Here is a 72,089-nt window from a genome sequence, read left to right as displayed (position 1 = left end):
AAATAAAGTCTTTTGAATTGAATTGAATAAAACATTCGAAATCACACAGATGTGTCATGGCTATGTTCACTCAAGTGTGAAATTATGTATGCTTGGACAATGATTTCATAAGAAGGTACACCTGTGTAAATGACATCGATGCGCATGTTGAACCCTGAGCCACATGACCAGTTGGATGTCTGTGAAGGTGACTGTGGCCTCGTTGCACATTAACAAAAATCTCACAACCCCCCAACGTAGGCACACGTCCATGTATTGAATAGGGCTGTGTGTAGGAATGACCAAATCGGTAGCACAACCAAAGGAGATGATAGACAGAGTGTTGAACTTTGCAAGCACTCACCCCCACGCAACTGATCTGGGTTTAATCCAATATTGTTCCTTAGCTCACTCAACCACCCCAGTTCAGACATGGCCATATGCAAATCAGTCTGCCCTGTGCCTCATGGGAACAGTCCAGCCCGAACTACCAAGCCATGTCTTCCCTGGACCGGAAACAAGCATCCTGGGATCGGTTTCTGGCTAATCAGCCATCATCAGCCAGGCTAGCTTGAATCCATTGGCAAAGTGAGCAAGGGACACACATCTGGGCATACCCTGCCAATTTAGGGCGAACAAAGCAAAACCAAAGGGGATGATGCCAGGCATGTCTTACCTGGACCGGAAATAAGCATCAAATCGGTAGCAGGCCAGAAGTGGTGTCCTACATCACATGTATCACCAGAACCGCACATCGCATTCCTACTCACACACATCTGTGTGGACATAGTCTCCTTTGATTCATAGCATTGCTCCACATGGTCAGAGGTTGGACACCATACTCACATTGACAGAGACGCGTAAGTGCACAGGCCTGCCAGCAACAATCCCGAACACAGTGTTTTGCTCACAGAGGTGGAGCAATTAAAAGGAACCCACCCCCATTGTACAGGTGGCACTCAGTCCCTCCCTGTGTAGGGACGATGCTCATTGTGGCACACAATTTGTACATCTAATCAACACTCATCACATTTGGACAGTTGTGAAGTTGCGGGGATTTTATTGGCTTGTGCCTGTCAGTACGGACAAGGCAAGGGCCACAACATGCAGGGACATGTTTGAGACACTTACACACAGCATGGGGACATGTCAGGGTGCAAGGCATGGTGGGGCAAAAATGTATCCCAATCGTTACAGATGGCAACGGTCTAAGCCCACCTTGCCTTGCTGGACGAGTCATGTGATATTTGGCGTCTGCTCATTGCCCCGTGTCAGGGGTCACGACACACAGCCTGTGGGGTCTGCATAGTGCTGTGCCACCAGACAGCGCCGTCTGTCTGCTCTGCTGACAGTGATCAGGTGGGAGGCTCCGACAAGTTCACATGTCGTGCTACATTGCAATGTGTGTACAACCCCCCAGCAGTATGTCTGATTTGTGAACGTAGCCAAACAACGCTGAGCTGCTCCGACCATGGAAGTGCCTCACCTTGCACAGTTGTGTGTGCACTTGCATAGTTCCTCGCACATACATTCATAGTCCAGACGAACGCAGATATGTCCACTGTTGCCGATGTGGCTGCAGGAACTCGTCCATGAATGCCAGCGCAGCTTCATGGGCATTGTGTTACAATAGTATGTTGTTGTTGTGTTCAAGGAACACCAGGGTGACCCAATCCATTAACTGGTCTGGGTAGATGTGCTCAGTCCACGCCGTATTCCCTATCCTCACCAGAGCCCAATAGGGTAGCGCCTCGATGTGGTCAGTGCACACGAGGAGTTGTGCAATCTCCCATGCACAACTGCCGGCACAGACGCCAAAGATCAGTGAATCCCATGCTCGGGTATCCTGGTGACACTCCTGTTTGTGGGCTAACAGGGGGGCACTGTCAGGACATAATCTAATTCAGCTACTGTTGTATTGGATAGGCAGACCTCCATGGGCCATTCGAATGTGCATGATCAACAGTGGAACCAGGGCTGGATGCTGGTGACGTAGGCAAGACAGAAACTCATACAGTAACTGATTCGCAACACTGCCATTGGCAGAGCTCTCAACAGATGCAGCATTCGTGCACGGTACAGTTCCACGTGACAGGAGTTGTGCATGTGCCAGGGAATGCCTGCCATTGCGTTTGTTGGTCTTGTAGCACCGGCACTCCTCAGACCAGTGGCAGTTCTGTGGACGATATGCCCCAGCTCCAAGCAATGAGTCGTATGTGTGTGCAACATTTGTTCTCAAGAACAATTTTTAACTCATTGTGTAACTCATTTTCTGTAATCATGTTGCGTGTATTGTATAATAATTGTATGTAAAAAAAAATTAAAACCTATGAAGTGCAATAAATCCATGTTTAATTTTACATTATAGTTTTGCCAAAATGTTTTTGATGTAGTATTTTCACAGACTGTCACAAGTCCAAATAGCACAATCTCCTAGTGAGTGTTAAAAATTGCATACTGTTACTCATTTGAGGTTTCTTATACACATGAAATGTTTTTCATTCGGATGACACTTTAGGTGTACGTGGTGGCTGTGCCAATAAACAATTGCAGTGGGTACCAAATCCCTTTAGACCATATCCAAGGCAGGATTAGACATTAGGGACACTCTTATTCTTCTTACCTTTCTCCCCTGGTCCCAGACCTTAAAAATTAGGGGGCCTCCTATATTTTCTTTGTAGATTAAGGATCATACACTTTAAGCTTTTACATAGAATGTATTACACGCCTGCAAAGATGCACAGATTCAAGTTGAGGGAAAGAGACGTTTGTGACAGGTGTGGCCAAGAGGGGGCAGACTACATCTGGTCTGGACATGTAGAACTATAGCAAACTGCTGGGGGGAAGCGGGGAATGCTTTGAGTGAGATGGTAGAAGTACAACTAGACTTGACACCAGAGAAGGAACAATTGGGCTATACACAAAGTATTGAAGGGCAAATAAAGCAATTGGTAGCTCTGGGTCCGCTAATGGCAAAACGCAGGATAGCATGCAGATGGGAAACAGGCAGGGTCCCCAAGTTTAAGGAATAGCTCAAAGATATGATGTCTTGTCAGGAGCAAAGCAGTATACATGCACAGTTACTCCTGCTCAAGTCTCGACCTTGTTATATCTGGGAACCCTTTAAAAATGATCTCCAGAGAATGGGTGGTGCAGAGGAAAGCAAATAGAGGATACGAAGTAAAAGATGCAGGACAACAAAAATGCAAGATGGGAGGTGGGTTGATGTGCAGAATGGATTAAAGAACATAGCTGTGGGGAAAGGCCAACCAGAGACTGCTGCTGAAATGAGAGTTAGGCAGGTGGGAAGCTACTGGGGATGACATGTGCAAACCGAATAAATAACTGGGTAAAAGTGCTAGAATTGTGCTACGTAAGAGGTATTATTTGTATTAGGAATGTTAGTTTTTTAAGATCAACACTTCAGAGGAATACACCTCATAATAAATGATTGAATTGGGTATTTGACAATGCTACCAAACAAATTTACAAAAAAAGCAACAATTCACTAAAGATCAAATACTAATTTCCTATGAGGGGAAGTTACTTGTGCTACAACACTGAATGATGTGCCCCCTTACAAAATGTGTTGTAGGGGACTCTAAGGTTCCAGCCTCTCACACATATTCATCCTGCTCCTCGTTTTTCAATTCCAACCCATCTGGTATTATTTCCCTATGCTGGAGACTTGTGTGATTCCCCTGACAGATGTCCTACATGTTTTTGTCTGTTGATAACAAACAAGATACTGACCTGTTTAATAATAGAGATACACCCAAAGTTAAACTCCCTTGGTCATGTGTGATTACCATCCCATCAGTGTACCATAACATGACTAATAATTGGTTGCAGCTGATTATTAGTAATGAGATATAGACCTTTTTACCTGCCGCCCCAGCAGAGAATTTGTCTATTGGCGCACCCTTAGAAGAATTTTTATACCTTCGCTCTCTGATGCCCCTTAATGTTATGCACTTGTTCAAATATTGCTTACAGGAGTGATGGAATGCCATTGCATTATGGTCCCATCTAGTTATGGAGCCCCTTGTGTTGCAGAGTGCTCCATGGATCTTTGTGTAAGTCCGAACTGCTTTCCCGCCTTTTACTTCTGGCCTCTCTGTGAAACCATTGTAAAGTCAAGTTTGCACATCTAGTTTAAAATCAAATCCACTTGAATGGCACAGGAATATTCTTTTAGACTAGACCATGCTACTTCCAGCACGTCCACCTGTATAACATTTGAACAAACACTGTTAGCAGGACCTGACCAAAGCTGCACAGCCTGAGTAAAGTATATGGGTTGTTTGCCCTTTCCCAATCCTATGTCACAGCCAGCTGAAAGTGGGATGACTCGACTCACCCACAGTATCTCATTGGCCAAGGGGTCTACTGGCTTCAAATTAGCAACCTGAGGATGGCAACTCAGCCCTTACTACATGGCTCTCTTTTAAGCTCAATTCTCCACCTTCCTACCTCCCTTATCTTTATTCATGATAGGATGGAACATCTTTCCATTAAGTGTTGGTCCTGTCCTCCATGGAGTACCTGGATGAATCCTTTTCCTTTTGTTCTCTCTGATTTGTCTCGTTATCCTTGATTCCATGTTTCTCTCCTTGCCCTTAGCTAAGTGTAACGGTGCCACAAGACTATGCTATCTAGTCTCATGCCAATGTAAAGAGGTAGATGATGCTAGAGTCCATCAAAAATCTACACAGAAAGCAATCATACACTTTAAGCTTTATGTCCAGATTTATTGCTTTTTGATTACCCGATTTTGGACTTTTTACTATCGGTGAGTACTTTTGTCTCACCATCTGTAATCCAAGGGGAATGTGCTGCACATTTTTACCACCAGTATCCGCATTTTAAGGTAGGGCCACTGTAGTACACTTAGGGTAATTGGTGCTTGATTGATTACATATGAACACTTGTGCACAGCACAGCCTGGTAACTGCTCACATTTTGCTTAGCACTGAGAGAACTCTGCAGGGTTAGATATTGACCTAGGGTAGGTCTCATTAAACTACGCTTATGCATAATGATGTTTTTGATTGCATCATGCGTTCCCCTACGGTCTTTGAATTTAACCAATATAAAACCATACGCATAATGACCTTTTGGCAACCATTCCTCTCATAATTACCAATCTATACCTGTCGGGCATAATGCACGGTACAAATTCGCCTCAATCAACAATGTATGATGAACGCCAATAATGACACATGATCTATTTGCACACAAGATTTACAGAAAGAGGATATCCCCAAACTGTCATCAACAATGCCTCTAAAAAAGTTGCAAATATTACCCGCGACAAAGCATTAACTCAGACCATTAAACCAGAAAGTACCAGAATGGTACTCGTTTCTAAATACTCCACACTCAGTGGCAGATACAAGAAAATCATCCTCAACCATTGGCGGATCCTAGCAAATGAACCAGACTTCAAAAATCTGTTTAAACTCCCACCGATTTTTACGTACACCAGGGCAAACAATTTGAGAGAAATCCTATCAAAAGACAGTGCTCCACAGACCGTTTACAAAGGAACCAAACCATGTCTTAGTTGCAACAACTGCAATAACATCATTAAAGGCAACATAATCAACCATCCAATGAAAGGGACAGACATCAAAATCAGGGTTAACGCAACATGTGACTCTTCCAATTTGATTTATTTGCTAAAATGCCCGTGTGGGAAAATATACATCGGGAAAACTGAGAGGAAAATAAAAACCCGCCTAAACGAACATAAGTCCAACATTCCGACCAAACAAGAGAGATCAAGCATCGCCATGCACTTTCTAGAACATAAACATACAGTGGCACAATTAAAGTTTATGGTGCTTGAAACTATTGAAAAGAAGGAAGGCAGAGACAACAACAAAACCCTGTTACAGAAAGAAACAGCGTGGATTTATCGTATGCAATCCATGAAACCATTGGGGTTAAATGATCGGATAGAACTCAGTTGTTTTCTGTAGAGTACCAACGATGGTACAAATGGACACTTTGCTCAACTGTTAACGACTGTTCTTGTCAAATGACATTTTTGGTTGAACTTTCTTTGTGTTATCATTTATGCACATACACTTTTCTTCTTTCTCTTCACCTTTCGTTTTTTCCCCCTGTTGCTTCTACACTTCACACGGTTAGACTAGCACCCATATTCTCGATCACCCTCCGTTCCAAGATGGCCGACTCGTTTCTCAGCCACACGAGAGTCCTTTCTCGATGTTTCCGCCGACCATTCCGCACTGAACTCGCCGTCTATGTTACCATTCGCAGTACTCATGTCCACGTTAAACCGCTAACGGACACTGTGTGAGGTTTCCCTCGGCGCCTCCGCTCTGGGAACCGTTTGAAAACGATTGACAACCACCTCTTTTTGGTAAGTCGAGCGCTTACGCTCTCTGGCTTAATACGCCTCCTTTATAACCTTGCACGCTGAATTGTGACCACCGCTGTTCATTTGTTACAGCACCTGCGAACCCATTGACTGAAAGACCATGTAAGTGCATCTTGTTTGCACCGTTCATTTCACAATCACTTGTCAGTTCCACTATCTCACCCCGTTCTTTTCACCCTCCACTTGAGCACTTTTCTGAGCACCTGCTGTCTCCAAACGTTTACTATACACGTTAGTGAACATAAGAATGTTATGCCATCGATGTCTATGTATTTTTGTTATCAACCAGGGGTTATGTAGATGAATGACATTATGGTTTAATTATTTCAGGCTCCTTGAGAAAGGGTTATAAGTGCCCGAAATGCATCGGAGCGTTGTTGGGAAAATAAGTTATTAATGCAGAAGAATCTTGTGCAATGAAAATGATTTAAATTGTGAAAACAACAATTAAGCACCACACGAAATCAGAATGATGATGAACTTTTAATAAACATTGTTTTGAAATCAGTGGAGTCTGTGATAATACGAACCAAAACAGAGTGCCCGCTGCAGGGATGTCTGCATGATCCATGCACACACTTTCCTTCATATTCAATCATAGCGTAATTGGACGGTTACGCTACCTGCTGGCGCACCTTTAACTAAAAAAAAACCCAAAGTATTTACAAATTTCAACAAACTAATAAGCTTCAATTATCAACATTACGCTGTGCACCACGCCTACTAGTGTTCACATGATCTATTTCCACACAACAAGCTTGTATATATGTACATATTCATGATCTCTGCTTTGTTCCACACTGTACATACAGAATTTTTTGTGTATATATATATATATATATATATATATATATATATATGTTTATTTCTATTGTCTCGCTAGCTACCTCACACTGTAACCACTGCACTTTCCTTGTATATGTAAACATACAGCCCTGATGAAGCCCCAAGGCCGGATGGCCATGTAAGGGGTACGAAACATATGTTGGCTGCCTTTTCTGAACAATCTCCTATGCAGGAGACTTTTTATCTGCATATAAAACACTGCAAACGAAAATCTGAGTTTGGGAATCTTTTCCGCGATTTAACTACAATTTTCTTCATTTGTCCTGACCTACCTTGGATTACTCTTACTTACCACTGGGATGGGGGTCACCCACCGTCAAGGACAAATACCTCACGTATACTTAACTCAATAATACAGCCGGTAAGGGACTGGGACCTTGCTACTTCCCCTTTTCACTTTGAAGCGTCCGACTATCATGACCTGGAATCCCGCTACGGTGGAATAGGTTGCTGTGACCCTGAACAACACTCACTCTGGAGCCCCTACGGCCACTGCCTTCCTCACATCTACCACAGGACCACCGCCACCATCGCACCCGAACTAGGATGGACCATCGATGTCTCTTTCAAGTCCGGCATCTTCCCTGATAACTGGAAATGGGCGAAAGTCAAGCACCTCCTCAAGAAGCCCACGGCCGACCCGACGGACCCTGAAAAACTACCGACCCATCTCCCTGCTCCCCTTCGCGGCCAAAGTCACTGAGAGACTTGTAAACACCCAGCTGACCACCTTCATCAAAGAGAACTCCATCCTAGACTCCTCACAGTCTGGATTCCGCAGCAACCACAGCACTGAGACCGCCCTCCTCGCCGCCATGGATGACACCTGCATGCTACCCGACCAGGGACACACCCTGGCTCTCATCCTACTAGATTCTCTACAGCCTTCGACACCGTCTCACACAGCATGCTCACAGCCAGACTTCACGACGTGGGAATACGAGGAACCACCCTCTGATCCTTCCTCTCCAGAAGAACCCAGAGGACCAGACTCCCTCCCTTCCTCTCCAAACCAACAGAGATCAACTGCGGAGTACCCCAAGGATCGTCGCTCAGCACCACACTCTTCAACATCTACTTGGGCCCCCTAGCCACCATTGTCAGACAGCATGGGCTCAGCATTGTCTCATACGCCAATGACACCCAGCTCATCCTCTCCCTCACGAAGAACACTGAAGACACCAGACTGGGCTTCCAGGAAGGAATGAAGGATGTCGCGTGCTGGATGAAGGACAGCTGCTATTAGCTCAACTCTGAGAAAATCAAGGTCCTCAACCTAGGACCATTCAACTCGGCCTGGGACAACACCTGGTGGCCCCTTGCCCTTGGGAGTCCACCCTCCCCTACAGACCACACAAGAACCTAGGCATCATCCTGGACTTCTCCCTCACCATGACCAGCCAGATCAACTCCGTTTTAACTGCCTTTGCATCCTCTGAATGACCTTCAAATGGATACCCCCTGAATGCAGAAAGACAATCATCCACACACTAATAACCAGCAGACTGGACTATGGCACAGCCCTCTATTCCGGAATCAACAGAACCCTGCTGCACAAGCTCCAAACCATCCAGAACACCACAGCAAGACTCGTCCTAGGGACACCTCGAAATAAACAAATGACCCAACACCTATGAGACCTCCACTGGCTCCCTGTCGAGAAGAGAGTGATCTTCAAACTTCTCACCCATGCCTACAAAGCCCTCCACAACATCGGACCCAAATACCTCAACAAGAGAGTCTCCTTCCATGTACTCAAAAGGAACCTCTGCTCTGCCGACCTCGCCCTGGCAGAAACCCCCCCATACGCTGAAACAGAGCGGGCAGTCAAGCCTTCTCCTACATCACAGCCAAGACCTGGAACGGTCTCCCAGCAAACATCAGACGCTCCCCGAACCTGCACACCTTCAGGAAGAACATCAAGACCTAGATCTTCAACTGAACTGGAGCTGCCCCCCATACTCGAGGAACCACGAAGCAGACAGTAGCGTTCAGCAATAGTTCCACAGCACTAACGGCTCCCTCGGAACGAACACGAGGATAAGCAACGCCCTGAGTAGCAGAGACCTGGCGCCTGGCACATCTAAAAATATAGCGCAATTCACAGCGCCAAAATTTTCACAAAAGACAGGAGTTGGTGCCCCCACCCCAACAAGCCAGGCACTCCACGCTCAATCGAATACAAACAACCCCGGCGGTAGTCAACTTCAAACACTGAAATCCTTCATTCAGTTGAAAACGCCTTGCCTGAAATCACAATACAAGGAGTCCTCCAAGCGCTTGAACATATGAAAAAACAAAGTGCCAAATTGAATCACAAGGTACCCAGCCTCGCAGCCCTGAAGAAGAGCCTGAACAAGTAGACAGACAGGCTCGGAAACGCGTCGGCTCACAGGCGCTCTGGCCCACAGGCGTCTTCATTCGTCTTAAATCCGAATGCCCTCTTGTTGCGCATAAGGCTTTGCTTTCCATACAATGAAATATAATTGAATGCTCATTGCAACACTTGCCTTTGCGCTATCAGGCCAAAAAATATAGAAAAATAATTGCATGCCATTGGCCTTACTATGAAATAGTGGACAGGGTACTTCCATGAATCAATCACTCATTTGTCGAATATTGTTGTTTTGAATTGCCACAAATGCCCGCAAGAATTTTTTGTTCTGTTTTGTATAGTAATGTATATATGTATTCACTTGTAAATATACGTGCCCATGTGCAGGACAGTGGGTAAATCTTCGGACTGCTATGAACATGTAAATTGATGCAATTATTCCTTTCATCCATTTAAAACAAACATACACATCTAAGGATTAACTACCTTAGTGTGGTACTCTGCTCTAAATAAAAAAGAAGCAGATGTCAAATCAGTAACTGGGTCCTTCTCTTCTTTCCCCATACCCCCCAGCACCTTGGGACCGTCACGGGTGAGTAGTGTGCTTTATAAGCCCCTGATTAATTGATTGATTGTACCAGTTCATGTTGTACTAACCCTGCCACTCAGCACCTCAAGACCCTCACGGCTGAGTAATTGCGCTTTACAATTGACACATTTTGGATTGATTTATGCTTGCTGTGACATGGTTGATCAGTTATGCCATACATGCAAGGCCCTAACACACACTCATAGGAGAATGTGTCCTCATACACTTTCATCCTTTCATTCACTAAAATCTAGAGGCATGTTCATCAATGAGCTGTATTGCCCTTGCCCCTTGCAAAGGGGCGCAAGGGTGATGCATCTATTAATATAGATTTATCAAGCCTGTGCATGTACACCTGTGCCATGTGGCACACATTGTAATACTGAACATTCTGGACTCGTGTAATAAACTTTGTCGTAGCATGACGATTTTTATATCAAAAGACCGAGAATGGCTAGTACACTATGTACAAGCATTTTCGTCATATTCCAGTAACGATTTCACCTCGAAATCGTCATTTTCGTACTGAACCCTTGGCTTCCATTTTTGTGAACGGCAACCATTTTGTGGATTGCCCTTACAGTAGGCCCTCACTGTGGCAGAACAAGTATTTAAGGACATAACCTTAGCATGGATTTGTGCTGACTCCTGCATGACCTGGCGAAAGCTGACTCCCTTGCCCGAGGCTGACCTCGTTGAGCCAGTTCCTTGTTAGGCAGCTGGTCAGATAGAGATCAAAGAGCAGGACATTACAATGTTTATTGTACATGCACACACCCCTTTATCTTGCTCCTATCTGTTTCTGTTTCTTCTTTATGGTCTATTTATGATGTGGGCTGCGGGCCTTTTCATTATGGGTCTTGTCCAGCTTGTCTAAAGAAGAATGTTTATTATGGGTTTGTTTGATGATTAATTTTGGGCTGGACAAACTGAAAAGTGGGTTTGTCATCATACAGTGCTTTGTGTGCACGTCCTGGGAGTGACCAACAATAATGTACTTCAAAGAGAAAATGTGTGCCTAGGGCATAATAAATGGTATAAAAGGTCTGTGCTGAGACCATTCAGCAGACTGCCTCATTCAATTGCTAAGGCAGTTGGGTGACGTAGCCTCACTTAATTGTAGTTAATAAAGATGTCTTTTTCATATTTTCAGAGTCTGTGCCAAGTTCTTGTTATATTAGTAAGGATTCCCTGAGCGAAAATTACCAAGTTCTTCAGTTGGCGCCCAATGTGGGGCTCATCAGAGAAGTGACTTTCTGTGGGAGTGATCGTGCCAGGAGACTGAAATAAACTGAGGAGGACAGAACAAGATTCTACTAAGAAGGTACTCTGTGCACGGGGATTCTAGAGATTCTTTGATTCTGCGGCCCAGTATATTTCTGACCTTCCTGATTTTTGATCCTCCACATGATGTCACTCCTGACTGATAACCTTTTTGGCGTGAGTATTCTTAAAAAGACCATTAGGTCATGTAGCACTTGACAGTTAGAAGCTGGATAATATTTTGATTAGTAAAAGTAAGAGTTAAGTATAAGTGGGTCGCTCCCAGTCCTTTGTTCTTTGATTATTTGATTTTGATTGGTTCTTAGTTTCATTTGTCCTTAGTTTTATTTGAAGATTGCAATTTTCGAAAACCGAGGGTCTTGTATATTTACGAGTGTATCGATAGAGATAGCCCCTTGAAGTTTGAGGCTAGATTAGTGAGCTATAAGATGCCTGATCTTAGCGAATTTGGAGATTTGTGTTGGCCAACTTTGTATACGTTTGTATTAGCCGGCTATCCCTAAAGGGGATATCTAAATAGGTTTAGATTTAAAAAACATATTTCTTCCTTGGTGATTTTGTATCCCCAGGGAATTAAAATATGACATAATACAAAACAAGGATCCTTTGTTCTGCGCAATGTTATGAATGAGATATGCAGAACGATTTTTGGTGTTCTGCCAGCCAAAGTTAGTGAATTAAGTGTATTGTGGCTTCGTGCACATACAGCAGTCTGTTGGGCTATGTTTTTTTTTGCAGTCTTTTGGAACCCTATTGAGACGTGTTTCTTGTAAATATGACTTAGCTAGTATTTACAAATGGCTTTATTTTCGTCCTGAGTGTCGATTTGTGGGTTCAATGTGTGTTTCAATGTCTATGTGGTTTTTCTCATTAGTGTAACTTCAGTAATAGCTTACAGCGCTGTATTGTGTGTCCTGAATGTTTAAATCTTTTCTCGTTATGTCTGCAATGAGCTCAATGTGTTTGTAGGTTTCTTGATGTTTTCAGTCTATTAAGTAAAATGTCAGATTATTTAATATTAAGTAGAAATTAAATAACACTCAAGCAATTTTCTATGTCACATGCTAAAAATCGCTATGTGTTGCTATTTAATTTACAGACAAGCAAAAACGCATATGTGCAAACTGTTCAATGCTTAAAATAGATAAGTTAAAATTCACATTCACTAGGAATATGAAGGTCCTCAAAAATAATTGTGCCTTTGGTAGCAAAACTAATTTGTAGCGTTTTTAAAGGCAAACACTACAGCTAAAGTAAATTTTTTCTTGCTAGATTTAAATGCATCTTTTTGCACGCGCATTTTTTAAAAAAAAACTTGAAATGTCTGTTTTCAGTAAAACTGAAAGTGTGCTCGGATTTCAGCACTCTTTCAGGTTTCAGCCTTTCCTGCCTTAAGGCAGCAGATGTTGTTTTTCGAAGGCCATAAATAGGATTGGAATGTTTATTTAGCCCAGGACTTAGCCGTTAGTTAATCACAGTTGGATCTTTTTCATTTCAGAGTAGTGTTTTAGAGGGTTACAAAAATAAGGTTCACCACTTTGTTTCACTGGAAGACATTCCAAATGGGATTTTCTTCTCTTTAAGCATTTTTTTTCAATGTATATTATTTGGTTCTGTCGCTAAATACTGATTGTCCTTTAAAAATGGCACGAAAAATGTCATGTTTTAAGTTAGGCCTTTTGTGCGTAGGCGCATAAATGAATGCATCTAAAAATGATAGGCAATGGATGCAGCTTACCTTTATATGTGGAGTTATCATAAAAACAGATAATTGGTTTCATTGACCGAAAAATTATTAATTATGGAAAAATTATTTGAGAAAACAATAAGTGCTTTTTAAAATCGTTTTTTGATATTTATAAAGCTCAATTCTCATACTATGACCTCCTAGTATTAAAATTTGATTTAAATTATGTGTTACGGTGTAATTAGGTAATTTGCATGTTGGTTTTCACTTGGCGCAGGTGTAAAAAACTAATTTTTCCAAGGATTTACATGAGATATGACTAATATCTAATATCTGTAACGTGTAAAGAACATCCTGAGGATGATTAATATGTAAAACATTTATAGGATATTTATTTTTAAGTGCCCCAAAGATAAAAGTCGAAATTGAGGTAAATGGGTTTTTAACACAGATTCTTGTCATTTAACATAGTGAAAAAGTGTCTCTGGCTTCAGTAAATGCATTCATTTGGGTATAATACAAACTTGCTGCTTGTTATTGAGGTTGTTTTTCATAGCTCAGTGAGCCAATGTGCCCGGTGCAGAGGTTTGAGTTTAATATCAGGGTTGAAGGGTCTAACTTTAGCGGGGCCCATTTAGACGTTAGGTGGTTAAAATGAGTACCATTGTATAGGGTGGTAGCAAACATTTGTTCTAAAAACTGGTATGTGTGAACCCTTCACAGTAAATGTAGTAGGCCTTCTGTCTCTGTCATGTTGGCATTGTGACCTTTTAAATTCGAGCCTTGTCTCTCTGAAATGCAGAATAACATTGCTAAACAGGCCTCTGAAAGGTGGAATTTCTGGTTCAAAGTTAAAGACTTAATTCCAAAGGGAAATATAAAAAGAGGTTTCTTGAAAGGTTTCTTTAAAAGTCCCAACATCATGACATTTGTATTTCTGCTCTAAAAAATAATGTCTGCTAGTACAGAAAACAAAGTGTTGCATTACGTCTTAGCCAAAAAACAAAATAAGATGCAGCCTTTTACTAAAATTTTGAAGCCTACATGAATAAGTAAGAACGATTTGCCAATTAAGAAGTTTTTTTTATAATGGAGATTGTGGCACAAGGCTAATTCTAGGTGTCAGGGAAAGGATTTTACATCTAAAAGTTAAAAATGTTGCAAGGTGACTGACAAGATGGTAACAGTTAAGTAATGGAAATGTATTTTTGTGTTTGTTAATGTGTATCATGTTTTGTCTTCTGCTTAAATGTTACAATTGATGTCTGTTTTATTATAAGAAATGTCTCTCTTTTGTGTGCTGTGTATTTTTTTTTCCTTTTCGCTTCTGCTCACAGATCATTCATGGATTGCTCTGGGGAATTTTATGCCAAGACACGTGAGTTTGGTTGGTTGAAATTAAATGTTTTTTTTGGGTTTTTTACGCAACTCCTTTGAAAAGAAATGTCCATGCGTTTTTCATGTTTGTGTATTTTGTTCTATCATGAATTGTTCTTACTGGTTCTGTGTGTCCGAAAGTTGTATTTGACAGCAGATACCCACTATTGGTGATCTACTGTCAAACAGGAGGGTATCCTTACACGGTATTATGCGTCACCGCTCATTTATATATGCTACGTTTTACAGCGAGTATATCTGATGGCTTGACATCTGTTTTGTGCGTTTTTGCATGTTTTATGTTGTATGTTGCTGCTTAAGAAATTATTACAAATTCACCCGTGTTGTTGTGACATGTATGACGATACGTGTCGCTGTCAACAGTTGGGTAAAATTTTCGCTGATACTAAAATTCACAGATATGATTTTTCCTTTTTTCATATTGTGAACCAGACAGACAACACTTCACCAGTGTATGTCAAATTTGGCTATAAGTATTGAAGAAAAATAAACAGCAAATTGTGTCATTTGTAGTCACGATACTGCCCTTTCCTGTAAGGAACAGGCTGCCCTAAAATTATATATCCTGATTGGACGTCAGGATAAATTATAGATTTGTGACTCTTGTACATAGTGACCTAATTTCTATATCACATTAGTCAGTTTTATTCTGCTTCCTAAGTGGCCTTCCTATGGCTCTGGACCGTAAAAGAAACCAGGTTTCATTTTTTGTCACATGCCTGACTATCACCCAAGCACATCAGGCCTAGTTATTGGGGATTTTTAGCTGTGTCCTTTTCTCTTTTCCGTATTCCTTTCACCAGTCAGCTTTTATTATTATCAGTGTATTGTTCAGGTTCGCACTTTCAGATTGCAGTAATGTACCATGGACCCCCATTTTATGTATAATTCCCTGTTGCATAACTAGACTGGTTTCTAAGAATTTTCTTTAGGCCTATTCTGATGTTTTTCCAGTCTGACTGTTAGGACTGTTAGGACTGATTAACTGACTCAATACTATAGTAAGATAAGCTTTCCACCTCAATAGGAGACACATTACGTTTTTTTAATATGACAAATTCAATGCCTATTCTAAAATTGGTTTTTAGTCTTTTTTTACTGCTTTAATTTTTGATGGACCAGATGTATTATAAATAATGGAAATACCAGGACTCTCTAGTTCTTGTCTTTTGTTCCCACATCTTGATCATTAGCTTTTGCATTGCATAGTCCCACCTGATGCACAATTATTATGATAACATGTATGTGATCCCGCTTTTGAGATGTTCTAGATGAGGAAGTTAGGAACACCTATGTGTATCATTGAGATAAAATGTGTTTGCCCTATGAGACATGCCACTATGTGTGAGGACATCCATTCAGATAGAATTCCCATGTCGCTATGACGATGAAAGATATGCTCTCACACGGAAACCCAATTGAAGAGCCTAGAGGCACTGTTTTGCCTATTGCCTTTGTTTTTGTATTGCCTTTGAGAATGACAGTGTATTTCAACACAGAATTGTCCCATGGCGTGTGGCCACTCCTTTGAAGATCGCAGGCCACCTGTTTGCAGTCCCCTTGTTGTACAATGAACTGTTTAAAGCATCGCACTTGCTTCATCAGAAGGCGTTCAACATCAGAAAAGAAGAAGGAGCTGGTTTTGCCACAGTCCCTTGAGATTTCAGTGCAAAAGAGCGCCTGTTATGTGCTGGTTAACCTCTGCCAGTGTGCAGTCCCTTGAGATTTCAGTGCAAAAGAGCGCTTGTTATGTGCTGGTTAACCTCTGACAGTGTGCAGTCCCTTGAGCCCCTTGGCCTGAGTTTTGGCCACGCACCCCTTTTTTCCCTTGCTTCAACGGAAGTGCAGTGCACCGGAGGATCCAAGAGCGGCAAAAGGCACTCCATTCTGGTGCCCATGAAAGAGCGGCCTGAGCGTCCTCTGACACTGAATGATGAGTGTTGGAGTCTGAGAATGGTCCCGGGTCTGCACGAGAAGAGCACAATATCTGTAGTGTCTGCCGCAGAGGAGAGATACGGTGCACTGCCTTGAGACATTGAGACTTTTTGAATGAGCTATGAGTGTTTGCCAGGAGGGCACTCCAACAGATACTGAGCATCAGAGCATGGGAGGCCTGAATACAAAGGCCCATGCAACAACGGGAGCAGACTTGATTGGACAGCCTGCCAGAGAGGCTTTTTCAACAGACTCTGGGCATAGTTGGTTTCACAAGAGGTTTCCGTGTGATTGTATGACTAAGTGTTAGGAGAATGATTTTATTGTTCAACTGGCATTATTTTTAAGTAGATTCTGTTTAGTAAAAGCAGAATAAAGTCCATTTCCTGTGGAAGAGTATCCCCTTTTCACCTCAGAGCATTAATGAGGGTCACCATTGTTTCACTTGAACATATAATAAATTACAGAAAATGCATAGGAAGACCTACAGTGTTACTAGATAATTTTAGGATTTACTTTTTGCTTAGGGTTGTGAAAAATTATGATTTCATTTGTAATAGTGGTCACTACTTTGTCTATATGTTCTTAATGACGTGTTTTCTAGTGTTTTTTTAAACATGGCATTGTCTTTTATGGGTGGGATTGTTTTCGCTGCCCAATTCACATCTGTACCCACCTCCCAACCTATGTCTCTTCCTACTTCTACTTCTTTGCATTCTTTCCAGATTTTACCTGAACATGGACTAGTTAGGAGGTCAGAGTTTACTGATAATTCCTTTTGTACAGTTTCTGCATCGACACCAGTTAGTAGTGAACATCACTAATTGTTGGTCCTGCCATATATGGCCTTTGTGCTACTGCGTGTGTAAGGAGACCTGTCCCGAGAGAGTCGCTAAGTAATAGGATTATGCTTCAGCAACATCTTGATGATTTGATAAATATAGACCTGGACTCAGACTAGCGTGAGTATAGGTTATTGCTTATGTAAGGGCAAAAGGAGCGTCTGTGGTACTGAAAATTCTGGACTCGTGTAATAAACTTTGTCGTAGCATGACGATTTTTATATCAAAAGACCGAGAATGGCTAGTACACTATGTACAGGCATTTTCGTCATATTCCAGTAACGATTTCACCTCGAAATCCTCATTTTCGTACTGAACCCTTGGCTTCCATTTTTGTGAACGGCAGCCATTTTGTGGATTGCCCTTACAGTAGGCCCTCACTGTGGCAGAACAAGTATTTAAGGACATAACCTTAGCATGGGTTTGTGCTGACTACTGCATGACCTGGCGAAAGCTGACTCCCTTGCCCGAGGCTGACCTCGTTGAGCCAGTTCCTTGTTAGGCAGCTGGTCAGATAGAGATCAAAGAGCAGGACATTGCAATGTTTATTGTACACGCACACACCCCTTTATCTTGCTCCTATCTGTTTCTGTTCCTTCTTTATGGTCTATTTATGATGTGGGCTGCGGGCCTTTTTATTATGGGTCTTGTCCAGCTTGTCTAAAGAAGAATGTTTATTATGGGTTTGTTTGATGATTAATTTTGGGCTGGACAAACTGAAAAGTGGGTTTGTCATCATACAGTGCTTTGTGCGCATGTTCTGGGAGTGACCAACAATAATGTACTTCAAAGAGAAAATGTGTGCCTAGGGCATAATAAATGGTATAAAAGGTCTGTGCTGAGACCATTCAGCAGACTGCCTCATTCAATTGCTAAGGCAGTTGGGTGACGTAGCCTCACTTAATTGTAGTTAATAAAGATGTCTTTTTCATATTTTCAGAGTCTGTGCCAAGTTCTTGTTATATTAGTAAGGATTCCCTGAGCGAAAATTACCAAGTTCTTCAACATACATGCCCTAAGGGCACCCAAGCCAGAATCAAGGGTGCAACAGGGTGTCAAAGTGACACCCTGTCCCCCTTGCAAAATCGGTAATTTTACCGAATCGGTATTTACCGATTCGGTAATTGACATTGATTCCTATTGGTAAATACCGATTCGGTAATTACCGAATCACACAGATTCGGTAAAAAAATCGGAAAAAATACCTACATAGCATTTACCGAATTGTAAATACCGAATCGGTAAAATTCGGTATTTCCGAATCGGTAAATACTAATTACCTACATCAGGCCCTAGAAGATGTGTTATGGATTTACTCCGACCCCTCAAGCAACAAACTGGCAGATGCATCAAAAATCGGTATTCCAAGTCCTTATTAGCGAAAAATAAGGAATCGCTAATAAGGACATGCAAACCACGATGTATCAATAATATCGCCAAATATTACCGAATCGGTAAAAATCGGTAAAACATTGCGAGATGGCTGCGAGAAACCGATTAGCAAATACCGAATCGGTATCTGCGAAATCGGTATTAGAGAAATCGCAAAAAAACGCGGCGCTTCGGAAGCAGACTGATGACATCACAACCAGGAAGTAGCACAGCCCATGCTTCACTCGCTGCCCTGAGGAGCTCAGAGGAGGAGGCAGAGCACAGGAGCAGAGGAGCAATACATAGCCAGCAGTGACCAGGACCTGCACAGCAGTTCATCATGGAGAAAGAAGCACCCAAGGCAAAGGACACCCCCAGGAAGAGAAAACGAAAGTTCTCTGACAAGGAACTTGAGATTCTAATAGAAGGTGTCAGCAGCAGGCATGAAAGACTGTTTGGCAAACTCTCCCTGAAGGTGCCAGAGGCGGAGAAGCGCAGGATGTGGCTGCGCATCAAGGACATTGTGAATGCTGTGGGAGTCACCCACCGCAGCATCGAGGACCTTAAAAAACGGTGGTACGACCTCCGCAAAAGGGCTAAGGAGAGGATTGCGGAAATGGTGAAGGATGCGGCTGGCACAGGTGGTGGGTCCTCCAATGTGACACCGAACACAGCCCTCGAGGACCTTGTGGAGTCGACAATCGAACCGGAAGCTGTTGTGGGGGTCACCCAACTGGACACCTCTGGTGCTGCGGAAGGCGGACAAGGTAAGATGCATGCCAGCGCAGATATGCAGCGTCTTGTCAACCCCTGCCCATTTCCCCAAGCCAAACACAGTGCACAAGTAGCCGTGCCTAAAGCACAATCCCTCAACAGAGTGTTGCATCATGGGACTTGTAGTCATAACATGAAAGGGTTCCTGTCTGACCCCTGAGGTGGATGACATGAAAACAGCAGCCAAGGTCCAAATGTCAGTTCCCATATGTCCTTTATGTAGACGACAAAAGCAAAAAATTACAATATCCACAAATTCATAACAATGCTCTGTTTCACACACAGATGCCTCCCCCATGGAATCAGATAACAGCGGCCGTCTAGTCATCTGTGAGACCCCAGTGGTGACCGATGCGGAGAACATGCTGGAACATGGAGGCAGTCCTTCCCCTTTTACCACCACCGCAAATATCACCACCACCACCAGCACCGCGGACAAGAACACCACCACCACCACCACCACCGCGGCCAAGAACACCAACACCACCTCCACCACTGCAGACAGCAACACCAACACCACCTCCACAAGTCCTGCCAACCACACATAGCCGCAGGGCAAATGTCCCCTCCCTGCAGCAGATGGAGACGGAGCTGAGGCCAGCAGCCACTAATGTACAGCAGCAGGCTGTCGTCACCCCAACCGCACGAACAGCAGCACGTCTGCGAGCTAGACAGCGGGACGGATCCCTGGGTAGGGCTGCAGCGACAACAGTAGATCCTGCAGATGTGTATGGAGTCGTGGAGAGCCGGATGCTGCGTGTTCAGCGCCTGCAGGCAAAACACATGGGTGCAATTAAAATTAGCATGACAAGGATGTCCAACAGATTTTCATCAATGACTGACGCTGTGCGAGAGCTGACCACAGCCGTTGCAGAGGGCAACAATGACTTTAAGGTATGCCTACAAGAACTCACACGCGCTGTTGTTGCAGGCCAACGGAGTGAGCGCCGGAGACATGAGCAGTACTCACTCAGTACCAATACCACAATTAAGGCCATCAAGAAGCTGTGCAACAGCACAGCTGTGGTAGCCCTCCGATCGATGTCCCTGCAGGTGGACATGGGCCATTATTGTGGGGATGTGGCAAGGACCCTCGAGAGAGTGACCACTGCAGTGGAGCATCTGCCGTCTGGGACTGCCAGTATCAGCAGTGTGGGAGGGGATCAGGTGAGTGAAGCAGCCTAAAGTGTGAGCAGCGTCACCATGCCTGAGACAAGCGGGAGGAGGCGCAGCGTGCGCAGCGCACCAGCCACTGAAAGTCATCAAGGAGATGTTGAGGAGTCACAGGACAGGAGGCTGGGTGTCCGTGGCAAACGTAAATAGCCATGATGCAATGGCTCCCTGGCCATGGTGAGGTAACCATGGGCCAACTGTAGTGCCACATGCAGCACCTGTGTTGTCAATGGACATTTTCTCTTTTGTTTTAATGTACGCTGTGTCATGTTTCTGTTACATTAATCAGCACCAGTCAGGTGTTAATGGGCATTAAACCCTTGCAATGCATATGATCTTGTCATGGCTCTTTCTTACCTGTCTCGGAAAGTGATGCCGTGTGATGTATGTTTGCCTCCTTTGCCCTTCTGCTGTGTTGGGCACATGTGCCTGTCGGTGTTGGGGGGGGGATTGCTGTGTACGTAGCTCGTCCTCACCGTACACCTCTATGGTTATCCCCCTTCTTGTTGTGATGTTATGCAGGATGGCACAGACAGCTATGATCTGGCAGCAGGTCACTGGGTCGTACTGCAAGGCACCTCCTGTCTTGTGCAATATTCTGAACCGACTCTTGAGGATGCCGAATGTGCCCTCTACAACATTCCTTGTACTGATGTGTGCTCTGTTGTAGCGCTGCTCTTGTGGTGTTGCTGGGCTGAGGTAGGGAGTGAGTAGATACTCACGCAAGGCGTAAGCGCTGTCACCTGCAGGAAGGGGAGAGAATGGTTAGCGGCATGAATGCAATGGTACATGTGGGGATGGATTAAATGGTGTTGCATCAATACGTGCCTAGTAGGTGTCCAACTCCAAAATCACCGTTGATCAGGCGCCTGTGAATGCCAGTAACTGAAGATGTATGCGTCGTGTGTGCTCCCTGGGAATTGGGCTACGAGGTCCGTAATGATGTGCTTGGCATTGCACACAACCTGCACATTAATGGAATGTTATGACTTCTGGTTGCGGAAGATGTATTCGGTGGCTGAGGGAGGACAGATGTGGACATGGGTGCAGTCGACACACCCTATCACATGGGGGAATTGTGCCACCTGGTAGAACTCACGCTTGGTGCGGTTCAACTGTTGGGGGGTCGTGGGGAAGGCGATGTGGCAATGTATCGATGCTAGCATGGCATCCAGGAACCTGTGGTAGAAGCGTGATAGTGCGCTTTGCGACACGCCTCCGGCTTCTGCTATTACCCCCTGGAAGCTTCCAGACGCCAGCAGGTGCAGGCTGCATAGGACCTGGACATGGGCTGGTATTGCGTGGGTCCTAAGGGTCTGGTACTGGAGTTGTGGTTCCAGATCTGCTATTAGACACATTATCATGGCAGGGCTGAGTCTGTACTTATCGTACACCTGCTCCTCTGTTTGCCCCAGCAATGTGATGCGCACCTTGAAGACCCTTTCCTGGATCATCCTCCTTCGCTGGGCCAGGGCATTGATTCTCCTCCTCCGAGCAAGCACGTAGGGGGCAGCCATTTTGGTTGACTAACAGGGTTTCCAGGGTCATTTTTAAAGGGTTACTGATTGTCAGCACCTGTCAGAATTATTATATTTTTTTTCTTCATTCGAATAACTTTACCTCCAGTTTGAGATTCCCCTTATTTTGCTCATGCTAAATAGCGATTTTTGAGGTTTTCGGTATTTGCGAATTTTGATGCATTCCGTTGCGATTCTTTATTAGCGATTCGGTATTTCCGGGGCCTGCTTTGGTTTTCGTTATTTCCGATTGGCTGGATAGCGATTCGGTAATTTACCGAGGGGATTTTTTTTGCGATTCTTTAATATTTACCGATTTGTGTTGATGCATTGCATTTAGGGGTTTTGCGGTCGGTATCGGCCTGTTTTACCGATTGGCTATTTTACCGGGAGGTATTTTGCTTGATGCATCTGCCTGAAAACCTTTTGCTCGCAATTCTCCGATTGGACACTTTCCTCTAATGAAGGAACATTCCCGTGTAAACTTTCGATAGTACATCTGCTCCGGTCGGATCCGCGATGGAAATCGTTTGAAGTCACACAAAACACTGCAGGGCTATATCAACGACATATTGTGCACCGTACAAATGCAAATATCCCAATAGAAATTTTTCTGAGTTGGAAAGGGAAAGCGATAGCGCCCATGTGTGTACTCAAATGAATAAAATGCTAAGGTATTATAGAGAATATATTAATTAGTTGCCAGGAAAAAATGTTACAAGTAATACAATTTTTAATCAATTAAGCAGTTTGCAAATCGCATTAGTTTCATGACCTTAAAATGGCACCTGGTCAACAGCCCTGTGCTTCTTTACAGCCCGTTCGTGTCTTGCCATATCTTTGCAGTATACAGTTGGGGGTGCTTTATTCAATATAACACTGCCCGCTCATAACTGGCGCACCTGAGACAAAGTGATGATAGGAAGCAACTGAAGAAACTTCCAGCTAAAATCTATCCTCGCGAGGGCTTTTGAAGGTGACAAAGTGGACAATTCCATTCGTGAGATGAGACCCCGCGCTCTGCTCAGCACGAGAGCCGCCCTTACCGGAGCCCAAAACGAAATGCTGCTCCTGTCTCAGTACATAAACCACGGAATTAGATCACCGAAACGAATTTTACAGTAGAAATCGGGACATCAATCTCTTTAAAGACACCTTAAGGACATAAACAAGTGTTGTGGATACCGAGGGTAAAATTAAACATTAAAATGTATTGCTTCTGAGGCAGAACAAAATTGTTTCTTGCAGTGAACAATAATATTGGCGAGTCGCAGCGAGCATTCAGAAGCCTCTTCCGTACCGTGAGAGAGGTTTTGAAGGTGTGTGAAAGCAATCCGGGATCTGAAGTGGCCCATGCAAATATGACTTTAAACCTCTACTGCTGTAACGTGCGAGAGCGAGAAAAATATCTCCATGTAATAGCTTTTGAAAGTCACATTGAGTAAAATCCTTTCCTCAAGTAAAACATTTATGCTGCGGCCCTGTTTCTTTTTATAACAAAGTCAATAATTGTTGCATGCACATAAAAGGTGCAGGTTTTTATTTTCTGTTCGTGTTTTAAAAGCTATGTCAAGGCACAGTGTTTTTTTACATTTGGTTCAGCACGCCGGGAAATCACTGTCTTATTATATATAACCTACGAGTCCCGTAAAACAGGGAAGCGGGAGTAAAATGCACTGAGGCTCAGGCCGTAAAATATGACGAGCAGTATAAGGAGAAATATTTCGTAATTTACGGAGGGTTCAGAAGTTCATAGAAAAGAGAATTTTGGTTATGGTGTACACACGTTCTTCACGTTTAAATATTCTGCGGTATCCGTGTGTTTTTATTTTCCTTCTTGAGTTGAGTGCCGTGGCATAATGAGTTTTACAGACCCAAATAGTGACTGTGAAGGTGGACTAGCATAAAATTACCCTTCTCAGTCCAGACAGCGTCAGTGCTCCTGTTCTTTGACCTGTTTGTTCTCTGGTATGGCGGCTCGTCCACTAGGGCGGAGGAGCGTCGCCCCACTGCTTTCTCGCAGTGCGAGAAGCAGACACATAAAGTGGTAAAACTACCATTTTATGATTTACTTCTCGCACTGCGAGAAAGCAGAAGGGTTTGGTTGGGGGAGGGCGGGTGAACGGGTCTGCTGGTGTCCATGGGAGGAGTGGTTTGCCCACTCTGAGGGAGCTGACATTTTGGTCGACCCCAGGGCCGACCAAACCAGTCACACGCACTCTGCATTTTCTCCATGTAGGCTACATGCAGCCTACATAGAGAAAATGGCCTCCCCATAGAAGGCTGTGTGGTCGCCGTCCCATCCAATCACAACGCTGTCATTGCAGTGCTGTGATTGGCGTAGGGTAGAGAGGCTGCCTGCTCTGCGTGCTTCCTGTTCCAGGAAAACGCGGGACCGTGCCGGGAGCTGACGGCAAAGGACCCGGGAAGGTACGTTTATTATTATTATTTTTTAATGAACCCCGTGCGAACCCCCGGGTGAACCCCACCCACCCACGAGTCATACCGCCCGCGACTGATTTTCACCTGAAGCTTCATTGGCTTATAGAGGTGCAAATAGGTTGTCTTGGCAGAGGGAAGCGTACGAGACCAACCTTTGCCCAGTAGGTCTGGTGGAGAACCTCATATGCCACATTTATAAATCTGGCCAAAATAAGGCCATAACAAAGCAGATCATTTTAAGAACGAACTTCCCACCAACTTCACTGGTATTCTGTTTCCCAGTTTGCAGTGACATCCGACACGATAAAGACCAGTGGGGCAGGTGGAGTGAGCGTGGAAGAGGGGGCAGCAGAAAGCAAGCAGGTAAGTGAGTGGCAGGGTGGTTAATAATAAAAAAGACAAAAAAAGACTTACCTGATGCTGCCGGCCGCCTCACCCTCCTCTGCTGCCAGTTTCTGGCATCAGCAGTCCTTCGGACAGCACCATGTACTTCCCATCCAAACCCGTGTGGATTGGCCTGAGCAGACTGGATTAACGCTCCCTCAGGCACAGGAAGTCTGTGTTGTTTCTCCAACCCAGCAGTGCAATACAGCTGGGTTGAAATAACCTAAGTGTGCATGCCAGTTTGGCCGCCCTAAGCCGGCCAGCCAAACTGGCATGCACACTTAAAAGTGCACATCTTCCACTCTTCCTCCCCCCTTTCATGGTCCGGCCCGGCCCCTTCAGGGACAGGCTGGCTCAGCCAACAGCTGAAAAATAAAACAATAGTAAAATAAAATTTTATTTTTCAGCTGCTGGCTCAGAGCCAGTGGGTGAAGTGCCTCCACCATTGTGGAGGAGCCGCCGCTGCCAGTCTGCATTGTTGAAGGCAGGGGCAGAGCAGGGACTCCTTTGCATCTACCATATGTAGTGGTGTCTCCATAAGTGGGGAGAGGATGTGGCCTAACGGCTAGAGCGGTTGACCTCGAAGCTAGGTAACTGGGTTTGAATCTTGGCAGGGATGCTCAACACCCTGTGGTTCTGGGCAAATCAAGTATTCTCCCCGTGCCCAATAAAATTGAATGTGTCCATCTGTAATGTAACTGGTGCTCATGTAAAGCGCTATGATACCTTCCAATCGAATTCACGCTATAAAAAAACTTCCAAAAATAACAAAGTGTTTTTAGGCGGGCATACCGTGGGCCTCAGGTAAAAGTGGGGAAGCCACCTACGACAGGCAATCACATGATTGTGAGCACGAGTGTAACTCACACGTGCGCACACACACAATGTCATTTAAACATTTTTACCAGACTGAATTGCTCATTATGAAGGTGTGTGGAACAGGCAGAGCTCTTTGTAGTGTTTCAATCACTTCCGTTCTTCTTTTCACACCACGTTTTTTCTGAATTCTCTCAGACGCTTGAGTTCTTTTCCTCCTGATAACTTTCTGAATCGCTCCCTCTGCAAATCTCACACCTCACTTCTTTAACACCCTCTTTTCACACTTTCCAGCACAAGCGTCCTTGCATCTCATTCGCCTCAACTCCCCCACACACAATGAACCTAGTTAACTGTAACCATTGCCTTTTCTTTTTCTTTCATCGTGGCAATATTTAGACAGCTGTGAACCTCTTTTGCACCCTTTTGTATAGAATCACATTTACAATTGGCACAACTGACCATTACTCTGTACACTCTGCTAACAGTCTATGTATTAGTTGAACATAAATTCTGAGCTCCTTTATGACTTTTGCAGGATTTGCCCAATGATCCTTCAGCTAGTGTCAGATTCGGCCCTAACGGGGAATGCACTGAGTTCTTTAAATTGAAGTGTGGGGTTTGCCTCCTTTTTCATTTATTTTTTATATTAACCACATAGAGGAAGCCCTGGCAACTCCTGGTGCTGACGTTCCCATTGTAGGCGGCCGTCCTATACCTGCATTGCTCTAGGAGGACGATACAGGTTTAATCGCACGCTCAGCTAATGGCTTACAAAAACTTCTTAACCTTTTTATAAGTTTTATGAGTAGCTTTGACCTGATGACAAACTTTTCAAAGTCACATGGTATGATGATTGGCCCGCCAAACACGAAAACCATGAAATATGTAGTGGATGGCTAACGTCAGGTAGATAAGTTCAGGTACTTGGGGGTCCAAATAGACTCTGAGCTGAAGTGGCAATCATTCATAAATCAGAATGTTTCATCCTTTAATAGAGTGATATTTAGTATTGGAGATTTTCCCCGCAGACTTCGGCGCATCATATTCAATCGATCCTGGAAATCTACAGGGCCATGTGCATCGCACTAGTGTGTTATGGCAGTGGAATTTGGGGATATGGTTGCTCCACTTCAAGGTGACAGAATTTTTTTTTAACGGGCCTTCTGCAAGTTCCACAAAATGTCTCTTGCAAAATTGTCCCCGAAGAAATAGGTTTAGATTTTATCATAGACCAGCTTCACCTTTGTCCTTTAAAGCTTTGAAACTCAATTTGGGGAAAGGAGGAACTTAGCCTTACTAGACTAATTTTGTAGGATTGTTAAACATGAGAAAAATCCTCCCTGATCTCATGGCTAGCGTATGTGGCGCATAACCTGTGGGCTCTATGAAGGCCTGATCTATATGATAATCCTTCTATCATAACTCGATCTGAGGGCAAATGGGTTGGTACCACTTTTAGGAACAAGTTGGCATCAGACCATGAGGACTCTGCACTAATGAAATATTCCATACGACAGGCAATATTAGTGAAAACTGTCAGCAATGCAAAACGTTATCTAATCTGAAATATGACACGACATCATCGTTGCATATTGACTTATTTCAGGTTGAATTTATTTCCCTTGACTAATCCCGTTTAATCATGGTTGTTTTACGAATTCAGATTTCCCCCTCCGTAACTGTGATACCACATCCATTAATGATACTTTACACGTCATTATGCTGTGTCCAAAATATAATAAACCTGAGACATAAGTTTTTACATCTAATTTTAAAATCATTGAATTTCAATCAAGTTAGGCCTGCCTTACTGTTTTTACAGTTGTTAAACTCTCCCTTTATTTGTCCTTCTCTTGTAAATTCCTTGTTGGGGTTTTAAAATTAGGAATGAGTTGGGCAATGAAAAAGCATATGTTATTTTTAATGACTTGACTTTTATCATTTTATCTGTAAAATCGAATAAAGATTATGAATTGAAAGGACCCACTGACAAGCCCGTTATAAACACTCACCCTCCCCCTGAAATCACACAGATTTATAGAGGCAGCTCTTTTTACAATACCCACTATACATGAGTGTTGGAAGTGGGGGTCCTTATCCCTCACCGCCACCACCAAATGCTGGAGGTGGGAGTCCCTGTCCCACACCACTGGTGCCAGGTGCAAGATCCGTACCCCTCGTTTCAACGTTAGGCCAAGTAAGGACACCATCCTAGATAGCCCTGCTCACCCCCTGAGTAGATTGGCACGAGCAGCCAGGCTTATTTCCAAAGCACAAATGTACAGTATGTGCAACTACACTCACAGCAACCCAATGATGTCACCACAAATAGATTCCACACAAGTTTTTATAAAACGTGTATAATCTTTATATAAGAAGATATACAATATGACCATACAATACAAAGCCAACATATAATAATGGGTAGTATTCCTTTCGGTGGATTGGTAGGTTCTAATCCCAACCACCGCTTCTAACCAACAGTTAAGTTTTACTTCTAACCGTTCCCAAAAGGTTAGGCAAGTTGTGTTGCCAGAATCACACATGTTGAAAAAGAAAAGAAATACTGCAATGCGTAACAATATACTCCTGTACTGAGCAATAGAAAAACAATGCCATAAGTAGCGCCACAATCATGTACTTTGCAGTAGAAGTAATAATGCAATGCGTATCACTACCGGCATGCGCCGTGCAAGGAAGAAACCAAGCAATGTGTCACACTACAATCATGTACTGTGCAATGGGAAAATAATGCAATGCGCCACGTTATAATCGCGTACTGTGCAGTAAAGAAATAATGCAATGCGCCACGTAACAATCATTTACTCGCAAGGGAAAAATAACCCATTGCTTAGCGCACCCAGCATGTATTTCGTCAAGCACAGATAAGGTCAGGCCTCATACGACAGTTCAATAGTTTGTTAGCAGCAATAATGCAAAGTGTAATACAACAGTTTAGGTGCTCCGTTAACAGTGGACACCAAGACCAGCCATCAGCACTGTGGAGACTTACTTTGATTTCGGTGAACACACCACCCAGGCACTCCTCGACCAGCGCCTCTGGTTGCACCTCGACACGCACTCTGCGCATCCGATTCTCGCCTCTTCTTTGGTGCACACGATGACCAGGTGCTCCTCACCAACGCCTCTGCTTGCACCACGACATGCTCCATGGGCGTCCAAGACTCACTTCTTCTCCCGGTGAACACCATGACTAGGCGCCCTTCACCAACACCTCAGCCACACCACGACACGTCCGAGTCTCCTCTCTGCTTCCGATGCACACAACGACCAGTCGCCCTTCACCAATGCCTCAGCTGCACCACGACACGCTGCCTGCGCGTCTGAGTTTCACTTCCTCGCTCGTGCACACAACGACCAGGCGCTCCTAACCAACACATCAGGTTGCACCACGACACGCTCACTGCGGGTCCATGACTCAATTTATTTCTGTGTGCCCACGATCACAATGCACAACTTCTGAGGGTCTCAAGCTGCAAAAGCCTGCGCACACCACGTTGCTTGGGACTTCTCTGGAAACATTTATGTTCTTGTGTTTCCAAACAGGGAGCCAGCTCACCTCGGGCTCTTGGGGTTCAGGACACAGCACAAAGCACAGCCCTGTTCAAGAAGTGGGGACACTACCCACTGCAATGTCCCTTCAGTCTCTTCCTTAGTAAAAGCTACAAACTGAAAGCCAGCCCTAGATCACAAAGCAAGGGTCAGTCCTATCCAGCAGTCTCTTCAGCAACTTCCTCCTTGGCAGAGGTTCCTCTTGACCACGAAAGAGGTCAAAGCCTTTGCAGACTCAACCTGTCCATTTCGCCATCGAAACAACACCAAATTCTAGGGATTTCAGTTCTCTTAGTTATACCCCTTCATGTCCTTGAAGTTCTTTGTGCTCAGGGGTCCCTGAACCCTCCCTAAATCAGTTCTGGGTGTCTCCCTCCCAGTGTCAACTTTCCCCCTTTGATGCTGGGCGTCTGGATCCTTAATCACTCAGCAGGAGATGGGTCAGTTGTTGTATAGCACCAGCCATGCCTTTTCACCTCCCGGGCTTCTCCTCCCCCTAGTCTCCAGATGCAGGGCAGCCTGGTGCCATCTTAACCCCTGCCTGGGTCAATACTTCACCCAGCTCCTCTCACCTTTCAGATCCAGACAGTTAATCCACATTCAGCAGAGACACACAGAAATGCTTAAAGCACAAAGCTCACCACTTTCTAAAAGAATGGTTTCTGAACACACAGTGACAAAACCACTTTCACAGAAAGATTTGTTATGACAATGTGAGTTCATACATACTAAACCTCTCCTCTCCATTATAAACTTACAGGAAACTAGGCTACCAAAACACAATACTCAGCCTCCCCCATTCTGTCCTATGGGCAGGATGGCCTGGCAGCAGTGAAAAATGAAATGGAGTTTTTTTTACTGTCAGGACATAACACACACCTTAGTATATGCCCTCCCTTTTGCTTACACTGCAACCTGTCCAGGGGTTACCCGGGACCTACCACAGGGGTGCCCACTGTGTATGCAAAAGGGAAAGTAAGGCCTGACAAGTAGTTGGACAACATGCTATCTTAGCACTCTGTGTGCTGGCCCTACACTGAAGTCCTGAGTTCCCTTTTCTGTGCGCCTTTGCATTACTAGCTCCTGCACACACAGTGTACATCATGAGGGACTTTACTAGTAAGGACAACATACTAATCATGGCCAACCAATTACCATTATATTTACGTAGGGAACCCTTGTACTTTGACACTGATTTGCAGTGGCAAAGTACCCAAAGCATCTAAATTAGCCCCTCTATGTCAGGAAAACGGTCTGTGGGAAGCAAAAAGTTTAGGGAATTTTAGCCAAAGATGCCAGGCCCGACAATGAGTAATGTGTTGAGTGAAAAATTACAGCAACACACATTCCCTAAGAATCAAATACTTTTAGGGAATGTAAGAGTAAGTAAAATATGAAATATAAACTGGAACAGCATCGCTATTCTTAGGCTGGGAGTTCAGTGTCTGTTTTTGTTGGCTGCAGCTGTTGCCATGTGGTGGGGCACAAGGGAGAGGGGGTATGTAAATGAAGAACAAACACTGGCCCCACCAATACCATTCCAAAGTGATACCACCACGCAAATAAGCCCTGCTGACTGTGTCAGTGTTCTGGCTATAGCAGTGCATTTCAGGAGTCGGGTATACCTGCAGGTGGGAGACACCACCTGTTACCAATGGTCGTTCATAAGTGATCTTTGAGTCATTGGAATGTTGAGACCACCATTCAAGACAGTGGTGTGGCTCAGGGCCAATAATCAATGGTACAGGTTTGTGGCTGCAACATTCAAATGTTTGCCATTGTTTTTCTCCATGTTTTCAATTTAGAACATTCTGCCCTCAGTTGATGGAATGTTCTAATTGCTTTATAGCCCATTTGTCTCAAGCCATACAAGGCGTTAAAGACCCTCACACCTGTTGTAGACCCTTACCTACAAATTGGACCTAAACTTTGTGTTTAAAGCCTTTAATATTCCGGTATAGTCCTTGGAAGAAGGCTATAAGGCTACAGTACAGTGCCTTGGAGCAGGAATGAAGTATCAACCAGGCACACTCTATCACAATGTGCATAACATGACCTACAAATTAAACCATGTAATGCCTATTTTATGACTTTTTGCCCCCGGCATGAATTATTCTGAATAGTAATTGTACGGTACTGTTTGAAAAATTCTAAATCATCTCTTCAACTGTAGTCATACTCTTTCATCTTTTGTTGAGATTGGGAGGCCTGGAGAGTTTCACATGGAAGATGTTCTCTATGAAAAAATGGAGCAGATCTGCCCAGAGACCTTGCGATGTCATTGTTCTGGGGGACGTTCTAGGCATCACCTACCTGCCCCACACCGCCACATCGTGCCGTGAGGGAAACGGCCAGCATACAGAGACATTCCTGCCGTGAGGGGAACGGCTAGAGCGGGAACAGAGTCGAGGGACTAAATCCCCCAGCAGCCCCGGCCCCCCGGCGCTCCCGTGACGCTCTTGCTGCGCCTGCTGGCACTATAACACCGCGGAGCATCGAGCGGGGCAAAGGGGACGTTCTAGGCATCACCTACCTGCCACACACCGCCACATCGTGCTCGGAGGGAAGCGGCCAGCATACAGAGACATTCCTGCCGTGAGGGGAACAGCTACAGTGGGAACAGAGTCGGGAGACTACATCCCCCAGCACCCCCGGCCCCCCGGCGCTCCGGTGACGCTCCTGCTGCACCTGCTGGCGCTATAACACAGCAGAACATCTCCCGCCCGCGGGACGCGCGCGGGTGTGCGCCGGGAGAAGCCCGGGAGAAGGGCGGGACCGTCTGTGGCCGTCCGGGGCTGGACGAGGCTGGGCTGGGCCACCCCCCTGCCATTGCGTGCTTCCTGTAAGGTACTGCATTCGGTTGTGCGATCTAATGTTGAACTATTGAACGCAACCTAGAAAGTTTGAATTGACTGTCCCTTATATCCTGTGGGCTTTGGGGCTATTGATCATACAGGCCTCAATGGGCAAAAGGAAAGCAATGGAGGGGGGGGGCATGTGGTAAATAAGAAAGGGAAAAAGGTTAAGAAAAGTACACATGGGGCGAGTAATTGTGTAATGGATCGAATAGAGGTATTAGTCTCAGAATGTGAGGAGATTCTAGGGGCCAACACAGTAGGTGCAGAAGTGAGCGTAGAACAAGGAAAAAGCAGAGTTGTAAATGATGACCAGCATAGAATCCCTTTAATGTTCAGGAAACAGGCCCAGTCGATCACTAATCCAATTGTCCACACCGTTCCTGCAGATGACATTGTAAATACTCAACAGGTCCCGTCTCCGCTGCCATTATCCAACTCTGATACTCCTAGGGCTGCAAGTGGCGATCAAGATATTGATAATGTCCCCCCATCCTCTATTCAAACAGATTGGCTGTACTTAAGCATATGTCTGAGGGATCTTCCATCCAGGAGGTGCAGGGTTGTGACACTTTGGGGGTTGATCCACTGGCAAGTAGATTTGGTTGTAGGGAAGTAAACTTGGAGCTACTGTGGAAAGTAGAAATTCTTCAAAACGAGGTAGAACAATTGAAGAAAATGGTGACCATCCTAAACACTAGGGTTATATCCCCGGGAGTCCACCCTAGTATACCCCCCACTCCACCCCCTTAGTACCCTCCTCTTATAAGGGTGCCCTAGTCAACAAACCACCAAGTAATAAACCACAAGGGAGTGGTGATACCGTCTCACAGAGGGTCTGTGACATAAGAAAAACAATCCTTTTAGTGGCGCCTGATCTGAGGGCGGGAAAAGTTTATGCTGACCCATCCAAAACATCAACAGCACCCACAGCACCTGGGGGGGCGACACATTCCTTATAACCAGATGCCCCCTGGCCAACAAATTTGGGATCCATCCAGGGACATAACCAGGGACCCAAGGGCAATAGTCTACATGGTGAAAGTGCCAAAAATCCAGGAAAGCCAGAGACATGAAACTGGCGATTCCCTTTGCAATAAAGCAATACACTGGCTTCACCATGTAAGAGGTTGTAGGTCTATAATCCGTGAAGATATACAGGGTGTAAGGAGAATTACTTCACAAAACTCTGTGTTAGACTGCATTGAGTTAAGGCTGAAAGACCCTGTCCTTGCCGACAATCTCCTAGCGTTGGAGTTCCGCACCTCAGCTCCCGATCACTCAAAAATTCAAATTAGACATATGCCACTTTGGATGGAAGCTAGCACTGTAGATAGAGAGGTTTCTGGGGATAGGAGAAGTGGGTCGGGGCTGAATAAGGTCGACTGACTATCTCTCAGGGATACCGAGATCAATACTACCACAGCAATACATATATTCCGAAGGGATAAAGACTCACCAGCACAAATTGTAAACCCCGGAACCATATCGGGACACTGTCCTGATGTAGATAGCGTTCAGCTTAGACCTGGTGCCTCCAACCCTTCCCCTGTAGTGGAATTAATGGACAATAGATCTAACACAGTAACCCTGAATATTCTCTCATGGAATGTAGCAGGACTAGAGAAGAAACTTAAACTTCCGGAATGGCACAGATTTGTGGGGAAAATACGCAGTATGCCTTTTCCAAGAAACATGGAGTTTAACACCACTCCACAAATCAGGTTACACATCGTATTGCATTCCCGCCATTAGCTCTGGTAAAGGGAGGCCATCGGGGGGCTACAAATCTGGATGAGAACTGCCCTTAATTGGTCATGCACTCCCCATACTGGTCACTCTAGTGACATTTTACATCTGACCATTAAAGGCTCGTCTAATGGCCCGGCACTTGAGCTTTTTAACATATATGCAAGAGGCTCTCTTGGTGCCCAATCATCCCCTGTTATATCCATCCTAGAGAGCATGTTAGTAACTATACCACCCCACTCTAATATATTTGTAGCTGGGGATTTCAACGTAACCTTTGAACCCCTGAGTGTAGGTGATTTAGTAGGAACTGCTGAAGAGGATGCTAAATGGGACATCCCGCCTCTTGGCCTTGATCCGAATAAAAAGTGGTCCCAGCGTGCCATCCAAATTAATGCCCTTAGTTTGGAATATGACTTAAGAGCTGTTAATGGGAGAACGCGCTCCGACCAAAACGGCGCAAACACCTTCAATCGGCTATGTTCCCCTTCTAGGATAGATTACATCTTTCTGGATGTCCGATTATGGCGGAATCTGGTCGACATGATAGTTGTGCCCTCTCTAGATAGTGACCACAACCCACTCTGCCTACGGTTAAACAATATTTGGCAGCAGTCTGGGTTTAAGGCTTGCAATCGCCCTACATTGGCAAGTAGAGAGGTAACTCCTTCTAATTGCAAGCGTCACCTGAAATGGCACAAAGTTTCCCAACATGAAGGAAAACTATTAAGTATTAGGGAGGAGGTTGTTGCCTAGAATAGAGAATTGACAATACTTTACAGTGGCATGGGGGATAAACCTAATTTTAACTTCAATAGTTTTTATCAAGATGTGATAGATAAGCTGAGTTCATTTTTTATTTTAGAAGGGAATTCTGCTAGAAAACTTGATCAACCAAAGCCGAGCAACCCTTGGTACTCCAATAAATGTAGGGAGAAAAGGGCGGCCATAGGTCTGAGCATCAGGATGAAGGACCCAACTGCAGTCAAAATAGCCAGGAGAGAGTATGCGAGGACCTTGGTGGAGGCCAAACGAATCTGGGAGGAGGCTCGCTGGCAGCAATTGAAGGAGGCATCGTTGCAGAGGGACCCCACCCTATTTTGGAATATAATCGACCGTAGGGACAGGAAAAATAGTGGACCCCATGCCTAATCACATTATATGCCTTCAATGGCAGGAGCACTTCTCTAATCTTTCCTCAGGGGAAGACTGCTTAGAGCCCCTATCTATTGAAACCGGTGCAGACAGTCAAGAAGACTATGAAATATTGGACAGGTTTGATCTCCTTGAGGTGGAGCAAGCAATACACAGCATTGCCCCAGGAAAGGCAGCAGGCCCGGATGGCCTTCCCGGGACCTGCTGCGGCATGATCCCATGCCATGGGCCCAACTCATCCTCCTCGTTATGAACTTGATAGCAAGAGGATATGCCGTCCCAGACTCCTGGAAAGGAGCCAAGGTGGTCCCAATATTTAAAAAGGGGAATAGAGAGGACCCTGCCAACTACCGGCCAATCAGTCTAATTGACGTAAAACAGAAGGTGGTTGGTTCTTCTCATGAGGATCAGAACCTGGATTGAGGACGGAAACATCCTGCCACATTTCCAAGCAGGTTTTAGGCAGAAGGTGGGAACCTTGGACCAGGTCCTCAGACTCTTCACGATCTATTGGAAGTCAGTCCTCCTGGTGAAAGGGAGTTTGTACCTGGCTTTCATAGATCTGAAGACCGCTTTCGACCTGGTCCCCCGTGATAAGCTCTGGAAGGTGCTTCAGCACCTGGGTATACCAACCTATATCCTCGACTTTCTAAAAAGATTGCACATGGGTACGACAAGGATGCATGTTGGCCCCCACCCTATTTTCACTATTCATCCTGAATAGGGAGAAGACATTCTGGGTAAAAATAAGAACCTCTGGGGCCCTCAGCACTGGCCAAATGAGATGGGTTCACTTCCTGTACCCACACATGCTGTACGTAATTTGGGCGTCCAAATTGACGACAAGCTAACAATGAAGCAGCAAGCCACTAAGGTTGCAGCAACCTGTTTTTCTACTCTTAGGTGGCTACAAAAGATCTTATGGATGCTTCCCATTCCCTCCCATAGAACGGTTGTCCAGGCATTGATAACATCTCGCCTGCACTATGGCAATATACTATATTTGGGCGCTGATGTAGCCACTGTTAAAGTATTGCAGGTTGTACAAAATGCAGCCGCGCGACTTCTGAAGAATGTTCCTAGAAGAACTTCGGCATTATCTGCCTTGCATGATCTTCATTGGCTTAAGATCTCTAGCCGCATAAAGTTTAAGACATTGTGCTACATGTTTAGAATCAAGCAAGGCATTGCACCTACATACCTACAAAAGCTGGTGCAACCTTACAGGCCCAAACGTACCTTAAGATCTTCGGAAATTGGGAATTTCACCATACCAAGAATTAAGCTGGTAAGGATGGGGGGGGCGTTCTTTTTCCTACCTTGGTCCCAAATATTGGAATGCCCTGCCCACAGCCATTAAATTAGAGACCAGTCTTCTTCGCTTTCGTAGAGCACTGAAAACGCTGTTGTTCACATAAGTAGCTGGTACCAGTATGCTGGCTTATTTGACATCTTCTTCTCCAGTCTATCCCTAGCGCCGGGAAACCCACTGTGGGTAGCTGTGCGCGGTAAAAGTTCAAATAAATAAATAAAATAAAATTAAAGGGGTGGTGGCCTACCTCAAGGAGGAACCAACAGACGCTCCAGTGTTGACAGAGGAGAGGACACCCACCCTCTTGTTTGCCGACGATACTCTCCTAATTTCTAAGTCACCGGGTGGTCTACAGAAACTCCTAAACAGATTTGATTCATTTTGCAATGATCAGGGATTAACTATTAACACCAGTAAAAACAAGCGGATGACAATCAACCCCTCTAAACGCTTTAGGAGCAACATTACTCTAAACGATATCCCACTAGATGTGGTTGAGTCCTTTGACTATCTGGGGATTAGAATTTCGAAAAGTATGAAGTGGTCCTTCCATTTAGATAAGATGCTTTTAAATCATAAACGGGTGTCCGGGGCAATCGTTAGAGAGCAGCATCTTTCTGCAAGCAGGCCAGTTGCCCCGGCACTTGCTATTTATGACGGGAAAGCACTACCCTCGGCCCTTTACGGGGCAGAACTCTGGGGCATGGAGAATATTGGAGATTTATCCAGGTCTGAAAATACATTTTTAAGAGACCTTACCTCACTCCCTACCTCCACCCCCTTGAAGCCCTTGTTTTTGACACAGGAAGGAGGCATATCCAGATATTGCTAGGCTTCTCCCCCCGCTCTTCTGGGCCCGCCTTAAGAGGTTCACTGAGCTGTTCAATTATGCTGCGGCTTTTGATGAGTTGTTGACAGTTGATACAGGGCGTAGGATAAAATGGTTGGCTGAACTCAGACACCTTGCTGGCCTCATTGGATTAAGTGAGGCTTGAGCTAGCCAGATCCCACCATCCAAGCAGGATTTAAAACGTGCTTACTGGGACTGGGTGCTGAAACGTGATCTATCCACTCACCAGTCAGGGAAACTCACTGAGGGGTTCTTCGAACATAAAAACATCTGTAGATTGGAACCCTATCTCGACTTCATCCAGGTCCCTAGGGACAGGACCTTATATATGGAGATGAGATTTGGAACCCTGCATGTCAATACTGTGACATCACTATGGAAAGGGTCAACCTCAGTTCCTGTACCGTGCCCATGCTGAGCACATACAGATGACTCTATTGCTCACTTTTTTCTGGCATGTCCGGCTTACAAAAATGCCAGAGAAAAGTGGCTTAAGCCAGTGTGTAAAGCATTGGGTTTTATGAGCCACGTCGCTGCACTACGCATCCTGAAAACCGACACCTCCTCTCTGACATTAGTTTGCGGAGTAGCCAAATATTTGGGGTGTGCTTGTTTAATACGAACTAAAGCCTTAGGAAAGAACGTAGCGGGCCCTTAAACCTGACGTGACACTTTAATGCTTGGGAAACTCTCGCTTTTATTCCCTTCCTTTTACCACTTGTGACAATGGATTTATGAATTTAATCATTAATTGTAATTTGTACATAGTGTAAATGTAAATGTTTGTATTTTATATAGCGCACTTCTACCCGGAGGCCTCGTAGCGCTGTATTCATACCGCTGCGGAACCCATCCTAGTGTGGTTTTTAATGGTTTTAATCCATATGGTTATTATGACATTTCTGCTCTTTTTTTAATGTGGCAATCTAACCTTGTGATTTTATATATGTAATGCTCTTATGATAAATCTTTTATCGAATAAAGCTTATCTACTACCATTGTTCTATTCCTAAGGCTTAACTGAATGCTTCGGTGTGAGAATTTATTGACAACATTTTTTTTTTAAGTCAAATAGATCTGGTTGTAAGGGTAGTGTTCTAGCAACCATTTCCCACAGCCAACAAAGGTTTCTTAATGGGAGCATGTACCAGCTGTCAACGCAATTTGAATGTTTTTGTATGCAGTACAAAGAAGAACAAGCATTTGCAATGCAAGACGTCTCGCATTTGCAAGAGTTTAATATATTAGCATTGTAAATGACAATGCCATTTATTTATGTTTTAAAAACCAAAACATAAATAAAAGGCATTGGGCCATATGTAGGTGGGCTAATACCAGTCGGTAATGGTCGAAAATCAGTAAATTTCCCGTTACCGACCGGTATTTAGCCCTTTGCGATGCAGGAGGCTTGATTTAAGGATTCGGTAATTTACCGATTCGTTATTCTAAGGAATCGGTTAAATACCGATTCCTTAATTTAAGGAATTGGTAAATTACCGAATCCTTAAATCCTATGTAGGGAGCACTCAAGTGAGTGCATTTTTGGTTTAAGTATTCGTTATTTACCACCAACTACAAGTTGGTGGTAAATACCAAATACCTTTAAAAAAGCAATTTTGTGCTTTTTTAAAAGTGCCATGGGCAGACATACATGCCCTTAGGGCATGTATATGCACCACATGTGCACGCATGCACGATTCAGGGGTGCAACAGGGTGTCAATGTAACACCCTGTCACCCTTGAATATGCTCCCCTATTACCAATTCGGTATTTACCAAATCGGTAATAGTGAATGGCTTCCCATTCATTCCTATGGGCCTCCAGGCCCATAGGAATGAATCGTAAGTATGGGCTGAAAATCCATTCCGTTCGTGGAATTTGCAGATTTTTGGCAAATTCGCGGTCCGCGAATAGCGCGAATTTGACCAAAAATCCGCAATTCGCAAGCTGGTGGATTTTTCTGCTTGGTCGCGCTTCAAAAATACAATATCGCGCGCGCGGCGTTGACTTACCGTGATTCTGAGTTGGCCAAGTTGTTTTTCCTCCCGGTTTGCTTGTGCTGCGCCATTTTGGCTCTTGCTGCATGATCGCGCGAGACTTTTTGACCGCGAGTACGTCATAGCGGCCTGCCATCTTGCACTGCGAGAGTTTGAGAACACGACTACGTCATAAGGGCCCGCGATCACGCATCGCAGGAGTAAACAATTGCGAACATGTAGATGCGACGCGCAGCTGACTTCCGGTGGGAGATTTGAACAGCTCGCTTTCCCGAACTTGCAAAAATTGCAATTCTGCACAAGAAATCTACCTTAGGCAGCATAATCCTTCTGAAAATGATGATTTGGATCAGAATAACTCCTCAGATTGACATTTGGCTGCACTTCTTTGTGCAAGGAGTCCATTTTTGGGGAGGGGTGGGTGGAAGGAAGTGCCCCAGAGTTTCCCACTTCCTGTTCCTGTCCAGCAGGCTCCTCCCAGTGCTTTGTTCATGTCCTGGTCACTTTTCATTTGGATCTGGAGCTAGAAGGATTACTTTTTGTGGCTGCTGCTGGATATTTGTATTTGAGGACTTTTTGTTTGGATCACTTTTGGATTACTTTTGGATTTGAGATTTTACAAGTAAGTTGGTGTTGTTTGTTTGGGGCATTGCAGTTGCTGCAACTACAATTTTTAAACTTTTTCACAACTTTAAAAAATATATATTGTGGGTAGGCACTGTATCCAGTGGGCCCAGGGTTGGTCATGGGTGCATGATACAACTGTTTCTGTGAGTTTTGTTGAATTTAAATATCATTGATGTCATGGAATTGAATAGCTCACTGGTATATGTGGATTTTTATTTTATTTTGGTGTGCGTGTAAAGCCACACTAGCCAATAGGCCTAGGGGTACTCACTCAGTGTGGTGCATGGACCAAGGCTTTCTGTGGGGTCTCTTGAATTTAAACATCATGTAGGGCTTGGACGGCATTGCATTGTGGTGATTATTGTGTGTTATTCGATTTTTTGGGGTGGTGTTGGGGCCTGGCCATGAGGGTGGGGACCATTTTGAGGCCTGGTCCAGGCAGGGCCTGGCCATGAGGGTGGGGGTCAAGGGGTCATTTTGAAGCCAGGCAGTGTGCTTTGTGCCATAAGCCTGCACCCAGTGTGCCCTGCTTTCATCCATTATGCCCAGGGGTACTCAGTGTGGTGCATGGACCAAGGCTTTGTGTGGGGTCTCTTGAATTTAAACATCATGTAGGGCATGAATGGCATTGGATTGTGGTGATTTTTGTGTGTTTTTCGAATTCTTGGGGTGGTGTTGGGGCCTGGCCATGTGGGTGGGGGCCATTTTGAGGCCTGGCCCAGGCAGGGCCTGGCCATGTGGGTGGGGGTCAAGGGGCCAGTTTGTAGCAGGCAGTGTGCTTTGTGCCATAGGCCTGCACACAGTCTGCACTGCTTTCATCCATTATGCCCAGGGTTACTCAGTGTGGTGCATGGACCAAGGCTTTCTGTGGGGCCTCTTGAATTTAAACATCATGTAGGACATGGATGGCATTGCATTGTGGTGATTTGTGTGTGTTTTTCGATTTTTTGGGGTGGTGTTGGGGCCTGGCCATGAGGGTGGGGACCATTTTGAGGCCTGGTCCAGGCAGGGCCTGGCCATGAGGGTGGGGGTCAAGGGGTCATTTTGAAGCCAGGCAGTGTGCTTTGTGCCATAAGCCTGCACCCAGTGTGCCCTGCTTTCATCCATTATGCCCAGGGGTACTCAGTGTGGTGCATGGACCAAGGCTTTGTGTGGGGTCTCTTGAATTTAAACATCATGTAGGGCATGAATGGCATTGGATTGTGGTGATTTTTGTGTGTTTTTCGAATTCTTGGGGTGGTGTTGGGGCCTGGCCATGTGGGTGGGGCCATTTTGAGGCCTGGTCCAGGCAGGGCCTGGCCATGTGGGTGGGGGTCAAGGGGCCAGTTTGTAGCAGGCAGTGTGCTTTGTGCCATAGGCCTGCACACAGTCTGCACTGCTTTCATCCATTATGCCCAGGGTTACTCAGTGTGGTGCATGGACCAAGGCTTTCTGTGGGGCCTCTTGAATTTAAACATCATGTAGGACATGGATGGCATTGCATTGTGGTGATTTGTGTGTGTTTTTCGATTTTTTGGGGTGGTGTTGGGGCCTGGCCATGTAGGTGGGGGCCATTTTGAGGCCTGGTCCAAGCAGGGCCTGGCCATGAGGGTGCGGGTCAAGGGGCCATTTTGAAGCCAGGCAGTGTGCTTAGTGCCATGGGCCTGCACCCAGTCTGCCCTGCTTTCATCCATTATGCCCAGGGGTACTCAGTGTGGTGCATGGACCAAGGCTTTCTGTGGGGTCTCTTGTATTCAAACATCATGTAGGGCATGGATGGCATTGCATTGTGGTGACTTTTGTGTGTTTTTAGATTTTTTGGGGTGGTGTTGGGGCCTGGCCATGTGGGTGGGGCCATATTGAGGCCTGGTCCAGGCAGGGCCTGGCCATGTGGGTGGGGGTCAAGGGGCCATTTTGAAGGCAGGCAGTGTGCTTTGTGCCATAGGCCTGCACCCAGTCTGCCTCCTTTCATCCATTATGCCCAGGGGTACTCAGTGGTAGATGAAACAACTCTCTCTGTTAGGTCTCTCTTCTATTAATGTAAACATCCTTTTTTGATAAGAAATAATTGCAATTTTTATTTTTGGTCTTTCTGTTTTTGGGTGTGTTGTAATAAAAATAAATGCCTAGTTGCAAATATTAATTGAAGCACGACATATGCAACATTTATTTAACTGATGTTCCTCTGGCTTCCTTTGCTTTTAGGTGCACAAAGAGAACCACGAATCATCCTCATAGTTCATCATCAGTACCAGGAAGAAGTCCTGCTGCCGTGTGTGCAGCACAACGTCACGTGACGTCACATGTGGCCACAGACAACTCTGCAACTCGTGCAACTGCGGCCTGCTGTTCTGACATCTGAAGAAGATGGGCCCAAAGAAAGGTGGCCGTAGCTCTTCTACCAAAAAGTTGCCAGTGCCACTACCAGTAAGAAGGAGCAGAAGAAGCAAGTGGCGCCACTTACCAAGGAGACTGGTGTGCCCACAGACACTTTTTTTGGGAAAAGAAAACTACTCCTGCAGCAGCGGGGTCCGCCGGGGACCAAGCTGGGAGCAGCACCTCTGCTTCATTGGGCTCAGTGCCACCACGCCAAGTTAGGTCCAAGGCCATGAGTGCTGCAGAGGCAGCCACTTTAATTGCTCAATCGACCAGTGATTTTGGCTCATCGCAAGAAAGTAGCATCCAATCAACACAGGGTGTAACTCATCTGACGAGTGTTCAACAATCACAGCCGCAACGACAACCACAGGTGCAACTAGTACAAGCGCAAGTACATGCGCAAGGAGAGGCGCAAGTAGAGGCGCAAGTAGAGGCGCAAGTAGAGGCGCAAGGAGAGGCGCATGGAGAGGCGCATGGAGAGGCGCAAGGAGAGGCGCATGGAGAGGCGCATGGAGAAGCGTAATGAGAGGGCGCATGGAGCAGCACAACTGCCCACAATGCTTCTTCCTCCAGAAGTAGGGGCACATCAGGAAATCGAGATTCAAGCGGAGGTATCATCCTAGGAAGCCACTCCTCCTAATGATGATCCATTGTCTTCCAGATCCCCAGCAAGAAAAAGGTCAAGGAGGGCTACTACAAGTTCTTCTTCAAGCCCCCTTCCTTCTGATGATCTTGATGTTGATTGGAACCCACCAATGCAGTCTGAGAGTGAGGCACGCCATGAGCCGACAAAGGTAGCTAAGCCTAAAAGGAAGGTTCCCGCAAGGCTTTCACTTATGGGTGATGACGACGAACAAGAAGTGGTGTATTTTGCTTCTGATGAACAGTCTGATGACGACCCAGTCATCACAGTCGTCACTTCAGCCCCAGCGGGCATGCAGCAGACAGACATTTTGACCCTATCCCGAATTGCTGCTGAGCGGGATGTGGGCGGCGTGGCACTGGTACGACCGCCAATGCAGTTAACTACTACACCAATACGACCTACAGCTTCCATATTTTCTCGTCAGAAGGGCCGGCAGGGACCTCCATCCAGCTCGACCTCCATTACCTCAAGTAGAGGTGCTGTAAGTGCACAACAGAGTCAAATTCAGCCACGCCCATCCTCCACTTCATCTGGCATTGAAAGTAGCACCTCCACCACCAGCAGACATCTCCAGTCCCCAGTTTGGGACTTCTTTAGTGTTAGCAAAAAGGCGGAAAACATGGTCGTTTGTTCGATTTGTAAAACTGTAATTAGTAGGGGTAAGCTTGATACCAACTATGGTACCGGAGGCCAGAGAGGTCATCTCCAAAAACACCACACTATCACTTTGGAGGTGCACCTAAGGAAAATCCGGGAAGCCAAAATTACAACAAATCCAAATGTATCCATTCATATTGCATCTGATGATGACGAGTGGCTGATCGTGCAGGGGGGAAGTGAAGAAGCGACAGACATTTTTTCTGGTACACCCAGTACCCCTGGCAGCAGCACTGCAGTGGTAGCGCCCACACCCTCTACCCCAGCAACATGTATTAGGCACACTAAGAGTCTGGGAGAGACACCAATGCGAAAAAGTACATCAATGAGCCTAACTGGGTTGAAGAAGTCTGCATCATCATCATCATCACGTATGAAAACGGTCCAGACCACCATTAAAAGCATGTTTTGGTCGGATGCGCCATTTGATAGCAACCACCCAACGGCACTTTTTATAATGCAATGCTGGCTAAAATGTTAGCGCTGGACCTTCTCCCTTTTTCTTTCGTGGAAGAGGTGGGTTTTCTAGAATTTGTGGCATCAGTCTGCCCTGAATGGAAGGTTCCGAGTCGGTTCTATTTTGCCAGAGTTGCGGCTCCAGCACTACATCAATATGTGCTGGAGGTGATTGGGGCAGCTTTGCAGAAGAGTGCTCTTCACACAATCCACCTGACAACAGACATGTGGACCAGTTGCCAAGCCCTTGATTACATGTGCATCACTGCACACTGGGTCTCTTTTGCAGGGGTTAGAGACAAGTTATATGCAGGTGTTGACACGGACACAGTTTTTCAAGCTACTCGGAAACATGCAACAGTTCCCATGTTTGCCATGGAGAAATCTCATACTGCAGTAAACCTTTTGGATGAGTTTCAGAGTAAGGTCTATGAATGGCTGCATCCAAGAAAGCGCATGATTGGTTATGTTTTCACGGATAATGGCAGTGATATAGTTAGGGCCATGAATGATGGTGGCTATTTCAGAGTGCCATGTTTGGCGCACAGTATTAACATGGTTGTTTCTTAAAAAAAGAAAACACAGTCAGCAAGTTACTGACCGCCTGCCGAAGAATCTGCATACATTCCAGCCATTCTTTTAAGGCCTGGAAGCCGCTAAGGACCATGCAACGTGACCGTAGACTGTCAGTCAGAAGACTCATCCAGGAGGTGGTAACACGTTGGAATTTAACCTTCTACATGCTTGAGCGTCTGTCTGAGCAGTGCTTGGTAATCAATGAGTATGTCTTTGCATTGGGTTCTACTATGAAAGACATGAGGCTAGAGTTGGAGGAATGGAAGCTAGTTAAAAGCCTGACAGACATGCTTCGTCCTTTTGAGGTCTTCACGCGTGAAGTCAGCAGGGAGGACTGTACTTTGGGCAAAGCTATCCCATTTTTGTGCATGCTAGAGCACCAACTGAAGGCGATGTCTTCAACGTTCAAAGGTGATACTGACAAGCAAGACGCATATCAGTTGGCTGTGAGCTTATTAACCCGCCTAGTTGAAAATGAAAGGCTTAAAAAAATACATACAGAACAACATTACATTTGTGCCACTATTCTGGATCCACGGTACAAAAAGGCAGTGGCCAGCAAAGCATTCATTCCTTTTAATGAAGCAGATGTTTCAAAGTACAAACATTGGCTAGCTCTGTCAGCCACTTGGTTCGAAAAAGAGCGGCAGGAAATTGAAGGACCCGGCAGAAGTACTACTGAATCAGCAGGCCATCCGGCATCAAGGTCCACTTCTGTGGCCGAAGGCAGTCACCGACACCAGCAACCGTATCATCATCCGCACCTGCAACAGGCCCAGCCATAATATTGTCGGTAGCGGATTGGCTAACTCATCAAGGGTTTGCTCGTTCCAGTGATGCAAAGGCCAAAGATGGTACGCAAAGTGGAGCACCCCTGGATAACCTTGAGTGGATGGTGCAGGCCTATCTGGATGACCCAACAGAGGTCTTCTTTAATCAGAACCCATTTCGGTATTGGTATGAGAAAAGTGGTCAATGGCCACTGATCACAAACCTGGCTCTAAATTATCTGTCGTGCCCACTCGTAAGCGTGTCTTCTGAATGTGTTTTCAATACCGCTTTTGGCCGCCATAAGTGTGGCAGGGTATGCTCAGACGTGAGTCCCTTGCTCACTTTGCCACTGGATTCAAGCAAGCCGGGCTGAAGACGGCTGGAATGCCAGAAACCGGTCCTTGGAAGCTTGTTTCCGGTCCAGGGAAGACATGGCTTGGCAGTTCGGGCTGGACTGTTCCCATGAGGCACAGGGTCAGACTGATTTGCATATAGCCATGTCTGAACTGGGGTGGCAGAGTGGGCTAAAGAACGGTGATGGATTAAACCCAGACCTTTTGACTGGGTGTGAGTGTTTGATTGATTCAGATGCTCCGTCCATTACCACCCCCTTTTGTACCGCTTTTGGCCGCCATAAGTGTGGCAGGGTATGCTCAGACGTGAGTCCCTTGCTCACTTTGCCACTGGATTCAAGCAAGCCGGGCTGAAGACGGCTGGAATGCCAGAAACCGGTCCTCGGAAGCTTGTTTCCGGTCCAGGGAAGATATGGTTTGGCAGTTCGGGCTGGACTGTTCCCATGAGGCACAGGGTCAGACTGATTTGCATATAGCCATGTCTGAACTGGGGTGGCAGAGTGGGCTAAAGAACGGTGATGGATTAAACCCAGATCTTATGACTGGGTGTGAGTGTTTGATTGATTCAGATGCTCCGTCCATCACCACCCCCTTTTGTACCGCTTCAGTACTGCTGGTGCCATTGTAACTTCAAATAGGACCCGCCTCTCACCCAAAAATGTGGAGAGGTTAACAATGATCAAGATGAATCAGCATGTCATACCACCAGATTACAAACTACGTGAATGCATGCAGGAAGAAGAGGACACTGACTTAGGTGACAGAAGTTCTTCTCTGTTAGCTGACCTACTCCCATCTCAATTCACAGAGTTTGAGGACGAGCTCTACTTCCCTGACACCGAGGCCTGAAAATGACTTCCTTTTTTTTCCGTCCTTATTCACTTTTATTCCTGTGTATCTTTCTTTGGTTTGCAAAATTTAGCACAACAAAACTCTAATCACCTAATCACAACAAATCCATCAGCAGCCCTGTCTTCATCTTATTTCCTTATTGATTTGAAGGTGCCGCTGTCTGCATTCCTGAGATTCACAAGTTCACAACTCAGTCATGCTCCTCTATCCTCCTCCTCCAGACTCCCCCTATCCATTTCCCTCAAGGCAGATGGCTGGATTACGCAGAATCAAGAAACTTTGGCTTCATAGACGAGTCCCTTCAAGCGGGATTGGAATTACTGACTACATGCTGATTGCTGACAGTTACTTCTGAAATTGACAGGAGAGGCTGCCCTGTGGGCCTTCACTTTAAGAACAAGATGCGGACGAAAAATGGAACATGTAGTGAATAATGAGAAGATGGCATGCAGTGGACAGCAATGGCTGTCTGGCTCTGATGAAAGTAATCGCTGTTTGTTTGTTGTGCATGAAATGAATCATATGTCTTCTGTTTTTATTTAATCTTTTACACACTAAATGTAACTCAAGTATACTCAGTTTTTTTTACCTTGTTTAATTCAAATTGTACTTCAACTGCAGGGGCCACTACCTTGTATTTTCCAATATGAAAAATGTCCTTGGACTCACAGTTTGCCAATATACCATGATGATGATGAGTGTTGATGATCAAAGTTAAATAATATATATTTTTTCTTTACAGTCACTCACTGGGATGGATCATCATCGTCGGTTTACGGAAGAACTATGGCCAATTCGTGAGTGGCAAACAGGTAAACCAGTCAACAAAAACTACTACAGCAGAACTACATGTCTGTCTAGTCGTGGTATGGAGTCGTCGAGCCAGTGTAGTGTTGTTATGCCAGAGTCCAAACAGCAGTTCATGTAATATTGCGGCTATGTGGCTTGCTGCATACAATTAGATATGCTTTGTCTGTCTGTGTCAAAGAGGTATGCTACATCAGGTTGCTTCACTCAGTGGTGCCTGTCTTGACCGTCTGCATGGCCCTGGCCTGCTGTGTGCTAATTACTATCCTTGAAAAGGAGACTCAGAGTACGCACTTTAGAAATGATGCTTGTATGTAATACTGTCGCCTCTGAAACTGAAAGTGTTATTTTTGCACTACACAGCGTACCTTATATTTTTTTCTCCATGGTGTTTTAATATCACTTCCTGTTTCCCATCAACAATTACAGGCCGGCTTTTACCCTGTGCGATGGGAAAAATGATTAACTCAGGATTTCCATTAGCGATCCGCAATTCCGCATCCGCCAGGCAGGCAATGGACAGTGTGTCTGGTCACCAAGATTGATCGACGGAGCGTCAGATGGAATGGAGGAGTACCCCGAATAAGAGGAATGGCTGGATGCATGCAACTTCCCAAATTCAACAGGACAACTACAGCATACAGTTACAGTATCCTCTACACTTCTCCTTATCTTTTAAATATTGTTATTGTTGTGAACTTCAATGAGTGTGACTCTGTGCATTTGATTGCTCTCTGCTTCAAATTCATCCCTCCAGCCATTGGATACGTTTTTCTTTGCTATTTCTAAAACTAATTTAATGTACTAATGTTTATTCTCTCTGAGGGCAGATAGGCAAGTGAAATTGCATATTTACTGCAGCCCTGTACTGTCACATTGATTCTTCATAGTTAGTAAGTTGTAGAAATTACTACTTAGTTTTCAGTAACCTAACCATCCATTTAGCAAACAACTTCATGCATGCAGTAGTGCATGCACTTCCTTTATGTCCCTTAAAAGATTTATGGATATCTTCGTATCCAAAGATTTGTTTATCTTCATTTGTTGTTTGTCCATGCTGTGTTTTTTTCCCCTCTCTCCATAAAACTTTCCCAAACACCCCCATTCCCATCCAATTTTCAAACCCAAACCCTCTTCCCCCGGGCTGTGTGGTTTTCATTGAGGTGTGACTAAATGACAACAATAATTCCACACGCTTGCTGGGGAGGATAAGGTCAAAGCAACAGAAAAATCATTCAAATCAGAATTTCATGTGCGCCATCGTGGATTGATCATCAACAACATCCTCCTCCTACATGTGATGAATCGAATGCTTAATGCTTACGCTGCTGTTTCCTTCACCTTCAATACTATTTCTTATAGTAGCCATACTCCACGCAACTAGTACTTATATTTTGAATACTTTAGTACTGCTTAGGCTATAATTTATGGCACTGTTCTCTACCGTACTATCCATCGTACTGTTCTAATGCTACGCTCAGGCCACTCAATGTTTCATTTCCTTTTTTTACATATGCTGCTACTGCTAGTGTGTACCACTACTACTACCAGCACAACTATGACATTTCATCCGTCCAGGATTCCATACCCAACCTTAATCGCCATTTGCCATGCAGTCAGCCCTGTGCCTAGCCCTATTCTCAAACATGAATCACAGGTAAGTTAAGCATTTTGGGGAGGTAGAATAATGGGCTAGGACTCGGAGGAGAGAAGAGAGTGACAGTAGTACTAGTAAAGTACTAGTAGGGCAATTGAATTCACTAACATTGTTAGTGGCACTTTTGTACATTTTTTGACGTTTAGATAATTCATGCTGGCAAGTTTGAGGAAACCAAACGTACAGTAACCCACGCCCACCACTACAAAAAATTATATGAACGCGTATACTATGTTTGAGTATGTATTAACAAAAATTAACTATTCAAAAGACCCAACTCACCCCCTCCCTAACCCCAACCAATGTCCAAATGTCCTTCAAAACTCCCTTTGAATCCCCAACGCCCAATTCTCACCCCCCCCCCCAACAGTCTTTAAAAAAGGGGCAAGGGACAGTCACTTCTTTCGGCAGTGTCCTGTGGACAGGTGGTCCCGCATCTCTTTGCGTAGGTCCCGGAGCTGGCGCTGGAGCTTCTCTACCACGCGTTCCAGGCAGTCCACTTTCTGTCGGAGGTGGCGCTGACGTGCCATCCAGGCTCTGTGGGGGGCAGCTGCTGGTGTCTTCTTAGCTGCTACGCGGCGGCGGCAGGAGGCTGTCGGGCCACGGCGCCGTACCGCTGGAGGCTGCTGGCTGGTGGACCCGGGGGCACTGGAGCAGGATAAGCTGTTGCCGTCTCCTCCTCCTGCTCCCGAGCCACCAGCCGCCGATATTCGGCACAAATGGCCTCCAGCTTCCGGGCCCTGGCCCGGCCAGCCATCTCCTTCCGGGTCAGTTTTTTTGGAGCATCTATGAAGAAAGAATGTTACATCCCAGTTCCCAGTAGAAACAGGTGTTCGCCAAGGTTGCGTCCTGGCGCCAACACTATTTTCTCTGTATATAAATGATGTTGCAAACATTTTAATTGGTTCTAATGTTGATGCACCTATCCTAGCAGGAGCCAAGATCCCTATTTTAATGTTTGCTGACGATTGCCTTATAGTATCAAAAACCCCGAGCGGGTTGCAGAAGGCTCTGTTAATTTTTGAAGATTTCTGCGTTGCCCGTGGTCTGGAGGTTAATGTTCTTAAATGAAAGTACATGTCTTTTAATGCACCTAATACATACAAGGGTACTGTACGAATGAGCAATGGTCCTCTGGAGAAGGTACAGGCATTTAGCTACCTGGGTGTCTGCATCCAACAGGATTTATCCTGGGGGCAGCAGATTGAGCTGGCTTCCCTGAAGCATCGCCAGCTCTCCGGAGCTTTGAGCCTAGAACACTCCAGGTCTTTGACTAAGCCGATAACTCCAGTGCTATCGGTTTATAATGGCAAAGTAGTTAGTTCCACTTTGTATGGTGTAGAACTGTGGGAAATGAGAATTTAAGGGGATACTAGCTTCAGAAAATTCATTTCTTAGGAAATTAATAAAACTAACCCAGAGCACCCCACTGAGCCCCCTATTTTATGATATGGGCCTATCGCCAATAGCTCTAATTGCATCCTTGCGCCCAATTTTATATTGGAGGCGGATTTGGCCTACGCCTGAACTGGACACATACACCAGGGGGTTGATGGATGTAATTAAAAGTGACGGTTCCCAGAAAATCAAGTGGCTAGCACATATTCGGAGTGTTCTTTTTTATTTAGGCCTAGGAAAACTGTGGGAAGACCCATCAAATGCTAGGTTCCCACCAAAGAAGGTACTTAAGAACTTGTATTGGAACCATGTAGCCTTAAAAGCCTTTAGTAGCACTCCTTCCCACTCTCTCACTGGTTTGTTCTTGGAAAATAAAGAGCGGCCTAAACTTGAGGAATTTTGGGATACCATCACGAAGCCCCTTGACCGCAAGCTCTACTTCCAATTAAGAGTAGGAAGCTTACCAGTAAGGGCGTTTTCTAATAGGTGGACTAGCGGGGGTAAGGTTGCCTGTCCAGCTTGTCTGGATATTCCTGAAACCATTGACCACCTCCTGTTTGAGTGCCCAGTGTACACGGCGCCTCGCCGGAAGTGGCTTCGCCCGATGTGTAGGCTACTGGGCACTAGAAGTGGACTAGTTGCAATAAGGATTATTCGTACCTGCCCAAACATGACTGTTTATATAGCGGTGGCGAAATTTTAGTCTGGGCAGGGTCAATTAGAGGCCGATTGTTGAAAGAATAATCAGAATTATGTAGGCCAAATATCTTTGCTAAACCATTGTGCAATAGTATCGTCCATACCTGTATTGGTAATGAATTGATTGTATTTTATGTATTTTATGAATTTTATGATCTGGAATTTTAACTTAGTTTTATGCATTTTATGCATGTACTTTTTATATGTGGAATATGCTTTTATGACAATCGTCGAATAAAGCTAGCTTGACTTGACTTGAAAAATAGAGTCTGTAACCAATACTCTTTAACATTAACACAAAATAATTCAACAGAAAGTTGTCTCACAGTAACACTACCAACTTGCAAGCACAGTATAACATTTTGGCATGTATCTTTCCGTGAATTCGCTTTCGCACGAATTTGCGTACCGCGAATTCGCAAATTTTGCCGATATTTAATGAATGGGAAGGTGCACCCACCCGAATACTGTAGGCCTATGCTGGGAGTCATCTCCACCCACCCCAATACAGCAGGCCTATGCTGGGAGTCATATCCACCCACCCCTCATATGTCTGGATACTGCTGGGAGTCATATCCACCCACCCCAATACTGTAGGCCTATGCTGGGAGTCATATCCACCCACCCCAAATACTGTAGGCCTATGATGGGAGTCATATCTACCCACCCCTCATATGTCTGGACACTGCTGGGAGTCATATCCACCCACCCCAATACTGTAGGCCTATGCTGGGAGTCCTCTGCACCCACCCCTCATATCTCAGGACATTGCTGGGAGTCCTCTGCACCCACCTCTCATATGTCAGGACATTGCTAAGAGTCCTCTGCATCCACCCCTCATATGTCTAGACACTTCTGGGAGTCCTCTGCACCCACCCCGCATATGTCAGGACACTGCTGGGAGTCATATCCACCCACCCCTCATATGCCTGGACACTGCTGGGAGTCATATCCACCCACCCCAATACTGTAGGCCTATGCTGGGAGCCATATCCACCCACCCTAATTCAGTAGGCCTATGCTGGGAGTCATATCCCACCACCCCTCATATGTCTCGACACTGCTGGAAGTCATATCCACCCACCCAAATACTGTAGCCCTATGCTGGGACTCATATCCACCCACCCCAATACTTTAGGTCTATGCTGGGAGTCCTCTGCACCCACCGCTCATATGTCTGGACACTGCTGGGAGTCATATCCACCCACCCCAATACTGTAGGCCTATGCTGGGAGTCCTCTGCACCTACCCGTCATATGTCAGTACACTGCTGGGAGTCATATCCACCAACTCCAATACTTTAGGGCTATGCTGGGACTCGTCAAACAAAATTGACGGAGTGTCTAAGGGGAAAATTACTTAAAGACCAAAAGACAGACTAAACCCCCTATTCACAATATGACAATACAAGAAAGACTGTTAATGGTCTATACAACTGATAAGGGCGAAGAAAAAATGCAACGGGCTCTGTGTCTACCTGTAAAGTGTATACAACGAAAAGGAAATGAATCCCATCAGCCCACTTATATGGCAGAGCATCATCATCTGGGATGGAGCCAAAGATGGTCCGGTTAAGGAGCCACACGCCTGTTGGAATTGTGTGCTTCTCCAAACCAAGGGAACCACCAGTGATGGATCATACCAAAAACCAAATATATTTGTAATGGTGTGGGATATCAGATTGCTGTGAAAAAAAATTTGTTTACAAAGAAATCGAAAGTGAAGTGTAAAATTGGCTACCATGACTTAAGAGAAGGTTTATTAGGGAGAAATCATGGTGTCAATATTAAAATGAGTGTGAGACAGTTTGAAAATATTAATTGCCTGTTAAGGATGGTATTTGGTCAACATGTTTCAGCCATTGTAGGAAAGTTAAGCCTACCCGGCTCTCATCAGGACCTCTGAAACACTACTGCAATAAAGCCTAACCTAAGCTTAGTGGGAAAAAGCAAAAGTTAACACAAATAAATGATACCAAACATCCTACCGTACATTGGATTCGGGGGATGTCTGTTTCATAAATTATTTGAGGATTCTTTCCTAGAAAGAGAAGATACACAACAAGAAACAACAGATAGGTAGAACATAGACACACATTTTTTATTTTTATTGCGCCACATTTTTCTTTTTGCCTAAAGGTCATTCTCCAAAACGATAGAAATGTATTTATATTTCTTTTACTCACCCAAAAATGCTTGGGAGAAAGCCTCACCTCTTCCTGGCCACTGCTCAGGGATGGAGTCCCCGCTCTAATTCATGAAATAAAATAGTGGATGCCTGGTTAAGTCACATCCATACTAATGTTTCACTAGCACAAAGTGCATGAAAAACCTAGGCATTATTTCTGAGCATATGAAAGACAGCGCCTGCACGGGCCGCCGTGAGACTGAGACACGGATGCTTTAAAGATCTCTGATTCTAACAGTATATCACTGTGGAAACAGTGAAATGAGCTCTTAAAAACTGACTAATAGCGAACCTAGTTCATTTGGTAAAATAAAGAGCTTCATCCAACTCAGCATCTTAATCGTAATCCAGTAGCCTGTATGCTAATAGCCTGAGCGATCTCCTGAGTAGGAAGCACTTCGCTGTGAGAACTGGAAAAGGAGCTTGGCTGGCGTTGCTTCCTCACCTGTCCGTCGGTACCCCTGGACTGATCCTGAGCCGAGGGGGAGGTACCGGCTGGATCAGGGATGAAGTTGATATGTGTTACACGGGTCAATGGGATTGCTGCATGGCTGTAGGACCAAAGTTGAAGCTGCAGTGTTGACCAATGGAAATGTTTTTGCAAAATCTGAAATAGCTGAATCTCAAAGGAAGTGAGTTAGGTCGCACGGACCAACAGAAGCGCAAGGTAACTGTTTGAACCGTAATGGAAGCTGCAGTACTAACCAATAGGAATTCCTCAACTAAAACGGAACTGAATTAGAACCGTGCTTAGTGTGCCCGTACTGCTTCCGTTTTGATCTCTACAGAAGCGGGCGGACCAAAGAGAGCACTGTAACTTGGCCCAAAGACAGCGCATATGCAAATCAAGGGTACCCGAATCAGCTGTTTCATTACCTGCTATTGAGCGAAGGTTGTGGACCCCAAAGCGCTAGTCAAAAATCATTGTTGTCAGATATTTAGAAGAAATTTAAAATAAAAATTTTTAAATTTAAAAGCGCATGTGCATCCTCCAATTGCTTATAAAATACTCCGTAGGAAGATTGCTCCAGGCGCTGATCAAAAAAGCACACAAAGACCTGTTTCTTCCAAAGTGAAGTGCCCAGCAACATTCAATTAGATAGAGGTCTGTGCCCTGCCGCAGAGCGCTTGCGCAGTGCTCCAGATAAATGCAGGCAAAACGGGGACCTGAGCTCGATAGTGTTATCTCGGTGCGCATGCGCACACCCAAGAAATGTGAAAGTACGCAAATATCAAACACAGGGCACAACATAAAAAAAGTGTAAACAAACACCATTCAAAATAATGTGCACGTGACTGGCACATCTTCAGTACCATTGATGGAGCAAGGATTCGCACGTAAAGCGTCTTGCTCGTACTCATGAACCTCAAATAACCCTAATAAGTACTGATCAATTAGTTTGTCTTACTAATTTTCCCTTTATTCTGACATATAGGGTGTCCCAGAGATGCTTGCCAATGTGTTTACTAATAGTAATATGCTTGCAACCTAAAATGGCTGCTGCTACGTGGGAATTTCTTCTGCGCATGCGTCGCGCATACCCATGTGACGTGGCGTACTCGCAGTTCTGGTGGGAAATCTTTTGCACTTGCGCAGTAGTATTAAAATGGCTGCTTTGTGTTCTCACATGCCTGCAAGCTTGCATTGCTGCTTTCGCTATGCTGTTTGTTTTGCATTAATCCTAATGCTATAGTTAGTATAAAGTAATGGGAGTAGTATAGAGATTCATGGTATACAGTGCATTCATTTTTTTCTGAGTTCTAAAACTGTTCTTTTCCATTTCATGATACATTACGAAAACCTGGCCTGCTTCCCTTTGCCGCATTCCATCTTGCATGAAACTGAGTCTGCGCGAGATCTGCGAGTCTCCACAGAAGTGACCTTTGGATTGAATCCAGATGGCAGCCCAAGCCAAGATGTGCCTGGGAGAAGCCTTCTCACCTAGTCGGAGAAGCTGAAATGTGCTCAGTTAAATACATTGTATAAATTAATAAATTCACCATTGTTATGTGTGTGGCATATGTCATGGGAAACCCAAATTCAATGGGCGGTCACAGAAATGTAAATTATGGGCTTGAGAAAGTCAAATGCTAGCTGGTGTGATGACCTGTCCTTTCTTTTGACCAATCGAAATTGGGGATTCTTACACTTGCAACATTTGGGGGGTGGTACACTGACCCGAAAACAGTATAACTAGCCTAGGTTAAGCAAGAGAAATTGTCCGACTTGTCCGAATAGCTGACCTGTCACTGACCCAACGCACTCAATAGCTGATCAAGAAACAGAGGTGCTGCGGAGCACTCTGTCCGACAGACTCAGAGACCCATTCGGGGTTTTGAGAACCTTAAGTGCTGGCGAAGCACTTTGCTGGGGAATTCGAGAACCCAATTGGGGTTTTGACTGATAGCTGCAGAGAGGGTGTAGCGCAGGCGTTGCAACTGAACTGCGGGTGCTGGTCTCAACTTGGTGGTCCTGTCCTGATCCTAATCTGGTTTTCCTGTCCTGGGTTTCCATTCTGCACCTGCTGGCCTACTGGCGACTGTCCTTTCTTGTGGTTTCTCCTGTCCTCAACTGACCCGTGGCCAGGGTTGGTCTCCACACCGTTCTAGGTAAATATAAATCTGAGGGAACCCATTTTGCATTCTTTATTTCTTTGCTTTTAATAAAATCGAACTTGCACATTGTTCCTTTTCTTACCCTCCCTATGCTGATCAATAATAAAGTTCTATACCTTTTACTGTTTTATTAGCATGTTCCATTTTCTACCCATCCTTTAAGAAAAACCTGATATACAGTTCATGAAAAATAGATGTTCCATTTCTTTACCCGTCCTTTAGTTGAATTTATAAGGTTACTCTGAATTATTAGCGTGTTCCAATTTGTACCTTCCCTATCGTTACATGATATCTACGTAATTCTCTATATACCAATTAAAGTTCTTTTGCCTACCCACCTTCAAGGGATATTTTAACTGTGATATTCTCGCATGTTCCTTGTTTCCCGTCCTTTAGTCGCTCCATTATAAAGTCCAAAATCTGAAATCACTTACTAGCATGTTCCCTGTTCTTACCTTCCCTATAGACTTCTGAATGGTTGGTCTTATTTCCTTCCTATATAGATATACACTTTTTATAATCTTGGTTATTGACAGCTTACTCCCTGTGAATTTTATGCTTACTGACTTTGAAGAAGATTAGATAAAGGTTTTCAAAACTTCACGTGTCTCTGGTTATTATAAGAGTGCAAACATAATAAATGGTATTGTATTTTGGTGACTACTTATCTTTTACAGCTAGCTCCCTGATCCATTGTGATCATAGGTACCCGTGACGAGGATTGGTAAGTCTGGTACATTGGTAATAAGTAGGAATGAACTGGGTTGCTGATAGTAGAGATTAGGTTACCCGATCAATGAATATGGTAAATTGAATTTATGGGCCCAAATGTGCATATGGTAAAATTATAGTCGGGTGACCTGCGCGCTCTATCAGTAATTTTCTAGTAGCAGAGGTGATCGCACATCCTCTGCTACCAGAAAATTACTGATAGAGCGCGCAGGTCACCCGAGTATACTGCGTTAAAGGGGTGTGCAATGGGTGTTGCTGGAGGTGTTCCCAGCAACACCCATGGCCTTTTGACACTGCCCTACATTTATGAGAAATTGTAAATCTGAGGCACTGCCAAAAACGTATGCCTCCCCAAGGGAGGCGTAAGGAAGGTACAATGGGAAAAATACTTTTATTTCTCTTCATTTTTTCTTTTTCTATGTGTGCTGATTTCTGCATCACACATAGAAAAAGGAAGTGTCCTGTCATTATTTTTCTACAGAAAGGTTTCCCTACCTGTACAAAAATATTCATCTTTGCAACGCAGGCAGCCTTGCACTATTGTGCAAAGGTTCCTGCGTTGGTGCAGACAGACCATTGTGCGCTGGCGCAAGGGAAAAGGATAGGAATGCGCTATATCTTATAGATATGGCACATTGCTGCCTTTTTCTTTTGCCATAGGGAAGCGTAGTAGGAAGGCCTGCTGAACTTTTGTATGGCAAAATCTCATAAATAAGGCCTATATCAGTATTTAAGTATTCATGGTACAAAGTGGGCCTTAGGGCATAGAGGGTTTCAAACTCCTACAGACTGTGCATACACTTTTCTATGTACCTGCATATTTGCCTTATTTATGTTGAATTTTGCAGTTTCTATCTTTTCACTTCCAATAAATACTCTGTTACTGTTGGTATCGTTTTCTAGTGACTCATTGATCACTGTGTACTAAGGCATTCACTTTTTTTAAAACAGTAATTAGTAGATGTACAATAAGTGGTATATCCCCAGAGATATGACAGTTATTGTAAATTGTGACATCACCACCATGGATGCATCTTATTTACAATCTGGTGCACTATGAGGAAAAAATGGCACACATATGTGATGTATCTGTGCTGTGAAGATGGTGCATTGCTTGACTTGCATTGGAAGCGCAATGCAGCTCCAGGAATGGTCTTTGGGCTCTATGCTCATAATGCTGTGTCAATCCTTACACCTGCTCCAAACAGGTTCAGGGTTTTGACGCAGTATAAGCCCAAACGTGACTGAATCAAATCTTTTAGATTTCACTTAGTTACTTAGTTACTTTTAAGAGGCGTTCCTGCGCCAGAACACCCCCCACCTGCGCAGGAAAGCCTCTTTCTGGCGCAGGGCTTTACAATGTGACGCACCTTCTAATTACGTCACATTGTAAATACCATACATTTTGGCACGTCTTTTGCACCACTACTGCATCACAAATGTAATGCATCAGTTGTATAAAAGAGCCACAAAGCGGTTGTAAAACATACTGTTGGATCTGGCCCTTTTAGCAGGTTCACCCCGAAACTTTTTGCTTTTTCCCAGCCTGTTTCTGGAACCTGGTGTTGGGGATTTTAGGCCTTTGCGCACTTTTTCACTGTGGTACAGTGTAAAATGCGTGTGCCCTCTGTGTATGTGTGGTGAGTGACCTGCCCTCCCATAGGAATGAATGGGGAATATGTATGCCCATGGTAGTTCCTGATGCATGGGGAGTGCAGGGTCGAGTTTGATATGTGCGAACTCGTGAGATTGAATGCTGCATAATGGTGTATGCGGCATGATTGTGTCTAGTCTAGAAGTGCCACTTTTAGAAGTTGGCATATTTGTGTAGTCTGTTGCTGGCGTGTGATTGGCTGGTGAGCCTGGCCCAGGAGTGCCTGGGCCTGCTTGTGGATTGACTGTCTGGTTTGAGTATGACAGGGGCTGGGGAGCCCCCAGGAGGTTGTCTGAGTCAGCCCGTGGATGAAAGGCTGCATCTGCTGCCAGGGAAGTGGGAGGAGATAGCACCTGGGTGTGAATGAGGCTGTGCCTGCCTGCCACAATGCTGGCTCCACCTCCCTGCTGGGCGACTGTCACCTCTGTCCCTGATACTAAAAGGACTTCCCTATAACCAGTTCTAGCTGGTTCTCACACTGCCTGCACAAAGACTTCAAAGACTTTTCTCTGTATAAGAAGGGGCTGTGTCCCCTTCCAAAATGTTCTTGTTTCTGACTTGAATCTGCCAAGGGCGTGCCGCTGCTTGGGCCCAGGGGAATCCCTGGGCCCTGCCCAGCCCCTGGACACCTGATGGACTTTCCTGTTCTGGGAGCTGTTGTACTCCCCCTTATGTCCTGGACTGCTGAGGTCCTGGACTCCTGAAGGACTTTGCTGCTCTGTTTTGGCATATAGCGCTTTGAAGCACTTTATATTCTCCCCCAGCGCTGGAGAGCTCTTTATCTTTAACAGGAGACCTTCTTTTGCTGGACTGTGGACTTCCCTGAGCGCCTGGGAGCGCTTGTTCTTTGTCCTGGCGCTGTGGAGCGCTGTGTCCTGCCATTCGCGCTTGGGAGCGCTTTGTTTTGGCTGGGCTGTGTGGTTCCTTAGCGCTTTGTTCGTGTTTCTAGCGCTGAGAGCGCTGCATTGGCCCCAGTGCCTGGAAGCGCTTACTTTAACTTTGCCCGTGTTTCCGACCTTCTTTTTGATAGAGGAGCCGGTGCCGACCCGGCATTTGCTGCTCTGTTCCCCCCGCCACAGAGTGCCCGAAGAAGCCTGCTCCTGGCCGCTGTAGCGCGACCAGGAAGTCAGGCACGATTGCGAGGTACATGGGCGGGGCTTCCCGGACGGAAGGGATCCCCGCGAGAGAGGAATGCGGGCGGAAGGAGAAGCGGGCGGAAGGAGGATGGTGCCTGCCTGTGCGGGGCTCCCATGCGAAGGGAGAGCACTGCAGGCGCCAGCCGTGATGTCCAAGAGCGCTCCGAGGTTTGGGTGCTCTTCCGCCGCACGGCCAGGATCCCCGGTGGACTGGAGAGGATCCCGACGACCGTCCTGCATCTGAAGGAGCCCGGTGAGTGTTGTCGGGCCAGGGGGAAGCTCTGTGCGGTGCCGGTTTGAGGCACTTGAGTCAGGGCGGCCCCGGATGGCAGCGGGCCGCCCCACCACATTCTTGTTTGGCCCGCGAGGGCCCCGGGGGCATTGTTGTTGGTTTCCGAGCCCTGAGGGGCTCCGTTGCATTTCTTAGAGCCCTGAGGCTCCAACGAGGGGCATAATTCTTTTCAGAGCCCCGTGGCTCCCGCGATGGCCAGTAGTTGTTGAGTCCCCGTGTGAGGGGCTCCATCGTCGTGAGGCGGCATATGTGTGTTATTAGAGCCACGAAGCTCCAAGGGGGCCATATTTGTTTTAAGGAGCCTGAGAGGCTCAAGGGCATGTTGCCTTAAGGAGCTAGATGGCTCCCTCGCCCCCATTATGTCCCAGAGCCTGTGTGACTCCAACGTGCGCAAAGTTCAGAGCCTGTGGGGCTCCAACAAGATGGCGCAGAGGTGTCCTAGGGTCAGTGAGGACCCTGTCGCAGTTTTGATTTCCAGCTGCCCAGCAATTAGTGGGCAGCTGCACCGTTTAGGTCTTGGGATGTCCTCAGGTGCCCAGCAAGTAGTGGACACCTGCACCGTTTAGGTTTTGGGATGTCCTCAGGTGCCCAGCAAGTAGTGGGCACCTGCACCGTTTAGGTTTTGCGCCAGTGGCGCACCCCTGACTGGAGCTGCAAGGCAGCGCGCCCTGACATTCTGGACATAGGGCTCTTTAGTCCCTTTATTAGATGGGGGCTGGTATGTGATGTTTATTTAGGCGCAATGTTATTATCTATGTGATGGTAATTGGCTTATGTGAGTTTTGCGCAATGTGATGTGGTGCTAGCAAATATAATGCATTTAATATGATTACGCACCTTGATCTTACACCTCTGAATGTTTTGGCATCATGTGTTTTTGCGCTATTGAGTTATGGTCTGGCACCTCTGAATGTTTTTATGCATCATGTGTCCTCCTTGATTTTACACCTCTGAATGTTTTATGCATCATGTGTTTTCTTTCCTTACACCTCTGAATGTTTTATGCATCATGTGTTTTCTTTCCTTACACCTCTGAATGTTTTATGCATCATGTGTTTACCTTTTTCCTACACCGCTGAATGTGTTTTTGATGCATCATGTGTAATGTGTTCTTGCTTCTACCCCTAAATGTATTTTATTCTTAGGTGGTTGTGTTTTGCCTAGTATAGTTTATACTAGAGAGGTTATGTGTCCATGCGTGATCTAGGCCTATGGTTATTAGTATTGCGTAGTGTGTACCTACCTTTACCAGTAGTTACTGGTTTTGATTTAAAACTGTTATTTTGTGCTACAGTGATTTTATATCCTTTTATTCTAATTTCTGACAGTATTTCTATTTCTAAAAGTGTTGATTCTGACAGTGGCCTATGTGGCCCTGTCTTGTAAATAATCCCTTATGAATATTGCCTGTGCCAGTTGGCACAATGTACTTGTGTGATTTCTATCTGATGTGTTTTGAAAATACAAAAGTTATTTTAATATAACCATGTGTGGAGTTCCTTTTGTGGTGTGCCTAGGATGTTGTTGCTGTTGTGTGCTGGCGCAAATGCTTTACACATTGCCTCCGAGTTTAGCCTTACTGCTCGTGCCAAGCTACCAAGGGGGTGAGCAGGGGTTATCTTGGCGTGTGACTTCCTTGCCCTGACCAGAATGGTGGTTTCTGCCTGGCTTTGGCGTCAGCCTTAGCCTACCAGAAATAGCCAGTTTTAACACATACAAAATCATCCAGGCAGTTTCACCAATAGTGCAAATTGAAGCATAGACTTGTAACATATTTATATGCATATGTTACATTCAAGTGCTTCGGAGGTACTACAGTATACTGTAGGTAAACACCTTATAGATTTATGCTGTAGCACATCCTTATAGTTCTGCACTTTCACATTCACCATACACTACTAATGTATTCATTCATTCATTTATGAACTACACATTCTTTCTGACAAACTTTTACAGACTATCATAGAAATATAGTTCTTTTTTTTTGACCAGTAGAGGCAGTTCTAAAAAGAACTGTTTTTTTTGTCTTTGTTGTTTTATATTTTTTTAGTCGTTTTTTCAACATTTTTTTTTAAAATTTATTTATTAATATTTTTGTTTTAAACCAGAAAAATTGAACTTTTGAAACCAAAAAACTGTGGACCTGCAACAAAAAAGTAAAAAAAAAAATATTTCTTGGGGCAATGGTGCTGCTTTTGCCTCTTCACAATCAGGTCCACAGATTGCTCACCATAGCAAAGCAATTGTTTGCAATGCTTGCAGTGGAAGGTGATCTCCACAAACTGAGGAACAATAATAGGGCATGGAGTGCTTCCAGGAGGTGGTGGTGGTGCACTTGATGTGCTAGCCAATGCAGGTGGTGGATTTTCCTGTAGGCTGCGTGTTGCCTCCCTTGCGTAATTGTTTGGATACAAGTTTTTGACATGCCGGTCCATACTCGCAGTACCAAAAGAGCACTTTTTTGTTGGGTCACCTCTTGATAATGTCACATCACAGATCTTACATGTGACCTTAGGTGCATTCACCTTTTTTTGACCCTCTGGAAAAGTGAACAATTTCCATATAAAGGCTTCTTTTTTTTTCTTCTGAGGAGGCTCATTTAAAAATTCATTTTCATCTGATGAATGGTCTGAGGGTGTTTGTGGCAGACCAGCCATATTGATGAAAAAAGTTCTACAGGACTTCAGCTCCAAAGAAAAGATCCTGCTCCTCAGAAAGTCCAAGTAGAATGATCAAAATGGTAGGGGTCTTTCAACAGTTGGAGTAGGAAGTATTATGAACCAATGAAATCTCTTCTTTTCAAGTCACATGGCTCTACATACTGCTACGGTGCACTTACAGACCTCTTACACTGCTCTTACTGTGCGAGTACGTACGACGTACCGTCGCAATGTACGTAATTGCTTTGAAAAGTAATATACGGTTATTAAAAGTCTTAAACAACTATTTTCTTGATTATCCCAGATAATGTCTACCGTTATAATTTACAATAACTATATAGATATATAGTTTTAAACATTATAAAATTTTTGTGGGGTACGCGCACTGTGCGTCGAACAAACGCAAATGATGTCACACGGAAGCGTTGATGCGTCGCATAACGTCAAAACGTATTTGTGACGTATGCACGCGTACGTGCTGAGTACGACTTACCGTACAAAGGACGGTGCGATTACCGTACGCGTATGGTGCGATTATCCCCCCCCAAAAAATTATATTGAATTTTATTTTTATATTCTAAATAATGTTTTAATCATTAAAGATAAAAAATTTGTAATTAGTTTTGTTATTAGTTTACATTAAAATATGAACGATAAATTAAAAAAATAATAATATGTAACTATTTATTGTGAAAATGAAGAAATAAAGTTTAAAAAGAAAGAAATTTAAGAATTGATATATTTAAAAATTGGCATTTAAAAAACCTTAGAAATTCACTGAAAAAACCATAGGTTTCAGCCACGTTATAGTTAGGAATTATCATTTAAAAAACCTTTGAAATTCACTGAAAAAAACATAGGTTTCAGCCACGTTATAGTTAGGAATTAGCATTTAAAAAACCTTAGAAATTCACTGAAAAAAACATAGGTTTCACACACGTTATAGTTAGGAATTAGCATTTAAAACACCCTAGAAATTCATTGAAAAAAACATAGGTTTCACACATGTTATAGTTAACTGGACATTTCACTCATACAAAACCATTGAAATTCCCCCGTTATAGTTAGTTCAGCTAACTATCACTTGCGCGCCCACAATGCACTGCTGATGACATCACATATTACATCACTCATGATATGGTCAGTAACATCACTCATGATATCACTGATGACATCTCAAATGACATCACTGATGACATCGCTGATGATATCATCCCTGTGACAGAGTGACAGACCTCCTATCAGCGTAATATAACTCTTCATTCACACATTCAAAAATAGAAAATAAAATTTTCAAAAAAATGGAGATACCAATACCAGTTACAACAACCTATTCAGTAATTCCACCATCTACATACACATTCACTCATTCACCAACAGTTCTATATAGTCAATCATATATGTACTCACTCATCATATGTACTCATACACATATACATCCTGTTACACACCGACACTCATCCATAGAGCTACTCACACACATACTCACACATGCAAATAAACTATCAAACATCCATTTACTTGCAAATACAGCTATACACACACACCACTACACTTACTTTTACCGAAACGTACACATACTTACTCTCTTAAAAAATCACTTATAGAAACACATACTTATTTATACAGGAACTCGTCCAATCTCTCACTCTCATATATAATCACTTATATACATCAATAGTCCCATATACTAGATTAAAACATATGTAGTTACTCATAAAGATACTATTGAGACAGTCATTCACTCACTAACACACCCATACACACACTCATCCACCCATACAGTCCTGCACACATGCTGTATTCAAAACACATACAGTGAGTCAGTCATTCATGCATCTGTGCACTAAGTAATACCCCCCACCAAACCATACAGACACTCATTCTGATACTCTAAAAAACAACTAATAACCCATATCGACATTCATGTAGCTAGTCACCAACCCATGCAGCCACTTATACACAAAGTGAGACAATGATACAGATATTTACATATTTAAACATTACTCGCTAATACACGTATTCACTAAGATACACTTAATAAGTCGGTTATACAATCATTTTTTTTTTTAAAACATCCATTTAGACCCTTATTTACATCTTTATTCTTCCATCGACCTTTAGATATACATATATAAAACATATTTATTTTTCAGAAAGACACACATTCATCAGTGATGTCATCAGTGATGTCATTTGAGATGTCAACAGTGATGTCATGAGTGATGTCACTGACCATGTCATGAGTGATGTAATATGTGACGTCATCAGCAGTGCATTGCGGGCGCGCGAGTTATAGTTAGCTGAACTAACTATAACGGGGGAATTTCAATGGTTTTGTATGAGTGAAATGTCCAGCTAACTATAGTGTGAAACCTATGGTTTTTTCAGTGAATTTCTAAGGTTTTTTAAATGCTAATTCCTAACTTTAACGTGGCTGAAACCTATGATTTTTTCAGTGAATATATATATATATATATATATAAAATAAATAGCCTGTAAATGAAATCAACTATCCTACCTAGTTTTCATCAAGATATTATTGAGTAAAAACCACATTCACTAACATGGATAAAAGTCAAGGTAATTGGTTTTTATCACCAGCAGCCGATCCTGAATAAAGTCCTTCATTCAACAGTCTCATAGAAATGCAGTACGTTATTCCTATTGAGCACTTCGTGTCAGCATTTTCACTGCATTCTTTTCTGCAGGTCAACATACTGATGCTTCACGGGTAGATATGAATGTCTAAGAATGCCTCAGGTCAATGGATGGCGGATGGAGACATTTTAAGTGGCTGGAGATTTATCTCATTGGCCCATTTACTTCCCATCTGTTAAGTCTAAATATTGATCTGGTACCTCTGGAAATATTAGGCCTGAAGAATTGCAATGCTCCACTAATGTTAGCATGACACTGCACCGAGAAATATGGGCAAATGGTGACTGATCAAAATCACTGCGCGAGGCAGGTCAGCAGTGTTTCCACAGCGCGCAATTAATACATTCATGGTGATCAAGAAAGGGCTGTAAAATAGAGCTTTTTTCTTATCTCTGGAATGAGCACTCATAAAATAATAATATTGTCCAAGGAAGTTTGAAGAGTATCGGGCCCAGTAAAGTAGCGCAGAGGAGGCGGCAGCAACAAAAACAAAACTGATGAGTTTCAAATTCTTGACACAAAGAACAAGCATGTCACAAACATAGTAACAGGGAAATTGTCAAACCTATAAAAACGAGGAAATTCTTTTTGTATAAAAGAGCGCCCTACACTTCAATAACAGTAATGAAAAATGTTAAATGAGGAGGGGCTGATGAGAGGGACAGGGACAGGTTTTATATAGTGTTCTGCTAACTTATTTGTTGTTAAATGTTTGAGTTAGAATCTTGCAATTGTTCATCAACGAAAATCTGAGCAGCTGGAAATGTGCCTGGGATTATTTGTTTTGCTGTTCAGTCCCCTTCTTTAATGGTGCAACGAGATCAAATCTATGAAATGAAATGCTACCTGTAAAAATCTCCCTGGCTCTAATAAATTAAAACATCTCCATCTGTATTTTGTTTATTAATTTATTTAAACATTGGAATATTGCTAAACACAGCAATAACGTCGAGTGTAACCATAGCAGCATGTAAGTTAAGAGAGTAGCGGGCACATGCATCAACCTATTTAGGAAGTGCAAACGGTGCGAATCGGTAAATTCGGCCGTTTGCGCTTCCTAAATACGTTTTTGGGATGCATGAAACAATGTTTCAAAATTTGCTTTTTTTTGCATTTCCTAAAAATGCGAATGCATTTAAGGAATCGCATTTGTGCGATTCCTTAAATGCAATGCATCCATTTTTTTTAAAATGTGAATTTTGAAATAGGAAGTGCAAATTAACATGAGGTTGACCCTCGTGTTAATTTGCGAAAATCTTTAAAAAAGCAAAAAAATGCATTTTTTAAACTTTCATGTTACAGACACACATGTCCTTAGGACATGTGTGTGTGAAACATGCACTTTAAAATACATTTCAGGGGTGCAGGGGGGGGTCCTTTGGACCCCCCTCTGCACCCTGGCAATGCATCAACAAATTGCAAGTTACAAGTTAAAAAAAAAAGAAATGCAAAACGGCATTGATTCCTATGGGCCTCTAGGCCCATAGGAATCAATGTAATGCCATTCCTTATTTGCGATTCGCAATTAAGGAATCGCAATTTCCGAAAATTAAGAAATCCTAAAAACTTTTAGGATTTCTTGATGCATAGGATTTTGCAATTCCTAAATTGCGATTCCTTAAGTTTCGCAATTTAGGAAGTGCAAAATCCTACAATGATGCATGTGGCCGTAGATATTTACAAAGAGAAGCCCTAGCTGGCACCAATCTTGATGGCTATTGAGAAGATTGTATAAATATCATTTGCACATGTATTTATTTGAGAGGTACTTTAAAGTGCCAAGCGTTGTACCTAGTCAGTTCATCATACGCTATTGTTCTTGTGCATTACGTTAGGTGCATATTTGTTGGATCCTGTGTGGGATTGATGTTCGGTTCAGGCAATTTTTTGGGTTTTCTACACTAGAGGGATCCTGCGTAATTCCAAATTGTTTACCTTTGCTTGCTTGGCGTTTTTTATTTTTCTCCAGTTATGCTTCTCCGTGTGCTTTCCATCAGGAAGAGTTTGAGCAGCAAAAACCTCACGGATCTGGGAAATTGATGATTGTGTCAGCCTCAAGACATTTTTCACAAGCATCATCCTAGTCTCCCAGTTTGACCTTTACTCTTCCAGGGTTAGTTCCGATTCAAAGTTCCTTTATCAATGGCTTTTTATTTCTAGTTCTAGAGTCAACACTTTCTTATCTACCCTCCAGAGATAGTTTACCACCACACAATTGACTCAAGCATCTTCCGGATTAAAACAAGCTACTGCTGCCTCTTTACATGACCAAATTCCTCATTCGTTGAATGTCCTTCTTGGAGTTGCCTGTCGGCCTGTCAGAGTGGCTTACACAAACACAATGCGTGGACAATATCATCAATCCCCTGACAGCATTGCCTGCAGTTGTGCTTCCCTTTTACTTCTCCTTGGGAGAGGCAAGGTTCAATAAGGGCAGGACTTCCAACCTGTATTTCAAAAACATTTATTTGATCAATTTACTATAAAGCCCGCCTAAGTATCACTGGGGCTTAAGCTTCGTATAGTTGTTATGGGTTAGCCAACCGTGTCTACACCAGGATGGAGCCGTTTTATCCTCTAGGGGTGATGGGGGTTTAGTGCTTAATTTTGTGATTCTCATCAAATCAGCCCTGCTCAGTGCTAAATTTCATGACGAGCAGAAGACCAAATAAGTTACGGCAGTATTTAAGTTGGATCGAGCCCTCCCTTGTGTTTCAAGCCAGAGGTGGTTACTTAAAATATCCTTACTTGCTGCTTTAAAATTAGGACAATAGATCACAAAAGCTGCCTGCTGAGCCAGAGATTGCTTTACAAGGCCGAATTCCAATCTGATGTGGGTAGCAGGCATATGTGTTGGTAGTTTAAAAATACCTAATGGTTTTCGTTATTGTTTTCCCCAGAATGGTATTGTCCTGTCCTCTCAGGGCCTTGCACTCAGAGGGTAAACTTGTAGTAATGGGTTTAGCGTTGTGCCCTTTAGTTTTGTATACAAAGCTCCAAGGTCTACTGCAAGGAAATGTCCCTACCTTCTGATGTCTATCGTTTTATCGGTGAACTTTCCATTGGCATTGAATAGCACTCTGAGGTTCTTTTAGTCATTGATGGCTTCTGCCTTGTCTCTCTTTATAGGTACCAGGTATGGTGTTTCAGCCCTTTTTTGTCAATAGTTATTATTTTGGTCTTTTTCATATTTATTGTCAGCCCATTTCTCTCAGATTAAGGTAGAGTTGAGTCCGAAAGCTGATGTAAATTCACTTTCATCCTACTGGCTAACACTAGATTGTCAGTGTAGAACAATCTGGAAAGTTGAATCCCTCCCAATCTTGATTAAAACTAGCAGGAGATCAGAGAGGAACAAATTAAAAAGGGTTGGAACAATCACACATCCCTAATTTAGGCCCTGCGTTGTTTCTATTGGTCTCCACAAGTGTGATCTATCCTCCATTTTGACCCAGATCCATGTAATAGTGCAAAAAATCTGTAATGCCTTTAGTATGCCGTACGGGATGTTCAATTTAGCCAGTTTGTGCCGTATTTTCTTGTGATGCACCCTGTCGAAAGTGGCTTGTAGTTTGCGCAGCAGAAATTAATTGATTGCTTGTACATCACTGCAAAATCAGACAGCAAGGAGAGGGTCATGATGTTAGTTATTATTCCTATGTCCTTGGTGAAGCTTAGCAGGATTAAAGCATTGCCCCAGGCGAAAGTTTTTCCAATAGGGGCCCTGCTAAATATTTAGCCTCATTGTCTATTCAGGCCACCAGATGGTAGTTTCCAGACCCACGTGTATCTCCTCCTTTAAATATTGATGTGATGTTTGACCCCTTCCATGATGCTTGGATGCCGTTACTACCTAAGATGTAATCAAAGGGTGGAGATCTGGGCTTCCTTTGAAGATCACCGGGGGAACCCATTTTTATCCCGGGGCCCCTGCTTGTCAGCCTTGGATATTTGTATATGGATGGCTTCTGAGTTGCTGGATAATTTCCAATTGCAGGTATGTTTCGTGCTGAGCAATGGATTTTGGGAAATGTTATTCCATTTGCCTCCCACGGGCTGATTTCCTGTAAGGTGGTCTTTGTCTTTAAGGATTTTTTACAGTCCTCATCCGGGGTTTTTAACTTCCCTAAGGGCTATCTTCCCTGCTGAAGTTTTTATTCTCCGATGGGTAGTGTCATGGGACATTTTAATTTAAAGCTCTGATTGGAAAGCTATTAATAATATGCAATGTCCTCCAAAACGTAGTTGAGTTCTTCCTCTTGACATCCCATAGCAAAGGAGTCATTACGATTTCTTGCCAATTCCCACTTTTGTGTTTTTTAAGCTGTTATTTGTTTTCTTGAGTTCGGCAATCTCCAGTTTATTTCATTTGCTTGTTTAGTTCTTTAATAAGTATGCTAGCATGCTTAGTTACCTGCAGAATTTAAGTACTACTGGTGTCCTGCCTTTGATGATTTACTGATTTAGCCTGTCTTCCTGTGAGTTGCCCAACAAAGCCTTTCAATTGCTCAAGGGATTTCGTAGCTCTTAGGCGACCTCCTGTACGGTTTTCTTGACATCGTTGGCTAAGACTTGGAAGGAAACAGGCATGCGTTTTTTCCACTTGTTATCAATGGTATACATTGATATTGCACGGTTGGTGGAAATATCACGATCAATAGTCCTGACTGACAATTCTAGATCCTGGGGAAGATGGTCGCTGTGTCGCCTGTCTCCTAACCTAAATGAATGCACATGTTGCGTTAGCGAAAGACTCGGCAGGGTATAATCGATGGGAGAGACTCCTGTCTCAGTATGGGATGAGAAAGCAGGTGGTTTATCTGGGATGAAGCAGCTATTTAGCACCTGGACGCCCAAGTGCTCTAGATTTACGGGCAGTAACAGACCTTTCTTGTCAATTTTGTGCTGCAACATTTTTCCTGCTGCAGGATATTCCAACATTGTTCTTGGGCCAACAGTATGTCATTTGCATCTGGTGTGTCCATTAGCCACAAATTAGTAGATCTGACCTGGCATTTTTAACTTTCATAATTTCATCTACGATGCTTTAAGATAATTTAGTTCTTGCCTTCTTATTTGGTTGTATATAAATGTTCACTACAGTGATGGTGGAGAGTTCCGGTAGATCCAAGGCCAGTTTCAGGACTTGGAGCCCTCTTTAGTAAACTAACCTCTTTACTTGCCATTGCAAGGGCGAGTGAGATATAAATTGTGAGGCCTTCCCTTGCAGTGCCCGTATCTAGAGCTTTAGTTACGGGACAAAATAGTTTGTGAAGCTCTGTATTGGCACAAAATCAACAGCCTGTGTTTCCTGAAGTAGCACCACTTTGAAGACTTGGAGGTACATAAGTGTCTCCTGATCACCCCATTTTTCAAAATAAACCGTTAATATTCCAGGAGCACACCCAGTGCATCTTATCCACTGTGGGTCCTTTGTCAAAGTAAAAATAATCAATATTCAATCTCTATAAAAGTAGTAAAATATTACATGCAATATAGGTATATCTTGTAAAAAAAATGCAGCGTCAACACATAGATTACTGGTTAAAAATGTAATAACTATGTTTCTTTAAAATACATCATGAAAAAGATAAGAAGGTGCAGGAAGTTAGTAGTGCAGAAAGGAACTTTGTGCAAAACATATACTAGTCAATGATACAGGAACAGCTTTGATACAAAAGAAAGAGATGTCAGTTATACAATAATACCAAAGATAAAGAGAAATACTGTGAGTCACTATTATAAGTCATGTTCAGTTTCAAATATCAATCATGGGGTTCAGTTATGCATATTCATATCTCATATTGTCCAGAAAGGTCAAAGAATGTCTTTGCTTAATCACACCTGTGATTAAAGTAGAGACGGTTTTACAGATTGCTTCATTCTCTAAATTACATAAGAAGTTTAAAGCATCCTGATAAAACATAAATCTCTCAGGTAAAACTAGAGGGAGCAACAGACTCTTTCTAATGTCTTGATATAAGCCAAAAAACAGCATGAGGTAAATGGTTGACTTTGTGGCCATCCCATCACAAGGCATGTTGGTAAATTGTTTGTCCAGGCATCCCCTTTTGGAAATGCTGCAAGGTGATGGAAGATGCCCAGCCTTAATCTTGCTTAGTAAAATCTCTGCTGGGGATTTGCATCCATTTTCAATACACCCTGAGTAACGGGCTCAAGTATATATCTGGCCACAGAGTATTTTTGAACTTCTTTAGCTTCTATGGCAGCCATTCTGTTGCTAGTAAACATTAATTTTATTTTGTTTGGCTATAGCATAGAATGTTAGTATGGGTGGTTACAGATACTTCGTCATAGAGCTCCTTCGATAGACCATCAAGATTTGTTAACCATGATATCCTTTTGGAATGGTCAAGCATAAGGCAGTCATATATGACCTCCCTAGAGAATTAGGACCCTGGTTTCTAACACATGCTATGCCGATTAAGTCTTTACGGTAGGGCATGTCTAGTTCTCTACGGGTAACATAGCATGCTACAGATCTGGGCACAGCCAGAGGCCTACATAGAAATTGGTTTTCCAGGGTTTGTAAAATTCTAGTCTTACTTGACTCCATACTGCAGCTCCATATATGGCAGAGGGAACACATTTACTCCTGAGAAAATTCCCTTATTAGTTTGTTACCAATTTTGCTAGAGACCATAAACAAAGCCTCAATTGACCTGGTAGTTTTAAGTATTGCACTGTTTAAATGAGGATCCCAAGAACAAAGATTAGAGAAAAGCAACCCTATGTAGAAACATTGTTTAACCCCCTCTAGTTTGTGTCCCATCAAACTGTGTTTTTCTTGCCTAGATTTTCCCTTCCCACAAACCATAGTGAGAGTTTTTGCGAAGTTAAGTTTCAGGACTTCTTGCCTCATTTATGCTGCAAATTCTTCGATTAATAATTTTAAACCATTTGGGGTTCAGGAAATAAGGACTGTGCCATCAGCATATATGAGCACTGGGGTGGGTCCGGACCCAATCTTAGGTGCATCAGCAACTAGCTTCTACAAC

This window comes from Lissotriton helveticus, chromosome 1_1 (genome assembly GCF_964261635.1).
Source record: "Lissotriton helveticus chromosome 1_1, aLisHel1.1, whole genome shotgun sequence".
Taxonomy (NCBI): domain Eukaryota; kingdom Metazoa; phylum Chordata; class Amphibia; order Caudata; family Salamandridae; genus Lissotriton; species Lissotriton helveticus.
Note: the sequence above shows the minus strand (reverse complement) of the source record.